This window comes from Heterodontus francisci, unplaced genomic scaffold, assembly GCF_036365525.1.
Source record: "Heterodontus francisci isolate sHetFra1 unplaced genomic scaffold, sHetFra1.hap1 HAP1_SCAFFOLD_234, whole genome shotgun sequence".
NCBI classification, from domain to species: domain Eukaryota; kingdom Metazoa; phylum Chordata; class Chondrichthyes; order Heterodontiformes; family Heterodontidae; genus Heterodontus; species Heterodontus francisci.
This window is the reverse complement of record NW_027140371.1, coordinates 267097-339185: the sequence shown is the minus strand read 5'-3', so window position 1 is coordinate 339185 and position 72089 is coordinate 267097. Positions and strand designations below refer to the sequence as shown.

General features: G+C 49.6%; 1 long non-coding RNA gene across 1 annotated transcript; it reads right to left on the bottom strand.

Annotated features, from left to right (window-relative positions):
* Positions 1-32320: 32320 nt before the first annotated feature.
* LOC137359386 (uncharacterized) lies at positions 32321-35070 on the bottom strand. Its single transcript, XR_010971540.1, has 4 exons — positions 34983-35070; positions 34556-34632; positions 34342-34461; positions 32321-32400 (listed from the first exon to the last, which is right to left on the bottom strand). It is a non-coding gene; the product is annotated as an uncharacterized lncRNA (long non-coding RNA).
* Between the last annotated feature and the right edge of the window lie 37019 nt (positions 35071-72089).

The following is a 72089-nucleotide window of genomic DNA, read 5'->3' as shown; positions in this document are numbered from 1 at the left end:
GTACACCCAGTTCGAGTAGAGAGGGACTGGAGTCAGGTGTACACCCAGTTCGAGTAGTGAGGGACTGGAGTCAGGTGTACACCAAGGTTGAGTAGTGAGGGACTGAAGTCAGGTGTACACCCAGTTCGAGTAGCGAGGGACTGGAGTCAGGTGTACACCCAGTTCGAGTAGTGAGGGACTGGATTCAGGTGTGCACCCAAGTCGAGTAGTGAGGGACTCGATTCAGGTGTACACCCAGGTCGAGTAGTGAGGGACTGAAGTCAGGTGTGCACCCAGTTCGAGTAGCGAGGGACTGGAGTCAGGTGTACACCCAGTTCGAGTAGCGAGGGACTGGAGTCAGGTGTACACCCAGGTCGAGTAGTGAGGGACTGGAGTCAGGTGTACATCCAGTTCGAGTAGCGAGGGACTGGAGTCAGGTGTGCACCCAAGTCGAGTAGTTAGGGACTCGATTCAGGTGTACACCCAGGTCGAGTAGTGAGGGACTGAAGTCAGGTGTGCACCCAGTTTGAGTAGTGAGGGGCTGAAGTCAGGTGTACACCCAGTTCGAGTAGTGAGGGACTGGAGTCAGGTGTACACCCAGGTCGAGTAGTGAGGGACTGGAGTCAGGTGTGCACCCAGGTCGAGTAGTGAGGGACTGGAGTCAGGTGTACATCCAGTTCGAGTCGTGAGGGACTGGAGTCAGGTGTACACGCAGAGTGAGTAGTGAGGGACTGGTGTCAGGTGTACACCCAGGTCGAGTAGTGAGGGACTGGATTCAGGTGTACACCCAGGTCGAGTAGTGAGGGAGTGGATTCAGGCGTGCACCCAGTTCAAGTAGTGAGGGACTGGAGTCAGGTGTACACCCAGGTCGAGTAGTGAGGGACTGGAGTCAGGTGTGCACCCAGGTCGAGTAGTGAGGGACTGGAGTCAGGTGTACATCCAGTTCGAGTCGTGAGGGACTGGAGTCAGGTGTACACGCAGAGTGAGTAGTGAGGGACTGGATTCAGGTGTACACCCAGGTCGAGTAGTGAGGGACTGGATTCAGATGTCAGAACCTGCTCAAGGATGTGTAATTATTTTGTATTCTCACCGGTAATTTATTCCTCAAATCAATGGGAGTCACAACACTGAATGTCAGATGTCAGACATTTATTAAACAATCATTCATTAAACAAACAGAAAACCCAAAGTTTCCAGCAAAACCCACTGAGTTTTAACCTGAGAATTAAAACGTGTTACAGCCAGCAGATCAGTATACAGATTGGACAGATCTTAACCAGGTTCCAGTCTGTCTGTCCCAACTCCCACTTTTTATATCTTTTCCTTCACCCTCTACATCACAATTTGTCTCTGTATCCTCCTCCGTCCCGGACAACCCTCCCTATCTCTGTAACCTCCTCCGTCCCCGAAAACCCTCCCTATCTCTGTAACCTCCTCCGTCCCCTACAACCCTCCCTATCTCTGTAACCTCCTCCGTCCCCGAAAACCCTCCCTATCTCTGTAACCTCCTCCGTCCCCGACAACTCTCCCCATCTCTGTAACCTCCTCCGTCCCTGAAAACCCTCCCTATCTCTGTAACCTCCTCCGTCCCCGACAACCCTCCCTATCTCTGTAACCTCCTCCAGCCCCTACAACCCTCCCTATCTCTGTAACCTCCTCCGTCCCCGAAAACCCTCCCTATCTCTGTAACCTCCTCCATTCCCTACAACCCTCCCTATCTCTGCAACCTCCTCCAGCCCCTACAACCCTCCCTATCTCTGTAACCTCCTCCATTCCCTACAACCCTCCCTATCTCTGCAACCTCCTCCAGCCCCTACAACACTCCCTATCTCTGTAACCTCCTCCATTCCCTACAACCCTCTCTATCTCTGTAACCTCCTCCAGCCCTACAACACTCCTTATCTCTGTAACCTCCTCCAGTCCCTACAATCCTCCCTATCTCTGTCACCTCCTCCAGCCCTACAACCCTCCCTATCTCTGTAACCTCCTCCATTCCCTACAACCCTCCCTGTCTCTGTAACCTCCTCCAGCCCCTACAACCCTCCCTATCTCTGTAACCTCCTCCATTCCCTACAACCCTCCCTGTCTCTGTAACCTCCTCCAGCCCCTACAACCCTCCCTATCTCTGTAACCTCCTCCATTCCCTACAACCCTCCCTATCTCTGTAACCTCCTCCAGCCCCTACAACCCTCCCTATCTCTGTAACCTCCTCCAGCCCTACAACACTCCCTATCTCTGTAACCTCCTCCATTCCCTACAACCCTCCCTATCTCTGTAACCTCCTCCAGCCCCTACAACCCTCCCTATCTCTGTAACCTCCTCCAGCCCCTACAACCCCCACCCCCCCTATGTCTGTAACCTCCTCCGGCCTTACAACCCTCCAATAACTCTGTACTCCTCCAATTGAAATAAAAAATCTTGTTAAACCCTGTTGAAATCCCGCATTACAGCCCCTTACAAATATAATCTCATCAGTAAATCAATACACCCTGTTAAAACAGATACTAAACACCTCAGAAAGCTTTCAATAAACTGACTTTTAAACCCTTTTAAACACCTTTAAAACCCGGTTATAAGTCCTTCTAAAACCCTTTAGAATCCCTAAATAAAGCGACTTTAATCTATTTCAAAACAACATCATAAACCATTTAAACAGCTTTAAGACAATAAAATAAACGATTTTAAACTTCTTCGGAACTCGATTCCAAACCTTTTTTAAACAGCTGTGAAAACCCCTTTATAAACCCATTTAAAAATATCTTTAAAAGCACGATAGAAACTACTTTTAAACACCTTTAATATCCCTTTAGAAACCCATTTCAATCACTTTTGAAGCCCTTTATAAATCCCTTTAAAAACATCTTACAAAACACATTTTGAACACACACACAGACACAGACACAGACACACACACACAGACACATACAGATAAACACACACGAACACACAGACAAACACACACACAGACACAGACACAGACACAAACACACAAACACAAACAGACAGAAACACATCAGCCCAGATCGGGTTGTAATCCACCCGCTGACAATCCTGGATCGTCCGGCTCATTTCCTTTTCTTCTTCCCAACGTTATCCGGCTCCCCACCTCCAGACGTCAGCCGCACTTTCTTGCACGGAAGATGTTCTCTTAACATGTCCTGTACCTGGGAACGGATGGGAATCACCCTGTGAGGAGTCAGCTACGATAGGGAGGGATCGCAGTTATACCGCAACTCACCGCGGGATCTCAGGAAACATCAGCGAGACCCTAACACCAGGGGGGAATCTCCTTCACACCAGGGGGAGTCTCCTCCCCTTAACACCAGGTTACTGGCTGCTCATTGAACATCTGAGGAATCCCTTTCCCAGCAGTTCAATCAAATCTTTTCCATCGATTGAGGAAGGGAATGCCCATCACTGACCACTTCTCAATGCCAACTGCCGATGGGCAGTTAATGCCAACCAGAAATGGGTAAGCAATGGGAATTAGGAATCCTGACTGGGGAGGATTTCTGAATGCTAACTAGCGATGGTTATTCAATGCTAACTAGGAGTGGTTAATCAGTATTAACCAGGGATAATCTATGAAGGCTGACCAGGCTTGGTTACTCAATGCCAGCCTTGCCCAGCGATCCCGGCGCTCGGAGAATGACTGGGGAATAAATCCCTCACCTGCCGGAAATAGGCTTCCTTTTCCTCGCGAGTCTCCGGTTTCCTTTCCCCGACGTACATCACCTGGAAATCGACACTGAGCTTCTCACAGTCCTCCTCCGACAAGTCCAGCATCACTGCAACATGGAGAGGGGCTAAGTTTTCAGATGCCAACCGAACCCAAACACACATTCACCCCCCCGCCCCGAGTAGAGTTAGAGGCCAGAATGCCAACCAGGTATGGTTTGGTGGGTAGGGAGAGGGGAGAGGAGGGGGCAAGCTCGGGGGTGGCAGAGCAATCGAGGGGCTCTTCGACACTGGGAGCTGCACAATCCGAGGCAGACAGCCCATGGCCAATCGCTGTCACTGAATGCCCTCCCGCAGCTCCCCGCTGAGTGTCGAGGAGGCTGCCCCACACCTCCAGCCTCACAGTGCAATGGTGAGGGGGCAATAAATGGTGTCATACCCTATGGTGATGGCACTCAAACACCGAGAGCCAATAGAAAGATAGTGTAAGGGGACTGGGTTTCCCAGTTCGTGTTGGCGAGAGATTTGCCCAGTTAACTTGCTCTGAGAAAGCCAATTAAAAAGCAGGATATTTGGGAGGTTCCAAGCAGGAAATGATCCCGGACTATATCAGGGACTGAGGGTTCCGGGGCTCGGACCCTGGATGATTCTGATTGGATCTTTCCTACCACCAGCTGATGGATACCTGGCCTGGAATGTCCCGCCTCTGAGGGTTTGCAGTCAGCGCCTGGTGCTGGTCCAGGACTTGTCCTCCTCCCGGGACCTGCAATGAAAAATCAGTCTCATGGGAACTGGAGGATGGAGGAACATCCCTGGGGAATGAGTGGCTCCTCCTGCTCTGTCTGGGCTCCTCACAGCACCGGGTCGGGCATTTTACTGCTGGGCACAGATGCAAGAGACAATGCAGGACTGAAGAAGTGAGACAGAGAGAGTGAGAGAGAGAAAGGGGAGAGGGAGAGAGATAGATGGAAACACAGAGACGGAGAGACACTGACAGTGTGAGAGATAGGGAATCAGAGAGAGAATCAGGGAGGAAACAGAGAGAGAGGAAGAGGGAGAGAGACAGATGGAAACACAGAGACAGAGAGACACTGACAGTGTGAGAGATAGAGAGTGAGAGAGAGAGAGAGAGAAACACAGAAAGAGAGGGAGAGAGCAAAAACAGAGAGAAGCACAGAGAGATAAATTGACAGAGACATGGAGAGAGGTAGGGAGAGAAAGTGAAGGAAAGAGAGAGAGAGATATAGAGAGAGAGAGAGAGACAGAGAGAAATAAACCGAGTCAGAGTTCAGTTCAATTTCTCAATATTGATATCAAAGACAGTTCCCATCAGAATTCCAGGCTCACACTCTGTCTGGAGTCAGTCATTGTGAAACTGTCCTTCAGATAGTAAGAACATCCCGAAATTTTGATGTAGGTTTACTGGAACTTAGCTCAATGTAAATATCTTTTGTGTGATTTCAGGTGCTGTAAATCTCATTTCAAACAGAGCAATGGGCTTCATTTCTAGTGGAATTGAATTCAAAGACGGAGACATTACATTAAACATCACTAGAATCTCGGTTCGAACACACTCGGAGCACTGCACACAGTTCCGGTCTCCATACCCCTCAGTTACACCACACTGGGAGCATTGCACACAGTTCCACTCTCCATATCCCTCAGTTAGACCACACTCCGAGCACTGTGCACAGTTCCGGTCTCCATATCCCTCAGTTAGACCACACTCCGAGCACTGTGCACAGTTCCGCTCTCCATATCCCTCAGTTAGACCACAGTCCGAGCACTGTGCACAGTTCCAGTCTCCATATCCCTCACTGAGACCACACTCGGAGCACTGTGCACAGTTCCGCTCTCCATATCCCTCAGTTAGATCACACTCCGAGCACTGTGCACAGTTCCGCTCTCCATATCCCTCAGTTAGACCACACTGGGAGCACCGTGCACAGTTCCACTGTCCATATCCCTCGGTTAGACCACACTCGGAGCACTGTGCACAGTTCTGCTCTCCATATCCCTCGGTTAGACCACACTCCGAGCACTGTGCACAGTTCCGCTCTCCATATCCCTCAGTTAGACCACACTTGGGGAGGTGAATCAGGGTAGGAGGATGATTGTGTGGAATATAAACACCAGTGTGGACAAGTTGGGCTGATTCTCCAGCTCCTGTTCTGTAAATTCCACATCCACAATTCAGCTTCACAGTGTTAGACTCAGATCCTCCTGGTATCACAGACTCTCTCCCCCTCCAACACCCCGCCTGTGTTATGCCCCCTTACTAGAAGGACACAGAGTTCCCCACTGCTGACAGCTCTATCACAAGCCCTGAGTGCCCAGGCTGTTCTGAACTGGTAAATCAGAGGAAGATTGGAGAGGGTCGGAGGCAGCCTGTCCTCGGAGGAAGATCACAGTTGAGACTGAGCGAGTCTCAGGGAGTGAGTGTGTTTCAGGAGTCACATTGGGTGAAAGGTCTGATTGACACTGGTTCAGCTCCAGCTGGAGTATTGTGGTGGAGGCAGATTCAATCGAGGATTCAGAATGAAATTCGATGAATTTCTGGAGGGTAAACACATTGGCAGGACTACAGGGAATGGGCGGGGAAGTGCAACTACTGACATTGGTCTTTCAGAGTGCTGGTATTAACTCGATGGGCCGAATGGTCTCCGTCTGTGCTCTAACCGTCCTATAATTCTAAGATCGAACCCCACAAGACGGATACCTGAGGAGGACGATACTCCTGGGGAAGAGGGTGATTTCCCCGTTGATTCTGCAAATGATTGTTTCTCGGTTCCCTGAGTTGTGGAAATCTCTAGATCGCGAAGAAAGGAGAAGAAACATGGGTGAGTGCAGGAGTGAGAGAAAATTCCAACTGGTCACACAGTACAGGTACAATGGGCTGAAGGGCCTCCTTCTGTGCTGTAACCAGTCTCTGATTCTATGATTCTGTAATGATAACCCCACAAGGCAGATACCTGAGCTTCCAATGCTCACTGGGATAGAGGATGGACCCTCAGTGGATTCTCCAGTCGATTGTTCCTCGGATTCCTGAGTTTGGGAAGTCACGGGTTCTGTAGTAAAGGGAGGGAGACATTGCAGAGTGAGACAGGGAGAAAAACACAACAGGTCTACAGGATGGTACGAGTGTCAGGAGAATGTCAGATAGCAGTCTTGAGAGAACCATAATCTTCCATCCTGTTCACTGCATTACTGTATCATACTCCCCTCAGTCTCTGCGTCTCGGCCCCCTTGGTCCCTGCGTCACACTCCCCTCGGTCTCTGCGTCACATCCCCCTCGGTCTCTGTGTCACTTCCACCTCGGTCTCTGTATCACACCCCCCCTCACACACTGTACCAGACTCACCTCAGACAATGTATCAAACTCACCTCAGACACTGTACCCCACTCCCCTCCTACACTGTACCCCACTCCCCTCTGTCACTGTATCCCACTGCCCTCTGTCACTGTATCCCACTGCCCTCTGTCACTGTATGCCACTGCCCTCAGTCACAGTATCCCACTGCCCTCAGTCAGTGTATCCCACTGCCCTCAGTCACTGTATCGCACTGCCCTCAGTCACTGTATCCCACTGCCCTCAGTCACTGTATCCCACTGCCCTCTGTCACTGTATCCCACTGCCCTCAGTCACTGTATCCCACTGCCCTCTGTCACTGTATCCCACTGCCCTCTGTCACTGTATCCCACTGCCCTCTGTCACTATATCCCACTGCCCTCAGTCACTATATCCCACTGCCCTCTATCATTGCCCCACATTCCATCAGTAAGAGACTGGATGGGTCTCTGGGACTGAGCACTTCATGCATCACAGTGTGTTTGTATGTAATATGATTCCCGTTTATTTGGGTCAGATCTGTTCTCACTCTATTGAGATTGGTTCACCCTCAATGAATTATCTTTCCTCCGGATTTCTCTTTGTCCTTTTCCATTGCCAACCTGAACCTTATGATACAATGGTCACTGTCCCCTAAACGTTCCCCAAATGACCCTTAATTCACTTGTTCCACCTCATTCCCCAGAACCAGATCCAGCAATGCCTCCTTCCTCGTTGGACTGGAAACATACCGACGTAGGAAATTCTCCTGGACACACTCTCGAAACTCTTGTCCCTCTCTGCCCTTCACACTATTACTATCCCAGTCTACATTCGGATAATTAAAACCCACCCTGATATCTGCTGTAACTCTTGCACCTCTCGGTTAGCTCCTTGCAAATCTGTTCCTCTATATCTTTCCCACTAGTTGTTGGCCTATAGAATACACCCAGAAATGTCATGGTATTTCTTTAATTGTTTCACTCTAATCTGATGGATTCTATCCTTGGCTCCACTCCGACATCATCCCTTTCCAGAACTCTAATGTTCTCCTTAATCAATACTGATACCCCTCCTCCTTTCCTTCCATCCCTCTCTTTCCTGAACACATTGTAGCCAGGAATATTCACTACCCAGTCCTGCCCCTCTTAGAGCCAGGACTCTGTTATTGACACAACATCATATTTCCACATGGTTATCTGCGCCTGCAGCTCAACAACCTTATTTACCACTCTCCGTGCATTCATATCTTCACACATTAAACTGAATTTACAGCTTATCACCTTCCCTCTTACACTGACACCATCTAATACGTTGCTCTTTTCGACTCTGTTGCTATCAGTCCCTAGTAATTCTCTGTATATTTATGTTTTACTCTGTAATTTTGCTCGGACTCCTGTTTTTCTTGATGTATATTCATGATCTTCAATTGGATATACAGGGGAGAATTTCAAAATTTGCAGATGACACAAAACCTGGAAGTACTGTGAACTGTCAGGAGGTTAGTTATAGACATCAGGAGGACATAGAGAGGCTGGTGGGATTGTTGGACAGGCGGAAGATGAAATTTAATGCTGAAAAGGGTGAAGTGACTCATTTTGGTAGAAAGAGCGAGGAGATGTAACATAAATTAAAGGGTACAATTATAAAGTGGGTGCAGGAGCAGAGGGAGCTGGGGGTAGATGTGCACAAATCACTGATAGTTGCCGGGAAGGTGAGAAAGTGGTTAATATAACATACGGGATCCTGGGAATTATAAACTGGGGCACCGTCAGTGCGTCACACTCCCCTCAGTCAGTGCATCACACTCCCCTCAGTCAGTGCATCACACTCCCCTCAGTCAGTGCATTACACTCCCCTCAGTCAGTGCATCACACTCCCCTCAGTCAGTGCATCACACTCCCCTCAGTCAGTGCATCACACTCCCCTCAGTCAGTGCATCACACTCCCCTCAGTCAGTGCATCACACTCCCCTCAGTCACTGCATCACACTCCCCTCAGTCAGTGCATCACACTCCCCTCAGTCACTGCATCACACTCCCCTCAGTCAGTGCATCACACTCCCCTCAGTCACTGCATCACACTCCCCTCAGTCAGTGCATCACACTCCCCTCAGTCAGTGCATCACACACCCCTCAGTCACTGCATCACACTCCCCTCAGTCAGTGCATCACACTCCCCTCAGTCAATGCATCACACTACCCTCAGTCAGTGCATCACACTCCCCTCAGTCACTGCATCACACTCCCCTCAGTCACTGCACCACACTCCCCTCAGTCAGTGCATCACACTCCCCTCAGTCAGTGCATCACACTCCCCTCAGTCACTGCATCACACTCCCCTCAGTCACTGCATCACACTCCCCTCAGTCAATGCATCACACTCCCCTCAGTCAGTGCATCACACTCCTCTCAGTCAGTGCATCACACTCCCCTCAGTCAGTGCATCACACTCCCCTCAGTCAGTGCACCACACTCCCCTCAGTCAGTGCACCACACTCCCCTCAGTCAGTGCATCACACTCCCCTCAGTCAGTGCATCACACTCCCCTCAGTCACTGCATCACACTCCCCTCAGTCAGTGCATCCAACTCCCCTCAGTCAGTGCATCACACTCCCCTCAGTCAGTGCATCACACTCCCCTCAGTCAGTGCATCACACTCCCCTCAGTCAGTTCATCACACTCCCCTCAGTCACTGCATCACACTCCCCTCAGTCAGTTCATCACACTCCCCTCAGTCACTGCATCACACTCCCCTCAGTCAGTGCATCACACTCCCCTCAGTCACTGCATCACACTCCCCTCAGTCAGTGCATCACACTCCCCTCAGTCACTGCATCACACTCCCCTCAGTCAGTGCATCACACTCCCCTCAGTCAGTTCATCACACTCCCCTCAGTCAGTGCATCACACTCCCCTCAGTCAGTGCATCACACTCCCCTCAGTCAGTTCATCACACTCCCCTCAGTCAGTGCATCACACTCCCCTCAGTCAGATCATCACACTCCCCTCAGTCACTGCATCACACTCCCCTCAGTCAGTGCATCACACTCCCCTCAGTCACTGCATCACACTCCCCTCAGTCAGTGCATCACACTCCCCTCAGTCAGTTCATCACACTCCCCTCAGTCAGTGCATCACACTCCCCTCAGTCAGTGCATCACACTCCCCTCAGTCAGTTCATCACACTCCCCTCAGTCACTGCATCACACTCCCCTCAGTCAGTGCATCACACTCCCCTCAGTCAGTTCATCACACTCCCCTCAGTCACTGCATCACACTCCCCTCAGTCAGAGCATCACACTCCCCTCAGTCACTGCATCACACTCCCCTCAGTCAGTGCATCACACTCCCCTCAGTCTGTGCATCACACTCCTCTCAGTCAGTTCATCACACTCCCCTCAGTCACTGCATCACACTCCCCTCAGTCAGAGCATCACACTCCCCTCAGTCACTGCATCACACTCCCCTCAGTCAGTGCATCACACTCCCCTCAGTCTGTGCATCACACTCCCCTCAGTCAGTGCATCCAACTCCCCTCAGTCAGTGCATCACACTCCCCTCAGTCAGTGCATCACACTCCCCTCAGTCAGTGTATCACACTCCCCTCAGTCAGTGCATCACACTCCCCTCAGTCACTGCATCACACTCCCCTCAGTCAGTGCATCACACTCCCCTCAGTCAGTGCATCACACTCCGCTCAGTCACTGTATCACACTCCCCTCAGTCACTGTATCACACTCCCCTCAGTCACTGTATCACACGCCCCTCAGTCAGTGCATCACACTCCCCTCAGTCTGTGCATAACACTCCCCTCAGTCACTGTATCACACTCCCCTCAGTCACTGTATCACACTCCCCTCAGTCACTGTATCACACGCCCGTCAGTCAGTGCATCACACTCCCCTCAGTCAGTGCATCACACTCCCCTCAGTCACTGCATCACACTCCCCTCAGTCAGTGCATCACACTCCCCTCAGTCACTGTATCACACTCCCCTCAGTCACTGTATCACACGCCCCTCAGTCAGTGCATCACACTCCCCTCAGTCAGTGCATCACACTCCCCTCAGTCAGTGCATCACACTCCCCTCAGTCTGTGTATCACACTCCCCTCAGTCACTGTATCACACGCCCCTCAGTCAGTGCATCACACTCCCCTCAGTCACTGTATCACACTCCCCTCAGTCAGTGCATCACACTCCCCTCAGTCAGTGCATCACACTCCCCTCAGTCAGTGTATCACACTCCCCTCAGTCAGTGCATCACACTCCCCTCAGTCAGTGCATCACACTCCCCTCAGTCACTGCATCACACTCCCATCAGTCACTGCATCACACTCCCCTCAGTCAGTGCATCCAACTCCTCTCAGTCAGTGCATCACACTCCCCTCAGTCAATGCATCACACTCCCCTCAGTCAGTACATCACACTCCTCTCAGTCAGTGCATCACACTCCCCTCAGTCAGTGCATCACACTCCCCTCAGTCAGTGCATCACACTCCCCTCAGTCACTGCATCACACTCCCCCAGTCAGTGCATCACACTCCCCTCAGTCACTGCATCACACTCCCCTCAGTCAGTGCATCACACTCCCCTCAGTCAGTGTATCACACTCCCCTCAGTCACTGCATCACACTCCCCTCAGTCAGTGCATCACACTCCTCTCAGTCACTGTATACAGGACTCTTCAATATTGCTCGGACCATTGACATAGATTTGGATGTGGAGGGCACATTTTCAAAATTTGCAGCTGACTCAAAAGTTGTGAATTATGAGAAGAGTGAAAAGGATGTAGACAGACAGGTGGAAATGTTCCGACAGGAGGAAACTGAATCTGAATGCAGAAAAGTGAGGAGAGACTCAACTTGACAGTAAGAAACTGTTCCCATTGATGGGAGGATCCGGAATCAGAGGACACTGATTTAAGGTGGTTGGGAACAGAAGAAAGGCAACACGAGGGACAACCTATTCACACAGCGAGAGGTTAGTGTCTGGAATGCACTGTCTGAGAGTGTGCTGGAGGCAGGTTCAATTGAAGATTTCCACAAAGAACTGGTTAATTGTCTGAACAGGAATATCTGCAGGATTATGGGGAAATGGTTGGGGAATGGGAGTAGGTGAATGGCTCATGCAGAGAGCCAGTACAAATATAGAGGGCTGAATGGTCTCCTTCTGTGCTGTAACCAATTCGATGATTCTGTAATGATAACCTCACAAGACAGATACCTGAGCTTCCAGAGCCCGCTGGGATAGAGGATGGACCCTCAGTGGATTCTCCAGTCGATTGTTCCTCCGATTCCTGAGTTTGGGAAGTCACGGTTTCTGTAATCAAGGGAGGGAGACATTGCAGAGTGAAACATGGAGAAAAACACAACAGGTCAACAGGATGGTACTAGTGTCAGGAGAATGTCAGATAGCAGTCTTTATAAAACCATATTCTTCCATCCTTTTCACTACATTACTGCATCACACTCCCCTCAGTCGATGCGTCGCACTCCCCTCAGTCGCTATATCCAACTGCCCTCAGTCACTCTACCCCACTGCCCTCAGTCACTCTATCCCACTGCCCTCAGTCACTCTATCCAACTGCCCTCAGTCACTCTATCCCACTGCCCTCAGTCACTCTCACCCACTGCCCTCAGTCGCTCTACCCCACTGCCCTCAGTCGCTCTATCCCACTCCCCTCAGTCGCTATATCCCACTGCCCTCAGTCGCTCTACCCCACTGCCCTCAGTCACTCTAACCCACTGCCCTCAGTCGCTCTACCACACTACCCTCAGTCGCTCTACCCCACTGCCCTCAATCGCTCTACCACACTGCCCTCAGTCGCTCTACCCCACTGCCCTCAGTCGCTCTACCCCACTGCCCTCAGTCGCTCTATCCCACTCCCCTCAGTCGCTGTATCCCACTCCCCTCAGTCACTCTATCCCACTGCCATCAGTCACTCTATCCCACTGCCCTCAGTCACTCTATCCCACTGCCCTCAGTCACTATCCAACTGCCCTCAGTCACTCTATCCCACTGCCCTCTATCATTGCCGCACATCCATCAGTAAGAGACTGGATGGGTCTCCGTGTCGCAACCCCCTCGGTCTCCGCCTCGCACTCCCCCCGGTCTCCGCCTCCCACTCCCCTCGGTCACTGTATCACACTCCCCTCAGTCACAGTATCATACCCCCCTCAGTCTCTGTATCACACCTCCCTCAGTCTCGGTATCATACCTCCCTCAGTCTCTGTATCACACTCCCCTCAGTCTCTGTATCACACTCCCCTCAGTCTCTGTATCTCGTTCCCCTCAGTCTCTGCATCACGCTCCCCTCAGCCGCTGTATCACGCTCCCCTCAGCCGCTGTATCACGCTCCCCTCAGCCGCTGTATCACACTCCCCTCAGCCGCTGTATCACGCTCCCCTCAGCCGCTGTATCACACTCCCCTCAGCCGCTGTATCACACTCCCCTCAGCCGCTGTATCACACTCCCCTCAGCCGCTGGATCACACTCCCCTCAGCCGCTGTATCACGCTCCCCTCCGTAGCTGAATCCCGCTCCCCTCCGTCGCTGCATCCCGCTCCCCTCCGTCGCTGCATCCCGCTCCCCTCCGTCGCTGAATCCCGCTACCCAAAGGAATGTGAGTAAGTGGTAAATATAACATGGGGAATTTCAGGAATTATAAACTGGGGCACAGGGGACAAGAATCAAGGAAGATATGTTAAACTGTATTAAACACCAGTTCAGCGTCAACTCGAGTATTGTGTCAAGTTCCAGGCACCTCACGGTAGGAAAGGATGTTAAGGGATTCGAGAAAGTACAGAAAGGAATTCCGAGAATGATTCTCGGGATGAGGGATTTCAGATACGTGGATAGATTGGAGAAGCTGGGGTTGTTCTCCCTGGAGAAGAGAAGATTAAGAGGAGATTTGATCGAGGTGTTTAAAATCACGAGGGATCTGGACAGAATAGACAGGGAGAAACTGTTCCCATTGGTGGGAGGATCCAGAACCAGAGGACACCGGTTTTAGGTGAGTGGTAAAAGTAGTAAAAGAGACAGGAAAACCTTTCCACACAGCGAGAGGTTGGGATCTGGAATGCACTGTCTGAGAGTGAGCAGGAGGCAGGTTCAATTGAGGCTTTCAAAAGGGAATTGGAATATTATCCTGAAAGAAAGCAACTGCAGGGTGATGGGGAAATGGCTGGGGAGTGGGAGTAGGTGAGTAGCTCTTATCGGTAGCCAGTACAGGTACAATGGGCTGAATGGCCCCCTTCTGTGCTGTAACCAGTCTCTGATTCTATGATGCAATGATAACCCCACAAGGCAGATACCTGAGCTTCCAGAGCCCGCTGGGATAGAGGATGGACCCTCAGTGGATTCTCCAGTCGATTGTTCCTCGGATTCCTGAGTTTGGGAAGTCTCGGGTTCTGTAATAAAGGGAGGGAGATATTGCAGAGTGAGACATGGAGAAAAACACAACAAGTCAACAGGATGGTACTAGTGTCAGGGGAATGTCAGATAGCAGTCTTTATAAAACCATAATCTTCCATCCTGTTCACCACATTACTGTCTCCCGCTCCCCTCGGTCTCCGAATGACACACCCCTCGCTCTCCGCCCCGCAACCCCCTCGGTCTCCGCCTCGCACTCCCCCCGGTCTCCGCCTCCCACTCCCCTCGGTCACTGTATCACACTCCCCTCAGTCACAGTATCATACCCCCCTCGGTCTCTGTGTCACACCTCCCTCGGTCTCTGTATCACACCTCCCTCAGTCTCCGTATCACACCTCCCTCAGTCTCCGTATCCCAGTCCCCTCAGTCACCGTGTCACACTCCACCCCCCAGCCTCTGCATCACACTCCCCTCAGTCTCTGCGTCTCACTCCCCTCAGTCACTGCATCGCACTCCCCTCAGTCACTGTATCCCACTCCCCTCAGTCACTGTATCCCACTCCCCTCAAACACTGTATCCCACTCCCCTCAAACACTGTCTACCAGACTCTTCAATATTGCTTGGACCATTGTTTTCTTGATATGCCTTAATGACATAGATTTGGATGTGTAGGGCACATTTTCAAAATTTGCAAATGACTCAAAAGTTGTGAATTACGAGGAGAATAGTGACAGACGTCAAAAGGATGCAGACAGACAGGTGGAAATGTTCCGACAGGTGGAAACTGAATCCGAATGCAGAAAAGAGAGGAGAGACTCAACTTGACAGTAAGAAACTGTTCCCATTGGCGGGAGGTTCCAGAACCAGAAGACACTGATTTAAGGTGGTTGGGAACAGAAGAAAGGCAACATGAGGGAAAACCTATTCACAGAGCTAGAGGTTAGTGTCTGGAATGCACTGTCTGAGAGTGTGATGGAGGCAGGTTCAATTGAAGATTTCCACAAAGAACTGGATAATTGTCTGAACAGGAATATCTGCAGGATTATGGGGAAATGGTTGGGGAATGGGAGTAGGTGAATGGCTCATGCAGAGAGCCAGTACAAATATAGAGGGCTGAATGGTCTCCTTCTGTGCTGTAACCAATTCGATGATTCTGTAATGATAACCTCACAAGACAGATACCTGAGCTTCCAGAGCCCGCTGGGATAGAGGATGGACCCTCAGTGGATTCTCCAGTCGATTGTTCCTCCGATTCCTGAGTTTGGGAAGTCACGGTTTCTGTAATCAAGGGAGGGAGACATAGCAGAGTGAAACATGGAGAAAAACACAACAGGTCAACAGGATGGTACTAGTGTCAGGAGAATGTCAGATAGCAGTCTTTATAAAACCATATTCTTCCATCCTTTTCACTACATTACTGCATCACACTCCCCTCAGTCGATGCGTCGCACTCCCCTCAGTCGCTATATCCCACTGCCCTCAGTCACTCTATCCAACTGCCCTCAGTCACTCTATCCCACTGTCCTCAGTCACTCTAACCCACTGCCCTCAGTCGCTCTACCCCACTGCCCTCAGTCGCTCTATCCCACTCCCCTCAGTCGCTATATCCCACTGCCCTCAGTCGCTCTACCCCACTGCCCTCAGTCACTCTAACCCACTGCCCTCAGTCACTCTAACCCACTGCCCTCAGTCGCTCTACCACACTGCCCTCAGTCGCTCTACCCCACTGCCCTCAGTCGCTCTACCACACTGCCCTCAGTCGCTCTACCCCACTGCCCTCAGTCGCTCTACCCCACTGCCCTCAGTCGCTCTATCCCACTCCCCTCAGTCGCTGTATCCCACTCCCCTCAGTCACTCTATCCCACTGCCATCAGTCACTCTATCCCACTGCCCTCAGTCACTCTATCCCACTGCCCTCAGTCACTATCCAACTGCCCTCAGTCACTCTATCCCACTGCCCTCTATCATTGCCGCACATCCATCAGTAAGAGACTGGATGGGTCTCCGCGTCGCAACCCCCTCGGTCTCCGCCTCGCACTCCCCCCGGTCTCCGCCTCCCACTCCCCTCGGTCACTGTATCACACTCCTCTCAGTCACAGTATCATACCCCCCTCAGTCTCTGTATCACACCTCCCTCAGTCTCGGTATCATACCTCCCTCAGTCTCTGTATCACACTCCCCTCAGTCTCTGTATCACACTCCCCTCAGTCTCTGTATCTCGTTCCCCTCAGTCTCTGCATCACGCTCCCCTCAGCCGCTGTATCACGCTCCCCTCAGCCGCTGTATCACGCTCCCCTCAGCCGCTGTATCACGCTCCCCTCAGCCGCTGTATCACACTCCCCTCAGCCGCTGTATCACGCTCCCCTCAGCCGCTGTATCACACTCCCCTCAGACGCTGTATCACACTCCCCTCAGCCGCTGGATCACACTCCCCTCAGCCGCTGTATCACGCTCCCCTCCGTAGCTGAATCCCGCTCCCCTCCGTCGCTGCATCCCGCTCCCCTCCGTCGCTGCATCCCGCTCCCCTCCGTCGCTGAATCCCGCTACCCAAAGGAATGTGAGTAAGTGGTAAATATAACATGGGGAATTTCAGGAATTATAAACTGGGGCACAGGGGACAAGAATCAAGGAAGATATGTTAAACTGTATTAAACACCAGTTCAGCGTCAACTCGAGTATTGTGTCAAGTTCCAGGCACCTCACGGTAGGAAAGGATGTTAAGGGATTCGAGAAAGCACAGAAAGGAATTCCGAGAATGATTCTCGGGATGAGGGATTTCAGATACGTGGATAGATTGGAGAAGCTGGGGTTGTTCTCCCTGGAGAAGAGAAGATTAAGAGGAGATTTGATCGAGGTGTTTAAAATCACGAGGGATCTGGACAGAGTAGACAGGGAGAAACTGTTCCCATTGGTGGGAGGATCCAGAACCAGAGGACACCGGTTTTAGGTGAGTGGTAAAAGTAGCAAAAGAGACAGGAAAACCTTTCCACACAGCGAGAGGTTAGGATCTGGAATGCACTGTCTGAGAGTGAGCAGGAGGCAGGTTCAATTGAGGCTTTCAAAAGGGAATTGGAATATTATCCTGAAAGAAAGCAACTGCAGGGTGATGGGGAAATGGCTGGGGAGTGGGAGTAGGTGAGTAGCTCTTATCGGTAGCCAGTACAGGTATAATGGGCTGAATGGCCCCCTTCTGTGCTGTAACCAGTCTCTGATTCTATGATGCAATGATAACCCCACAAGGCAGATACCTGAGCTTCCAGAGCCCGCTGGGATAGAGGATGGACCCTCAGTGGATTCTCCAGTCGATTGTTCCTCCGATTCCTGAGTTTGTGAAGTCACGGGTTCTGTAATAAAGGGAGGGAGACATTGCAGAGTGAGACATGGAGAAAATCACAACAGGTCAACAGGATGGTACTAGTGTCAGGAGAATGTCAGATAGCAGTCTTTAGAAAACCATAATCTTCCATCCTGTTCACCACATTACTGTCTCCCGCTCCCCTCGGTCTCCGCCTCGCACTCCCCCCGGTCTCCGCCTCCCACTCCCCTCGGTCACTGTATCACACTCCCCTCAGTCACAGTATCATACCCCCCTCGGTCTCTGTGTCACACCTCCCTCGGTCTCTGTATCACACCTCCCTCAGTCTCCGTATCACACCTCCCTCAGTCTCCGTATCCCAGTCCCCTCAGTCACCGTGTCACACTCCACCCCCCAGCCTCTGCATCACACTCCCCTCAGTCTCTGCGTCTCACTCCCCTCAGTCACTGCATCGCACTCCCCTCAGTCACTGTATCCCACTCCCCTCAGTCACTGTTTCCCACTCCCCTCAAACACTGTATCCCACTCCCCTCAAACACTGTCTACCAGACTCTTCAATATTGCTTGGACCATTGTTTTCTTGATATGCCTTAATGACATAGATTTGGATGTGTAGGGCACATTTTCAAAATTTGCAAATGACTCAAAAGTTGTGAATTACGAGGAGAATAGTGACAGACGTCAAAAGGATGCAGACAGACAGGTGGAAATGTTCCGACAGGTGGAAACTGAATCCGAATGCAGAAAAGAGAGGAGAGACTCAACTTGACAGTAAGAAACTGTTCCCATTGACGGGAGGATCCAGAACCAGAAGACACTGATTTAAGGTGGTTGGGAACAGAAGAAAGGCAACATGAGGGTAAATCTATTCACACAGCGAGAGGTTAGTGTCTGGAATGCACTGTCTGAGAGTGTGCTGGAGGCAGGTTCAATTGAAGATTTCCACAAAGAACTGGATAATTGTCTGAACAGGAATATCTGCAGGATTATGGGGAAATGGTTGGGGAATGGGAGTAGGTGAATGGCTCAAGCAGAGAGCCAGTACAAATATAGAGGGCTGAATGGTCTCCTTCTGTGCTGTAACCAATTCGATGATTCTGTAATGATAACCTCACAAGACAGATACCTGAGCTTCCAGAGCCCGCTGGGATAGAGGATGGACCCTCAGTGGATTCTCCAGTCAATTGTTCCTCCGATTCTTGAGTTTGGGAAGTCACGGGTTCTGTAATCAAGGGAGGGAGACATTGCAGAGTGAGACAGGGAGAAAAACACAACAGGTCAACAGGATGGTACTAGTGTCAGGAGAATGTCAGATAGCAGTCTTTATAAAACCATAATCTTCCATCCTGTTCACTACATTACTCCCCTCAGTCGATGCATCGCACTCCCCTCACTCGCTGTATCCCACTGCCCTCAGTCACTCTACCCCACTGCCCTCAGTCACTCTATCCCACTGCCCTCAGTCACTATATCCCACTGCCCTCTATCATTGCCCCACATTCCATCAGTAAGACACTGGATGGGTCTCTGGGACTGAGCACTTCATGCATCACAGTGTGTGTGTATATAATATGATTCCAGTTTATTTGGGTCAGATCTGTTCTCACTCTATTGAGATTGGTTCTTCCTCAATGAATTATCTTTCCTCTAGATTTCTCTTTGTCCTTTTCCATTGCCAACCTGAACCTTATGATACGATGGACACTGTCCCCTAAATGTTCCCCGAATGACCCTTAATTCACTTGTCCCACCTCATTCCCCAGAACCAGATCCAGCAATGCCTCCTTCCTCGTTGGACTGGAAACATACCGACGTAGGAAATTCTCCTGAACACACTCTAGAAACTCTTGTCCCTCTCTGCCCTTTACACTATTACTATGCCAGTCTATATCTGGATAATTAAATCCCATCCTTATATCTGCTCCAACTCTTGTACCTCTCAGTTAGCTCCTTGCAAATCTGTTCCTCTATATCATTCCCACTAGTTGTTGGCCTATCGAACACACCCAGAAATGTCATGGTATTTCTTTATTTGTTTCACTCTCATCTGAAGGCTCCTCTCTGACATCATCACTTTCCAGCACTGTAATGTTCTCCTTAATCAATACTGATACCCCTCCTCCGTTCCTTCCTTCCCTCTCTTTACTGAACACATTGTAGCCAGGAATATTCACTACCCAGTCCTGCCCCTCTTAGAGCCAGGACTCTGTTATTGACACAACCTCATATCTCCACATGGCTATCTGCGCCTGCAGCTCAACAACCTTATTCACCACTCTCAGTGCGTTCATATACACACACATTAAACTGAATTTACAGCTTATCACCTTCCCTCTTACACTGTCCCCGTCTAATACGTTACTCTTTTTTACTCCAGTTTTATCAGTCTCTTGTAATTCTCTGTATATTTATGTTTTCCTCTGTAATATTGCTTGGACCTCTGTATTTCTTGATGTATATTAATGACATAGACTTGGATATACAGGGCAGAATTTCAAAATGTGCAGATGACACAAAACATGGAAGTATTGTGAACTGTGAGGAGGTTAGTGATAGACAACAGTACAGCACAGGAACAGGCCATTCGGCCCTCCAAGCCTGCGCTGATCATGATGCCTGTCTGAACTAAAACCTTCCGCACTTCCGGACTCCGTATCTCTCTATTCCCAACCTAGTCATGTATTTGTCAAGATGCCTCTTTAAACGTCACTATCGTACCTGCTTCCACCACCTCCCCCGGCAGCAAGCTCCAGGCACTCACCACCCTCTGTGTAACAAAACTTGCCCCGCACATCCCCTCTAAACTTTGCCCCTCTCACATTAAATCTATGTCCCCGAGTAAATGACTCTTCCACCCTGGGAAAAAGCTTCTGACTATCCACTCTGTCCATGCCGCTTATAACTTTGTCATCCTCTATCATGTCGCCCCTCCACCTCCATCGTTCCAGTGAAAACAATCAGAGCTTATCCAACCTCTCCTCATAGCTAATGCCCTCCAGACAAGGCAACATCCCGGTAAACCTCCTCTGTACCCTCTCCAAAGCCTCCACGTCCTTCTGGTAGTGTGGCGACCAGAATTGTACGCAATATTCCTAGTGTGGCCTAACTAAGGTTCTGTACAGCTGCAGCATGACTTGCCAATTTTATCCTCCATGCCCCGACCAATGAAGGTAGGCATGCCATATGCCTTCTTGACTACCTTATCCACCTGCGTTGCCACTTTCAGTGACCTGTGGACCTGTACGCCCAGATCTCTCTGCCTGTCAATACTCCTAAGGGTTCTGCCATTTACTGTATGCGTCCCACCTGCATTAGACCTTCCAAAATGCATTACCTCACATTTGTCCGGATTAAACTCCATCTGCCATTTCTTCGCCCGAGTCTCCAACCGATCTATATCCTGCTGACAATCCTCATCACTATTCGCAACTCCACCAACAAATGTGTCGTCCGCAAACTTACTAATCAGACCAGCCACCTTTTCCTCCAAATCATTAAAATATACGACAAACAGCAAAGGTCCCAGCACTGATCCCTGCGGAACACCACTAGTCACAGCCCTCCATTCAGAAAAGCACCTTTCCACTGATACCCTCTGTCTTCTATGACCGAGCCAATTCTGTATCCAACTTGCCAGCTCACCTCTGATCCCGTGTGACTTCATCTTTTGCACCAGTCTGCCATGAGGGACCTCGTCAAAGGCTTTACTGAAGTCCATAGAGATAACATCCACTGCCCTTCCTTCATCACTTCCTCAAAAAACTCGATCATGTTATTGAGAAACGACCTCCCCTTCGCAAAACCACGCTGCCTCTCGCTAATAAGTCCATTTGTTTCCAAATGGGAGTAAATCCTGTCCCGAAGAATCCTCTCCAATAATTTCCTCTCCAATAATTTCCCTACCACTGACTTAAGTCTCACTGGCCTGTAATTTCCTGGATTATCCTTGCTACCCTTCTTAAACAAAGGAACAACATTGGCTATTCTCCAGTCCTCTGGGACCTCACCTGTAGCCAATGAGGATACAAAGATTTCTGTCAAGGCCCCAGCAATTTCTTCCCTTGCCTCTCTCAGTATTCTGGGATAGATCCCATCAGGCCCTGGGGACTTATCTACCTTAATGTTTTTCAAGATGCCCAACAACTCCTCCTTTTTGATATCAACATGACCCAGACTATCTACACTCCCTTCCCTAGACTCATCATCCATCAAGTCCTTCTCTTTGGTGAATACAGATGCAAAGTACTCATTTAGTACCTCGCCCATTTCCTCTGGCTCCACACACAGATTCCATTCTCTTTCCTTGAGTGGGCCAACCCTTTCCCTAGTCAGCCTCTTGCGCTTCATATACATATAAAAAGCCTTGGGATTCTCCTTAATCCTGTTTGCCAATGACTTTTCATGACCCCTTTTTGCCTTCCTGACTCCTTGCTTAAGTTCCTTCCTACTTTCTTGAAATTCCTCAAGGTCTTTGTCTGTTCCCAGCCTTCTAGACCTTACGAATGCTTCCTTTTTCTTTTTGAATAGGCTCACAATATCCCTCGTTATCCGAGGTTCCTGAAACTTGCCAAATTTATCCTTCTTCCTCACAGGAACATGCCAGTCCTAGATTCTAATCAACTGACGTTTGAAAGACTCCCACATGTCAGATGTTGATTTACCCTCAAACAGCCGCCCCCAATCTAAATTCTTCAGTTCCTGCCTAATATTGTTATAATTAGTCTTCCCCCAATTTAGCACCTTCACCCGAGGACTTATCTTATCCTTATCCACAAGTACCTTAAAACTTATGGAATTATGGTCACTGTTCCCGAAATGCTCCCCTACTGAAACTTTGACCACCTGGCCGGGCTCATTCCCCAATATCAGGTCCAGTACGGCCCCATCCCTCGTTGGACTATCTACATATTGTTTCAAGAATCCCTTCTGGATGCTCCTTACAAATTCTGCCCCATCCAAGCCCCGAGCACTAAGTGAGTCCCAGTCAATATAGGGGAAGTTAAAATCACCCACCACAACAATCCTGTTGCTTTTACATCTTTCCAAAATCTGTCTACATATCTGCTCCTCTATCTCCCGCTGGCTGTTGGGAGGCCTGTAGTAAACCCCCAACATTGTGACTGCACCCTTCCTATTCCTGAGCTCTACCCATGTTCCCTCGCTGCACGACCCCTCCGAGGTGTCCTCCTGCAGTACAGCTGTGATATTCTCCGTAACAGCTGTGGTATTCTCCTTAACTTAGGTTAGTGACAGCAGTCAGGCGGGCATAGACAGACTGGTGGTATGGGCAGACAGGTGGAAGATGAAATTTAATGCAGAAAAGTGTGAAGTGACTCATTTTGACAGGAAGAAAGAGGAGAAGTAATATAAATTAAAGGGTACAATTATAAAGTGGGTGCAGGAGCAGAGGGAGCTGGGGGTAGATGAGCACAAATCACTGATAGTTGCCGGGAAGGTGAGAAAGTGGTGAACATAACATATGGGATTCTGGGAATTATAAATAGGGGCACAGGGGACAAGAATCAAGGAAGATATGTTAAACTGTATAAAACACTAGTCCAGTGTCAAGTTCCAGGCACCTCACATTAGGAAGGATGATAAGGGACTTGAGAAAGTGCAGAAGGATTTCCGAGAATGGTTCCCGGGATGAGGGACGTCAGTTACATGGATAGATTGGAGATTGGGACTGTTCTTCCTGGAAAAGAGAAGATTAAGAGGAGATTTGATCGAGGTGTTCAAAATCACGAGGGATCTGGACAGAGTAGACAGGGAGAAACTGTTCCCATTGGTGGGAGGATCCAGAACCAGAGGACACTGATTTAAAGTGGTTGGGAATCGAGATAACGGCGACACGAGGGAAAACCTTTTCACACAGTGAGTGGTTCGGATCTGGAATGCACTGTCTGAGAGTGTGCTGGAGGCAGGTTCAATTGAGGCTTTCAAAAGGGAATTGGAAAATTATCCTGGGACAAACAATCTGCAGGGTGAGGGGGAAATGGCCGGGGACTGGGAGTAGTCGAGTGGCTCTTATAGGGAGCCAGTACGGGTACAATGGGCTGAATGGCCCTCTTCTGTGCTGTAACCAGTCTATGGTTCTATGATTCTGCAATGATAACCCCACAAGGCAGATACCTGAGCTTCCAGAGCCCGCTGGGATAGAGGATGGACCCTCAGTGGATTCTCCAGTAGATTGTTCCTCGGATTCCTGAGTTTGGGAAGTCACGGGTTCTGTAATCAAGGGAGGGAGACATTGCAGAGTGAGACATGGAGAAAAACACAACAGGTCAACAGGATCGTACTAGTGTCAGGAGAATGTCAGATAGCAGTCTTTATATAACCATAATCTTCCATCCTGTTCACTGCATTACTGTATCACACTCCCCTCAGTCTCTGTATCACACTCCCCTCAGTCACTGTATCACACTCCCCTCAGTCTCTGTATCACACTCCCCTCAGCCGCTGTATCACACTCCCCTCATTCGCTGTATCACACTCCCCTCACTCGCTGTATCCCACTCCCCTCACTCGCTGTATCCCACTCCTCTCAGTCGCTGCATCCCAAAACCCTCAGTCACTGCATCCCAATACCCTCAGTCACTGCATCCCACTTCCCTCAGATACTGCATCCCGCTGCCCTCAGTCACTACATCCCGCTGCCCTCAGTCACTACATCCCGCTGCCCTCAGTCACTACATCCCACTGCCCTCAGTCATTGCCCCATACTCCATCAGTAAGAGACTGGATGCGTCTTTGGGACTGAACACTTAAGGTGCTACAATGGGAGTGTTTAGACTTTGAATCCAGTTTATTTGGGTCAGATCTGTTCTCACTCTATTGAGATTGGTTCTCCCTCAATGAATTATCTTTCCTCTGGATTTCTCCTTGTCCTTTTCCATTACCAACCTAAACCTTATGATACGATGGACACTGTCCCCTAAATGTTTCCCGACTGGCCCTTAATTCACTTGTCCCACCTCATTCCCCAGAACCAGATCCAGCAATGCCTCCTTCCTCGTTGGACTGGAAACAAATTGACGTAGGAAATTCTCCTGAACACACTCTAGAAACTCTTGTACCTCTCTGCCCTTTACACTATTACTGTCCCTGTCTATATCTGGATAATTAAATCCCACCCTTATATCTGCTCTAACTCTTGCACCTCTCGATTTGCACTTTGCAAATCTGTTCCTCTATATCTTTCCCACTGGTTGTTGGCCTATAGAATACACCCAGCATGTCATGTGATTTCTTTAGTTGTTTCACTCTAATCTGATGGATTCCATCCTTGGCTCCTCTCCGACATCATCCCTTTCCAGCACTGTAATGTTCTCCTTAATCAATACTGATACCCCTCCTCCTTGCCTTCCTTCCCTCTCTTTCCTGAACACCTTGCAGCCAGGAATATTCACTGCCCTTTCCTGCCCTTCTTAGAGCCAGGACTCTGTTATTGCTACAACATCATATTTCCACATGGCTATCTGCGCCAGCAGCTCAACAATGTTATTTATCACTCTCTGCGTATACACACACACTAAATTGAATTTAGAGCTTATCACCTTCCCTGTTACACTGAGCCCATCTAATATGTTCCTCTTTTCTACTCCAGTGCCATCAGTCCCTAGTAATTCTCTGTACAGTTATGTTTTATTCTGTAATATTGCTCGGACCCCTGTTTTTCTTGATGTATATTAATTACATTCACTTGGATATCCAGGGCAAAATTTCAAAATTTTCAGGTGACACAAAACATGGACCTGTTGTGAACTGTGAGGAGGTTAGTGACAGACGTCAGGAGGACATAGACAGACTGGTGGAATGGGCTGACAGGTGGAAGATGAAATTTAATGCAGAAAAGTGTGAAGTGACTCATTTTGACAGGAAGAACGAGGAGGGGTAATATAAATTAAAGGGTACAATTATCAAGTGGGTGCAGGAGCAGAGGGAGCTGAGGGTAGATGTGCACAAATCACTGATAGTTGCCGGGAAGGTGAGAAAGTGGTTAATATAACATACGGGATCCTGGGAAATATAAATAGGGTCACAGGGGACAAGAATCAAAGAAGATATGTTAAACTGTATAAAATACTAGTCCAGCATCAACTCGAGTATTGTGTCAAGTTCCAGGCACCTCACGGTAGGAAAGGATGTTACGGGATTCGAGAAAGTGCAGAAAGGATTTTTGAGAATGTTTCCCGGGATGAGGAACTTCAATTACATGGATAGATTGGAGAAGCAAGGGTTGTTCTCCCTGGAGAAGAGAAGGTTAAGAGGAGATTTGATCGAGGTGTTCAAAATCACGAGGGATCTGGACAGAGTAGACAGGGAGAAACTGTTCCCATTGGTGGGAGGATCCAGAACCAGAGAACACTGATTTCAGGTGGTTGGGAATAAAGGGAACGGCGACACGAGGGAAAACCTTTTCACACAGCGAGTGGTTAGGATCTGGAATGCACTGTCTGAGAGTGTGCTGGAGGCAGGTTTAATTGTGGCTTTCAAAAGAAAATTGGGAAATTATACTGACAGAAAATATCTGCACGGTGACGGGGAAATGGCTGGGGAGTGGGAGTAGGTGATTTCCTCTTCTAGGGAGCCAGTACAGGTACAATGGGCTGAATGGCCCCTTCTGTGCTGTAACCAGTCTCTGATTCTATGATGCAATGATAACCCCACAAGGCAGATACCTGAGCTTCCAGAGCCCACTGGGATAGAGGATGAAACCTCAGTGGATTCTCCAGTCGATTGTTCCTCGGATTCATGTGTTTGGGAAGTCTCGGGTTCTGTAATAAAGGGAGGGAGAGATTGCAGAGTGAGACATGGAGAAAAACACAACAGGTCAACAGGCTGGTACCAGTGTCAGGAGAATGTCAGATACCAGTTTTTATAAAACCATAATCTTCCATCCTGCTCACTGCATTACTGTGTCCCTCTCCCCTCAGTCGCTGTGTCCCTCTCCCCTCAGTCGCTGTGTCGCGCTCCCCTCAGTGGCTGTGTCGCGTTCCCCTCCCTCGCCACGTCGCGCTCCCCTCCCTCGCTGTGTCGCGCTCCCCTCCCTCTCCGCGTCGAGCTCCCCTCCCTCTCCGCGTCGAGCTCCCCTCCCTCTCCGCGTCGCGCTCCCCTCCCTCTCCGCGTCGCGCTCCCCTCCCTCTCCGCGTCGTGCGCGCCTCACTCTCCGCGTCGCGCTCCCCTCAATCTCCGCGTCAGGCTCCTCTCATTCTCCACGTCACGCCACCCTCAGTCTCCGCGTCACGCTCCCCTCAGTCTCCACGTCACGATTCCCTCTGTCACTGTTTCACACTCTCCTCAGTCGCTGTATCCCACTCCCCTCAGTCGCTGCGTCCCATGCCCCTCAGTCGCTGTGTCCCTCTCCCCTCAGTCGCTGTGTCGCGCTCCCCTCAGTGGCTGTGTCGTGTTCCCCTCCCTCGCCACGTCGCGCTCCCCTCCCTCGCCGTGTCACGCTCCCCTCCCTCTCCGCGTCGACCTCCCCTCCCTCTCCGCGTCGACCTCCCCTCCCTCTCCGCGTCGACCTCCCCTCCCTCTCCGCGTCGACCTCCCCTCCCTCTCCGCGTCGCGCGCCCCTCCCTCTCCGCGTCGCGCTCCCCTCAATCTCCGCGACACAGTCCGCACACTCTCCGCGTCAGGCTCCCCTCATTCTCCGCGTCACGCCCCCCTCAGTCTCCGCGTCACGCTCCCCTCAGTCTCCGTGTCACGATTCCCTCTGTCACTGTTTCACACTCTCCTCAGTCGCTGTATCCCACTCCCCTCAGTCGCTGCATCCCACGCCCCTCAGTCGATGTACCCCACTCCCCTCAGACGCTGTAAACACACTCCCCTCAGTCGCTGTATCCCACTCACCTCAATCGCTGTATCAAACTCCCCTCAGTCGCTGGATCCCACTCCCCTCAGTCGCTGTATCACACTCACCTCAGTCACCACATCCCACTGCCCTCAGTCTCCACATCCCACTCCCCTCAGTCTCCACATCCCACTCCCCTCAGTCACCACATCCCACTCCCCTCAGTCACCACATCCCACTGCCCTCAGTCTCCACATCCCACTCCCCTCAGTCACCACATCCCACTGCCCTCAGTCACATCCCACTCCCCTCAGTCACCACATCCCACTCCCCTCAGTCACCACATCCCACTCCCCTCAGTCACCACATCCCACTCCCCTCAGTCACCGCATCCCACTGACCTCAGTCACCACATCCCGCTGCCCTCAGTCACTACATCCCACTGCCCTCAGTCACCACATCCCACTCCCCTCAGTCACCGCATCCCACTCCCCTCAGTCACTGCATCCCACTCCCCTCAGTCACCACATCCCACTGCCCTCAGTCTCCACATCCCACTCCCCTCAGTCACCACATCCCACTCCCCTCAGTCACATCCCACTCCCCTCAGTCACCACATCCCACTCCCCTCAGTCACCACATCCCACTCCCCTCAGTCACCACATCCCACTCCCCTCAGTCACTACATCCCACTCCCCTCAGTCACCGCATCCCACTGACCTCAGTCACCACATCCCGCTGCCCTCAGTCACTACATCCCACTGCCCTCAGTCACCGCATCCCACTCCCCTCAGTCACCGCATCCCACTCCCCTCAGTCACTGCATCCCACTCCCCTCAGTCACTACATCCCACTGCCCTCAGTCACCACATCCCACTGCCCTCAGTCACCACATCCCACTGCCCTCAGTCACCACATCCCACTCTCCTCAGTCATTACATCCCACTCCCATCAGTCACCACATCCCACTGCCCTCAGTCACCACATCCCACTGCCCTCAGTCACCACATCCCACTCTCCTCAGTCATTACATCCCACTCCCCTCAGTCACCACATCCCACTGCCCTCAGTCACCACATCCCACTCCCCTCAGTCACCACATCCCACTGCCCTCAGTCACCACATCCCACTCCCCTCAGTCACCACATCCCAGTGCCCTCAGTCACCACATCCCACTCTCCTCAGTCACTACATCCCACTGCCCTCAGTCACCACATCCCACTGCCCTCAGTCACCACATCCCACTCCCCTCAGTCACTGTATCCCACTGCCCTCAGTCACCACATCCCACTCCCCTCAGTCACCACATCCCACTGCCCTCAGTCACTACATCCAACTGCTCTCAGTCACAACATCCCACTGCCCTCAGTCACTACATCCCACTCTCCTCAATCACTACATCCCACTCCCCTCAGTCACCCCTTCCCGCACCCCTCAGTCACCCCTTCCCCTCGCCTCAGTCCCTACATCCCACTCCCCTCAGTCACTACCTCCCACTCCCTCAATAAGAGACTGGATGATCTCTCGGACTGATCTTTTATGGTATCACATTGTGTAGAGTATATCTGTTTATAATGGACCCCACAAGGGTGACACCTGATGTTCCAGACACCACTGGGGTAGACGATGATCCGCCGGTGGATTCTCGAGTTGATTCTTCCTCGGGTTCCTCAGTTACAGCTGTCTCTGGATCTGTAATAAAGGAAGAGGGCAGAGTGGAGAAAACCCGAAGAGATCGTACGTTTTGTACTGGAGTCCAGACAGTGTCAGACTCTCATCTTTATCAAACCCTCGAGCATCCAATCCTACTCCCTGTGACACAGAACATCCCAGAATCACCCTCCTGGATCATAGAGAAACAGTAATGTACCTGTACAATACGCAGCACAATAGAATAACGACTTCAACTCATAAACAAAGTAACTGTTGCAGTTTTTGATCTTTATCTCATGGACCCAGTGACAGGGTTTTCCATCCCAGTGTAAACAAACTGTCCTGGTTACTTCCCCCTGTTCCACGGTGGGATGGGAACCTGAAATGAGAGTTTATAAATATTGAAGACTGTAGCTGATGTGAACAGTGCTGGACAGTGAATGTAAATCTGATGTTATAAAGGCTGAAATTACCCTGTAACCAGCCTGTGGCAACTGTGGAGCAGTGATACGGTGGGACAGCAGTCTCCGGAATCTTCCATCCACCAGAACTGAAACAACAATCACAGAGTCAGCCCCTGAACTGCAACCGTCCGTACCAGCACTTCCGATATGTCTTCCTTTTCCCTCAAGCGAGTTTTGCCTTACCTCACACCCCACTCACAGTGTTGACAGGGCCTTCGTACCCTGCCAGTTTCATTTGCCCTACGTCTAGTCTCGCCCCCACCCCTCCCTCTCAGAAGCTCCGTTCTGATCCCCCTTGTCCGATTTTGGATCTAGTATTATTCAATGAGAAGGGGCCAACTAGTAATCTGGTTGTAAAAGAGCCTTTAGGGAAGAGTGATCATCATATGGACATTTAAATTATGCTTGAAAGTGATGTCGATCAGTCCAAAACCCGGAACTTAAATCTGAACAAAGGAAATTACAAAGGTATGCGGGGCAAATTGGCTGTGCTGGATTGGTAAACTACATCAAAATGTAAGAGGGTAGACAGACAATTGATAGCATTTAATGAATTAATAGGTTATTCACAACAAATTTACATTCTCACAAAATCCAGCAGGAAAGCTGATCCAACCATGGCTAAGAAAAGTTAAAGATTGCATTAATCATAAAATCACAGAATTGTTACAGCACAGAAGGAGGCCATTCGGCCCATCATGTCCACATCAGCTCCCTGAAAGAGTAATTCCCTCAGTTCCATTGTCCTGCCTTCTCCCCATATCCCTGATCATGCTTCCTTTTAAATAACTGTCTAATTCCCTTGTGAACGCTTCAATTGAACCTGCCTCCACCACGTTCTCAGGCAGCACATTCCAGTCCTGAACCTCTTGCTTCGTGCAACAGTTTTTCCTCATGTCACTTTTGCTTCTCTTACCAAACACTTTAAATCTGTGCTCTCTCCTTCTCGATCCGTTCCCAAGTGAGAACAGTTTCTCTCGATCTACTCTGTCCAGACCCCTCATGATTTCGAACAGCTCAATCAAATCACCTCTCAGCCTTCTCTTCTCCAAAGAAAACATTCCTAACATCTCCAATCTACCTCCAGAACTAAAATTCCTCATCACTGGAACCAGTCTCGTGAATATTTTCTGTGCTCTCTGCAACGCCCTCACAACTTTCCTCAAGTGCGGCTCCCAGAACTGGGCGCAATACTCCAGCTGAGGCCAAACTAATGTCTCCTTTAAGTTCAGGTTCAACTTGATCAAAGGAAGAGGCGTATAAAGTTGGCAAAAGAAGTAGCAAGCCTGCGGATTGGAAGCATTTTAGAATTCAGCAAAGGAGGATCAAGAAACTGATAAAGAAAGGGAAAATCGAATATGAATGTAAACTAGTGAGTAACATTAAAACAGTCTGTAAAAGCTTCTATAGGTATGTAAAAAGGAAAAGATTAGTAAAAACAAATATGGGCCCAAAACAGGCAGAGACAGAAGAATTTAGAATGGGGAATAAGGAAATGGCAGAGAAATTAACAAATTCTTTGTGTCCATCTTCACAGACAAAGATACAAAGAACCTCCCAGGAATGCTAGAGAACCAAGGGACAAGCGAGAATGAAGAACTGGAAGAAATTGGTATTATAAAGAAAAGTAGTGCTGGAGAAAGTAATGGGACTGAAAGTTGGTAAATCCCCTGGACCTGATGATCTACATCCCAGAGTGTTGAAAGAGGTGGATGTCGAGATAGTTGATGGATTGCTGATCAACTTCCAACATTCTTTCGATTCTGGAATGCTTCCTGCAGTTTGGAAGGTCGGAAATATAATCACACTAACTAAGGAAGGAGGGAGAAAGAAAACAGGGAACTTCAGACCCGTTCGCCTGACATCAGTACCAGGGAAAATGCTGGAATCTATTATAAAGAATGTGATAAGTGGGCACTTAGAAAATAATGATAGGTTTGGGAAGATTCAACATGGATTTATGAAAGGGAAATCATGTTTGACAAAACTGTGGACTGACACAGACACAATGGGCCGAAGGGCCTGTTTCTGTGTTGTATATCTCTATGACTCTATGTAGAGATTTTTTGAGGATGTAACTAGCAGAATGGATAACGGGGAAGCGGTGGATGTGGTAGATTTATATTTACAGAAGCCTTTCGATAATTTCCCACACAGGAGGTTAGTTACCAAAATTAGGGCACATGGGATTGGGGTAATGTACTGGCATGGATTGAGAATTGGTTAACGGACAGAAAGCAGGGAGTCACTTAAAATAAACAGGTCATTTATATGTTGGCTGGCTGTGACTACTGGGGTACCATAAGGATCCGTGCTTAGCCCCAGCTGGTCATAGTGTATATCAAAGATTCATATTCACCTCTAACGCTGGTATCTCCCTTTACACTCTGTCCCTATTCTATATTCCCCTCTGTCCCATGAATCTCCCTTTACTCTTTGTCCCTATTCTATATTCCCCTCGAAACCTGCTCAATCTCTTTACTCTCTATCCCTGTTCTCTATTCTCTGCCATACTATGTCCTTTGCTCCCTGTTTCTCTCTGTAGAGTCTAGTTCTTCTCCGTTCTCAGTCTCCCTGCAGTTCCTGTACCTACACTCACAATTTCTTTGCCTTTGTTGCACTGACACCTCCCTCACTGAGTAGTTGAACTGAAATTGACCCTTTACATTACCTTTTAAATCTGTACCATCCATACTGAAGATTCTCATCACACTTCACCTGACCGGAGCACTCAGTCCCAGTACAATCGATGCTCCTCCAGGGCTGGTCCAGGACTGTGTGATTTACACACGGGTCAGTCAGTGCTGAGTCTGTGACTGAGTGCCAGAAAGATGTTTAATGTTAATATAAATTACAGTTAATGTTACACAGCGACTTGTTCACTCCCGAAATACCAATAATCTCAGTTTCACTCCACGCCCTGGAAGAAAATCGCCCGGATTAAATCTGGTAAATTTCATCCTTCTCTAAACCAGGTTTCCATCTGTCTCCCAGCTCAGCCTCCCCTTCTAACTCACTGTTCACAGACAGTCCGCCCTATTCTAGATTAACCATCAGCTCTCAGGTAACAGAAAGCAGTAAATATCTCAACTTCACTTCATCCCAATAGAAAAGCTGCACATGTTCAGTGTGAGATATCATGGGCTATCTCAGTCCCCAGGTGAACACTGAGTGCAGACAGTGAGAGACACTCGATGGTCAGTGAGAGATATCATGGGGTATCTCAGTCCCCAGGTGAACACTGAGTGCAGACAGTGAGAGACACTCGATGGTCAGTGTGAGATATCATGGGGTATCTCAGTCCCCGGGTGAACACTGAGTACAGACAGTGAGAGACACTCGATGGTCAGTGCGAGATATCATGGGGTATCTCAGTCCCCGGGTGAACACTGAGTACAGACAGTGAGAGACACTCGATGGTCAGTGTGAGATATCATGGGGTATCTCAGTCCCCAGGTGAACACTGAGTACAGACAGTGAGAGACACTCGATGGTCAGTATGTGATATCATGCGGTATCTCAGTCCCCAGGTGAACACTGAGTACAGACAGTGAGAGACACTCGATGGCCAGTGTGAGATATCATGGGGTATCTCAGTCCCCAGGTCAACACTGAGTACAGACAGTGAGAGACACTCGATGGTCAGTGTGAGATATCATGGGGTATCTCAGTCCCCAGGTGAACACTGAGTTCTGACAGTGAGAGAAACTCGATGGTCAGTGTGAGATATCATGGGGTATCTCAGTCCCCAGGTCAACACTGAGTACAGACAGTGAGAGACACTCGATGGTAAGTGTGAGATATCATGGGGTATCTCAGTCCCCAGGTGAACACCGAGTACAGATCATCTTCCAGTCTCCATAAACTTGGCCTCATCCAAATCCCTGCTGCTCCCCCCGTGCCCTAACTTGCACTGAGTCCCGTTCACTCATCGCCCCTCCCTATGCTCGCTGTCCTACACTGGCTCCTGGTCGAGCAACGCCTCATTTCAAACATCCTCATCCCCCACATTCAAACCCTCGATGGCCATGCCCCTCCCTCACACTGTGACATCCTCCAGCCCTACAACCCTCAATGGTCACTTCGCCTCTCCAATTCCACACTGTTTCACATCCCAAATTCCTTCAATCCTACATTGACAGCCGGTGTTTCAGCTGCCTTGGCCTTAAGCTCAGGAATTCCATCCTAAAACCTCTCTCCTCTCAACGTTTCCTGCTCCTTTAAGACACCCTTTGAAACCTACATCCTGGAGCAAGAGGGTTTCCACCTGTCCTACCATCATCTAATGTGATCCTGTATCAAATTAGCAGTCTGTTTACGCTATGGTCAAGTGCGTGTGATATTATGGGAGGTTCAAGGCACTATATCAATGCACGTTGTGGTTATTGTTGCCTCTGCATCCCAGTCCCCTCAGTCACTCTGTCCCACAACACATACTGGCCCCTGGAGAGAGAGTGTGTTGTGCCCAGGTCTACACTTGGGGTCTATCACCATCCATGGGCACTGCCAGGAAGGGATTGACTGGTCAACACAGACAGCAGAGTCTGGTTCAGTTCCCTGGAGTTTCAGTGACGTTCACTTTGTGTTTCACATCCTTTATTCACTGTGTCCCTGACAATAAGGAGGGGAACGAGTAAACTGTCTCATTTCTGTGGGTGACCACGGGACATCCCAAAATCACCCATCTGCACCATATATAAACAGCAATCTACCTGTACAATAAGCAGCTTTACAGTCGGGTGTTGGCTTCAACTCACAAACAAAATAACTGCTGCAGTTTTTGATCTTTATTTCCTGGGGCTTGTGACAGCGATTTCCACCCGTGTTAAAACAAACTGTCCTCGTTACTTCCCTCTGTCCCACACTGGGATGGGAACCTGAAATGAGAGTTTATAAATATTGAAGAATGTAACTGATGTGAACAGTGCTGGACAGTGAATGTAAATCTGATATTATAAAGGCTGAAATTACCCTGTAAAAAGCCTGGACGCTGTGTGGAGCAGTGATACTGTGGGACAGCAGTCTCTGGAATCTTCTGTCCACCAGAACTGAAACAATAATCACACAGTCAGTTCCTGAACTGCTGGTAAATATTAACCGTGAGGGAGACTGGTACCGTCAGAGAGTACCAGAAACTGGGAGCAATCCCTCACACTCCCTGTCCCTGTTTTATGTCCCCTTTATCCCAGGCATTGCCCTTTCCTCTCTGTCCCCGTTCTCTATTCTCTGCTGTACTGACTATGTCCTTTATTCTCCCTGTTTCTCTTTGTCGGATCCGTTTCTTCTCCATTCTCAGTCTCCCAGCAGTTCCTGTTCCTGCACTGACACTTTCTTCTCTTTGGTACATTTTCTCCTCCCTCATTAACTGGTTTACCCAGAATTTGTTCCTTTACATTACCTTTTAAATCTGTACCATCCTTGAACAAGATTCTCATCACATTTCCTCTGGCTGGAGCGTGCAGGCTTTGGACAATCAATGCTCCTCCAGGGCTGGTCCAGGACTGTGTGAGTTACACACGGGTTAGTGAGTGTGGAGTCTGTGACTGAGTGACAGAAAGACGTTTAATGTTGATATAAAGTACAGTTAATGTTACACAGCAGCTTGGACCCTCCCGAGATACCAATAACCTCAGTTTCACTCTCTGCCCATGCCAAAAATCCCCAGGATTAAAGCTGGAAAATTTCCTCCTTCTTTTACCCAGGTTTCCATCTGTCTCCCAGCTCAGCCTCCCCCTCTAACTCACTGCTCACAGACAGTCCTCCCTATTCTAGATTAACCATCAGCTAACAGGTAACAGAAAGCAGTAAAGATCGCAACTTCACTTCATCCCAATAGAAAAGCTGCACATGTTCAGTGAGAGATATCATGGGGTATCTCAGTCCCCGGGTGAACACTGAGTACAGACAGTGAGAGACACTCGATGGTCAGTGTGAGATATCATGGGGTATCTCAGTCCCCAGGTCGAGTTCGATTCGGAATAACATTCTGTTACTGCACAATCATTGACAGAGCAATAAATTAAATATTGAATATAATAACTTGAATGCTTAACAAAGATTAAAGATTACACAACACATTATGTAAATTGAGTGATAAATTCACCAATGTATTCGTTGTGTATACGGTTGGAAATATTACACTGGAGATATTATACAGGAACTGAATGGAAACTTAGTTTACTGCCAATAGGAAATATAAACTAACACATGACTGTAAATCGTAATTTAACTGTACAAATCTCTAAATATCGGGATCACATTAGAAACTTAAATATCGCTCTATAATGGAGGCAAATTTAAATGTACCATTATTTACAGAACCAGTCAATTTGTATTAATAAAAGCAATGATTTTACAGTATCTGGGAGAGAGATCAGTAATATTAATCAATAATACAAGTAGTTAATACATGTAGGATTCACAGCAGAGAAATAGGCCATTCGGCCCCTCTGCTCCCTGCCTCCTCCCATCCTATCAGCAATACCTCGATCAGATTTCCCCCCTCAGTCTGAACTTTCATGGAGAAATGAGCCCCAACTTGTTCAATATTTTCAGCTAAGTTAAAACCACTGAGATCTTCAATCTTGCTTGTGATACCTTCTGCACAGTCTCCAGTGTCTCTGTATCTTTTTTGTAATATAGAGACCAGAACTCTGCTCAGTATTCACACAATAACCATCACAGACACATACATTGTTCACTCTGATTAGTCATGATCAGTCTAAATAATAGGAAAGTAATTATTTAAATATAAACTCCATGTTTGAACCTCTCCAACCGGTTTTCAACCCTGAAACCGCCCTGATCGAAATTACAAATAACAAGAAACTGTGGGAGGTTTTTGTCCCCAAAGACTTTAGGTAAACGAGGTGGAGTTTGTCCAGAATGTAAATGACTCACTCAGGGAACACAGGATCAGCAGCAGAGTCCTCATCTCACTGGGTGATATTCTGGAAAGGGAAATGCAGAGTTAGTGTTAGAGAGAGTTAATGGAATGGAGAATCAGAGGGAAATTTAAATAGTGAGTGGGGGAGAGGGATCAGAGGGTTTATCTGTTTATACTCAGTCAACTCTCCCTCTCTCCCCCACACACAGACTCTTACAGACAGAGGTGAGCTCTCCCTCACTCGGATACGACAGACAGAGGTGAGCTCTCCCTCTCTCCCTCAGAGACTCCTACAGACAGAGGTGAGCTCTCCCTCCTTACATGTCCTTGAGAGACACCAATTCCTTGACTGCAGTCCTTCCCTGCTTCTCTGTCCCAATCCCCCCAGTGATTAAACAGTGTGCGTTTTACAGACCTGCCGTCTCTCTCCTCCAGATCCCTCTCCAGTCTCCCTGTATAGACACCCTTCTAATAATCAGGTCCATTACTGAGCCCTGTATGCGGTCAGGACAGGCAGGACCCACACCCCCTGAGTCAACACCTAGCTAGTGACAATCTCCTGAGCTAATTCTAACAGTCTGCCCGTACCCAACTGCTTACCAGAGTCTCCAAAGGAGGTGTCACTGGGTGGGAGATGCAGTGGGTTCAGTTCCAGTTGCTTCCTCCTCAGTCTCGGCTCCAATCTGCTGTGAACAGTGTCAGTCTCAGTGACAGCTCCAACTCCTACATCCACCACAGCGGATTGACGTGTGACCGACGGCAGTGCTGGTTGGCTGAAACACTTATCATTTCATCAATGATGTGCAATCTGGAAGAATCCATGCAAATGAAAGGTGTTCAATGACAGGACCAGTGAGGAACAAACAAGGAAACATCTCTCCTGGGTGCTTGGTAACCAGCTGGGTGTTGGTGCTGTAACATGACCTGTATTCAGCTGCCCAGTATGAAGGGTGTAGGAGAGACTGGAACTGAGGGAGGGTCTGAGCATGTTCTGGTCAGTATTGGACAATGGGTTGTAATATGTGTGAAATTGCTCAGTGTTGATGCTCAGAGGGGTTCGGGTGCTCCTTGTACACAGAAAGCCAGCACACAGGTACAGTGGGCAATTAGGAAGGCCAATGGCCTGTTGGCCTTTATTGCAATGGGGCTGAAGTTCAAGAGATAGAAGCCTTGGAACAATTGCACAGGACTTTGGTGAGACCGCACCTTGCCCAGTTTCAGTCTCCTTATGGAAGGGCGGATATGGTTGTCTTGGGGATTGGTGCAGCCAACATTCCCAACATTGCTTCCGGCGATGAGAGAGGCATCTGGGATAAGAGATTGAGTGGATCGGGCCTGTACTCTGTGGAGGTTGGAAGAGTGAGAGATGATCTCAGTAAAAGCTCTCAGATTCGAAGCGGGTTGGACAGGGTCAAAGCTGTTTTTCCTGGCTGAAACATCCAGAACACAGCAGGGAAATATTCTCCCAAAAATCCCCAATAATTTCAGGCCGAGTTGAGGAGCAGTTTCTTCAATCAGAGAGCTGTGAGTCTTTGGAATTCTCTAGCCCAGACGGCTGTGGATGCCCAATCGCTGAGTATACTCAAGGCTGAGACCGATAGATCTTTGGTGAGTCCATAGTGTGGGAGAGTGGAACTGAAGCCAAAGATCAGCCATGATCTTGTTGAATGGCGGAGCAGGCTTGAGGGGCCCTCTGGCCTACTCCTGCTTGCATTTCGCTCTCAAATTGCCGATTCTAACACTGGAATACAAGGAAGTTCTTCCAACCCACTGCGCATCCATCGTCCATTCTGAGGCTGCCTGATGTGGGCGTGTCCCTGTGACCAACAGATTTGAAAGTTGCACGCTGTGCATCAGAGGCCAGACAATGAGAGCCTTGACAAAGTCTGAGGTTGTCGTGTTTTGCAGTGACTGAGGACATTGCACTGCCCATATCGGAGGCACAGATCTCCCAAAGACCGCAAACCGAGCTAATTATGCAAACAAGACCAAGGAGAGAGAGAGTTTGTGTAACATAGGGACAGGAGCAGGAAATTCAGTCCCTCAAACCTGCTCCACCATTCAGCTCCACCCTGGCTCATCTGTACCTGAACTCCATTGAGCTGCCTTTGTATTGTAACACGCTTGTAAATTTCAATCATACACAGTTAAACTGGTAGCTTTAGTCCCAGCCTGATGTATAATCACCCTCTTTATTTCCCATCCTGACAGTTAACTTAGTGACCATTGTGATCCTGTCTCGGGGAAAGTGCGGTCTCTCCAAATGTGTCACTTACTACCTGGTGACCATGGCAGCGGTGGATCTACTGGTCATTGTCATCGATCTGATACTGAGGCACATTCCGATTCGCGAGATGATGGAGTTTCTTACCTTGCTTTTGATCCCCGTGTGTAATATTCACACCGTCCTGCTTTACACAGACACAGACTGTTCTGTCTGGTTCACCGTCACTTTCACCTTCGATCGATTTGTGGCCATTTGTTGCCAGAAGTTGAAAATAAAATATCACACTGAAAAAACGGTGGCTGTGGTTCTCAGAACAGTGACTGGACTGAGTTTTCTAAAGAACATTTTCTGGTATTTTATGTACACGGGTCATTATTGGGTTCAGAATTTCCCCTGGTTTTGTCTCGTAACAATCGATGCTCAGAAGTCACGGCTATGGGTGACAATCGAATTCCTTTATTATATTCTAACCCCAGGGGTCCCATTTGTTCTGTGGTTACAAGGGCAGGTGAGAGGCTGGGAATCCTGAGGTGAGTAACTCACCTCCTGACTCCACAAAGGCTGTCCACCATCTCCAAGGCACAAGTCAGGAGTGTGATGGAATACTCTCCACTTGCCTGGATGGGTGCAGCTCCAACAACACTCAAGAAGCTCGATACCATCCAGGACAAAGCAGCCCGCTTGATTGGCACCCCATCCACAAACATTCACTCCCTCCACCACCGACACACAGTGGCAGCAGTGTGTCCCAACTACAAGATGCACTGCAGCAACACACCAAGGCTCCTTTGACAGCACCTTCCAAACCCGTGACCTCTACCACCTAGAAGGTCAAGGGCAGCAGACACAATGGGAACACCACCACCTGCAAATTCCCCTTCAGATTGTAACATTGCATAGTGAGATGTGGGGTCAGGTGTACACCCAGAGTGAGTAGTGAGGGACTGGAGTCTGGTGCAAACCCAGGCCGAATAGTGAGGGACTGGAGTCAGGTGTATACCCAGGTCGAGTAGTGAGGGACTGGAGTCAGGTGTACACCCAGGTCGAGTAGTGAGGGAGTGGAGTCAGGTGTGCACCCAGGGCGCATAGTGAGGGACTGGAGTTAGGTGTACACCCAGAGCGAGTAGTGAGGGACTGGAGTCAGGTGTACACCCAGAGCGAGTAGTGAGGGACTGGAGTCAGGTGTACACCCAGGTCGAGTAGTGTGGGACTGGAGTCAGGTGTACACCCAGAGCGAGTAGTGAGGGACTGGAGTCAGGTGTTCACCCAGGTCGAGTAGTGTGGGACTGGAGTCAGGTGTACACCCAGGTCGAGTAGTGAGGGAGTGGAGTCAGGTGTGCACCCAGGGCGCATAGTGAGGGACTGGAGTTAGGTGTACACCCAGAGCGAGTAGTGAGGGACTGGAGTCAGGTGTACACCCAGAGCGAGTAGTGAGGGACTGGAGTCAGGTGTACACCCAGGTCGAGTAGTGTGGGACTGGAGTCAGGTGTACACCCAGAGCGAGTAGTGAGGGACTGGAGTCAGGTGTTCACCCAGGTCGAGTAGTGTGGGACTGGAGTCAGGTGTACACCCAGGTCGAGTAGTGAGGGACTAGAGTCAGGTGTACACCCAGGTCGAGTAGTGAGGGACTGGATTCAGGTGTACATCCAGTTCGCGTAGCGAGTAGTGAGGGACTGGAGTCAGGTGTACACTCAGGCTGAGTAGTGAGGGAGTGGATTCAGGTGTGCACCCAGGTCGAGTAGAGAGGGACTGGAGTCAGCTGTACAACCAGTTCGAGTAGCGAGGGACTGGATTCAGGTGTACATCCAGTTCGAGTAGTGAGGGACTGGAGTCAGGTGTTCACCCAGGTCGAGTAGTGTGGGACTGGAGTCAGGTGTACACCCAGGTCGAGTAGTGAGGGACTAGAGTCAGGTGTACACCCAGGTCGAGTAGTGAGGGACTGGATTCAGGTGTACATCCAGTTCGCGTAGCGAGTAGTGAGGGACTGGAGTCAGGTGTACACTCAGGCTGAGTAGTGAGGGAGTGGATTCAGGTGTGCACCCAGGTCGAGTAGAGAGGGACTGGAGTCAGCTGTACAACCAGTTCGAGTAGCGAGGGACTGGATTCAGGTGTACATCCAGTTCGAGTAGTGAGGGACTGGAGTCAGGTGTACACCCAGGCTGAGTAGTGAGGGACTGGAGTCAGGTGTACACCCAGTTCGAGTAGTGAGGGACTGGAGTCAGGTGTACACCCAGGTCGAGTAGTGAGTGACTGGAGTCAGGTGTACACCCAGTTCGAGTAGTGAGGGACTGGAGTCAGGTGTACACCCAGTTCGAGTAGTGAGGGACTGGATTCAGGTGTACATCCAGTTCGAGTAGTGAGGGACTGGAGTCAGGTGTACACCCAGGCTGATTAGTGAGGGACTGGAGTCAGGTGTGCACCCAGGTCGAGTAGTGAGTGACTGGAGTCAGGTGTACACCCAGTTCGAGTAGTGAGGGACTGGAGTCAGGTGTACACCCAGGCTGATTAGTGAGGGACTGGAGTCAGATGTCCACCCAGGTCGAGTAGTGAGTGACTGGAGTCAGGTGTACACCCAGTTCGAGTAGTGAGGGACTGGAGTCAGGTGTACATCCAGTTCGAGTAGTGAGGGACTGGATTCAGGTGTACATCCAGTTCGAGTAGTGAGGGACTGGAGTCAGGTGTACATCCAGTTCGAGTAGTGAGGGACTGGATTCAGGTGTACATCCAGTTCGAGTAGTGAGGGACTGGAGTCAGGTGTACACCCAGGCTGATTAGTGAGGGACTGGAGTCGGGTGTGCACCCAGGTCGAGTAGTGAGTGACTGGAGTCAGGTGTACACCCAGTTCGAGTAGTGAGGGACTGGAGTCAGGTGTACACCCAGGCTGATTAGTGAGGGACTGGAGTCAGATGTCCACCCAGGTCGAGTAGTGAGTGACTGGAGTCAGGTGTACACCCAGTTCGAGTAGTGAGGGACTGGAGTCAGGTGTACACCCAGTTCGAGTAGTGAGGGACTGGATTCAGATGTCAGAACCTGCTCAAGGAGATGTAAATATTTTGTATTCTCACCGGTAATTTATTCCTCAAATCAATGGGAGTCACAACACTGAATGTCAGATGTCAGACATTTATTAAACAATCATTCATTAAACAAACAGAAAACCCAAAGTTTCCAGCAAAACCCACTGAGTTTTAACCTGAGAATTAAAACGTGTTACAGCCAGCAGATCAGTATACAGATTGGACAGATCTTAACCAGGTTCCAGTCTGTCTGTCCCAACTCCCACTTTTTATATCTTTTCCTTCCCCCTCCACATCACAATTTGTCTCTGTATCCTCCTCCGTCCCCGACAACCCTCCCTATCTCTGTAACCTCCTCCGTCCCCGACAACCCTCCCGATCTCTGTAACCTCCTCCGTCCCCGAAAACACTCCCTATCTCTGTAACCTCCTCCGTCCCCGACAACCCTCCCTATCTCTGTAACCTCCTCCAGCCCCTACAACCCTCCCTATCTCTGTAACCTCCTCCGTCCCCGAAAACCCTCCCCATCTCTGTAACCTCCTCCGTCCCCGACAACCCTCCCTATCTCTGTAACCTCCTCCATTCCCTACAACCCTCCCTATCTCTGCAACCTCCTCCAGCCCCTACAACCCTCCCTATCTCTGTAACCTCCTCCATTCCCTACAACCCTCCCTATCTCTGCAACCTCCTCCAGCCCCTACAACCCTCCCTATCTCTGTAACCTCCTCCAGCCCTACAACACTCCCTATCTCTGTAACCTCCTCCATTCCCTACAACCCTCCCTATCTCTGCAACCTCCTCCAGCCCTACAACACTCCCTATCTCTGTAACCTCCTCCATTCCCTACAACCCTCCCTATCTCTGTAACCTCCTCCGGCCCCTACAACCCCCACACCCCCTATGTCTGTAACCTCCTCCGGCCTTACAACCCTCCAATAACTCTGTACTCCTCCAATTTAAATAAAAAATCTTGTTAAACCCTGTTTAAATCCCGCATTACAGCCCCCTCCAAATATAATCTCATCAGTAAATCAATACACCCTGTTAAAACAGATACTAAACACCTCAGAAAGCTTTCAATAAACTGACTTTTAAACCCTTTTAAACACCTTTAAAACCCGGTTATAAGTCCTTCTAAAACCCTTTAGAATCCCTAAATAAAGCGACTTTAATCTATTTCAAAACAACATCATAAACCATTTAAACAGCTTTAAGACAATAAAATAAACGATTTTAAACTTCTTCGGAACTCGATTACAAACCTTTTCTGAACAGCTGTGAAAACCCCTTCATAAACCCATTTAAAAATATCTTTAAAAGCACGATAGAAACTACTTTTAAACACCTTTAATATCCCTTTAGAAACCCATTTCAATAACTTTTGAAGCCCTTTATAAATCCCTTTTAAAACATCTTACAAAACACATTTTGAACACACACACAGACACAGACACACACACACAGACACATACAGATAAACACACACGAACACACACAGACAAACACACACACAGACACAGACACACACACACAGACACAAACACACAGACACAGACACATACAGATAAACACACACGAACACACACAGACACACACAGACACAGACACAGACACACAGACACAAACACACAAACACAAACAGACAGAAACACATCAGCCCAGATCGGGTTGTAATCCACCCGCTGACAATCCCGGATCGTCCGGCTCATTTCCTTTTCTTCTTCCCAACGTTATCCGGCTCCCCACCTCCAGACGTCAGCCGCACTTTCTTGCACGGAAGATGTTCTCTTAACATGTCCTGTACCTGGGAATGGATGGGAATCACCCTGTGAGGAGTCAGCTACGATAGGGAGGGATCGCAGTTATACCGCAACTCACCGCGGGCACTCAGGAAACATCAGCGAGACCCTAACAACAGGGGGGAATCTCCTTCACACCAAGGGGAGTCTCCTCCCCTTAACACCAGGTTACTGGCTGCTCATTGAACATCTGAGGAATCCCTTTCCCAGCAGTTCAATCAAACATTTTCCATCGATTGAGGAAGGGAATGCCCATCACTGACCACTTCTCAATGCCAACTGCCAATGGGCAGTTAATGCCAACCAGAAATGGGTAAGCAATGGGAATTAGGAATCCTGACTGGGGATGATTTCTGAATGCTAACTGGCGATGGTTATTCAATGCTAACTAGGAGTGGTTAATCAGTGTTAACCAGGGATGATCTATTAAGGCTGACCAGGCCTGGTTACTCAATGCCAGCCTTGCCCAGCGATGCCGGCGCTTGGAGAATGACAGGGGAATAAATCCCTCACCTGGCGGAAATAGGCTTCCTTTTCCTCGCGAGTCTCCGGTTTCCTTTCCCCGACGTACATCACCTGGAAATCGACACTGACCTTCTCACAGTCCTCCTCCGACAAGTCCAGCATCACTGCAACATGGAGAGGGGCAAAGTTTTCAGACGCCAGCCGACCCCAAACACACCTTCACCATCCCCCAGCCCCGAGTAGAGTTAGAGGCCAGAATGCTAACCGGGTATGGCGGGTGTGGTAGGGAGAGGTGAGAGGAGGGGGCAAGCTCGGGGGTGGCAGAGCAATTGAGGGGCTCTTCAACACTGGGAGCTGCACAATCCAAGGCAGACAGCCCATGGCCAATCGCTGTCACTGAATGCCCTCCCGCAGCTCCCCGCTGAGTGTTGAGGAGGCTGCCCCACACCTCCAGCCTCACAGGGCAATGGTGAGGGGGCAATAAATGCTGTCATACCCTATGGTGATGGCACTCAAACACCGAGAGCCAATAGAAAGATAGTGTAAGGGGACTGGGTTTCCCAGTTCGTGTTGGCGAGAGATTTGCAGGATTATAAAGCAGGATATTTGGGAGGTTCCCAACAGCAAATGATACCGGAATAAGTCAGGGACTGAGGGTTCCGGGGCTCGGACCCTGGATGATTGTGATTGGATCTTTCCTACCACCAGCTGATGGATACCTGGCCTGGAATGTCCCGCCTCTGAGGGTTTGCAGTCAGCGCCTGGTGCTGGTCCAGGACTTGTCCTCCTCCCGGGACCTGCAATGAAAAATCAGTCTTATGGGAACTGGAGGTTGGAGGAACAGCCCTGGGGAATGAGTGACTCCTCCTGCTCTGTCTGGGCTCCTCACAGCACTGGGTCGGACATTTAACTGCTGGGAACAGATGCAAGAGACAATGCAGGAGTGAAGAAGTGAGAGAGAGAAAGAGATAGAAGGCGAGAAAGAGGTGAGGGAGAGAGATAAATGGAAACACAGAGACAGAGAGACACTGAGAGTGTGAGAGTTAGAGAGTGAGAGAGAGAGAGAGAGAAACAGGGAGAGAGGGAGTGAGAGAAAACAGAGAGAAGCACAGGGAAATAAATTGACAGAGACATGGAGAGAGATAGGGAGAGATAATGATAGAGAGAGAGAGCGATAGAGAGAGAGAGAGACAGAGAGAAATAAAGCGAGACAGAGTTCAGTTCAAGTTCTCAATATTGATATCAAAGACAGTTTCCATCAGAATTCCAGGCTCACACTCTGTCTGGAGTCAGTTATTGTGAAACTGTCCTTCAGATAGTAAGAACATCCCGAAATTTTGATGTAGGTTTACTGGAACTTAGCTCAATGTAAATATCTTTTGTGTGATTTCAGGTGCTGTAAATCTCATTTCAAACAGAGCAATGGGCTTCATTTCTAGTGGAATTGAATTCTAAGGCAGAGGCATTAGATTAAATATCACTAGAATCTCGGTTAGAGCACACTCGGAGCACTGTGTACAGTTCCGGTCTCCATATCCCTCAGTTAGACCACACTCGGAGCACTGTGCACAGTTCCGCTCTCCAGATCCCTCAGTTAGACCACACTCGGAGCACTGTGCACAGTTCTGTTCTCCATATCCCTCAGTTAGACCACACTCGGAGCACTGTGCACAGTTCTGTTCTCCATATCCCTCAGTTAGACCACACTCGGAGCACTGTACACAGTTCCGCTCTCCATATCCCTCAGTTAGACCACACTCCGAGCACTGTGTACAGTTCTGTTCTCCATATCCCTCAGTTAGACCACACTCGGAGCCCAGCGCACAGTTCCGCTCTCCATATCCCTCAGTTAGACCACACTCGGAGCACTGTGCACAGTTCCGCTCTCCATATCCCTCAGTTAGACCACACTAGGAGCACTGTGTACAGTTCTGTTCTCCATATCCCTCAGTTAGACCACACTCTGAGCACTGTGTACAGTTCTGTTCTCCATATCCCTCAGTTAGACCATACTCGGAGCACTGTGCACAGTTCCAGTCTCCATATCCCTCAGTTAGACCACACTCTGAGCACTGTGTACAGTTCTGTTCTCCATATCCCTCAGTTAGACCACACTCGGAGCACTGTGCACAGTTCTGTTCTCCATATCCCTCAGTTAGACCACACTCGGAGCACTGTGCACAGTTCCGCTCTCCATATCCCTCAGTTAGACCACACTCCGAGCACCGTGGACAGTTCTGTTCTCCATATCCCTCAGTTAGACCACACTCGGAGCACTGTGTACAGTTCCGCTCTCCATATCCCTCAGTTAGACCACACTCGGAGCACTGTGTACAGTTCCAGTCTCCATATCCCTCAGTTAGACCACACTCGGAGCACTGTGTACAGTTCCAGTCTCCATATCCCTCAGTTAGACCACACTCGGAGAATGGTACAGACTTCCGCTCTCCATATCCCTCAGTTAGACCACACTCGGAGCACTGTACAAAGTTCTGCTCTCCATATCCCTCAGTTAGAGCACACTCGGAGCACTGTGTACAGTTCTGTTCTCCATATCCCTTGGTTAGACCACACTCGGAGAATGGTACAGACTTCCGCTCTCCATATCCCTCAGTTAGATCACATTCGGAGCACTGTACACAGTTCCGCTCTCCATATCCCTCAGTTAGACCACACTCTGAGCACTGTCCACAGTTCCGCTCTCCATATCCCTCAGTTATACCACACTTGGGGAGGTGAATCAGGGTAGCAGGATGATTGTATGGAATATAAACACCAGTGTGGACAAGTTGGGCTGATTCTCCTGCTCCTGTTCTGTAAATTCCACATCCACAATTCAGCTCCACAGTGTTAGACTCAGATCCTCCTGGTATCACAGACTCTCTCCCCCTCCAACACCCTGCCTGTGTTATGCCCCCTTACTAGAAGGACACAGAGTTCCCCACTGCTGACAGCTCTATCACAAGCCCTGACTGCCCAGGCTGTTCTGAACTGGTAAATCAGAGGAGGATTGGAGAGGGTCGGAGGCAGCCTGTCCTCGGAGGAAGATCACAGTTGAGACTGAGTGAGTCTCAGGGAGTGAGTGTGTTTCAGGAGTCACATTGGGTGAAAGGTCTGATTGACACTGGTTCAGCTCCAGCTGGAGTATTGTGGTGGAGCCAGATTCAATCGAGGATTTAGAATCAAATTCGATGAATTTCTGGAGGGTAAACATGTTGGCAGGACTACAGGGAATGGGCGGGGAAGTGCAACTACTGACATTGGTCTTTCAGAGTGCTGGTATTAACTCGATGGGCCGAATGTCCTCCGTCTGTGCTCCAACCGTCCTATGATTCTATGATCGAATCCCACAAGACGGATACCTGAGGAGGACGATACTCCTGGGGTAGAGGGTGATTTCCCCGTTGATTCTGCAACTGATTGTTTCTCCGGTCCCTGAGTTGTGCAAATCTCTAGATCAGGAAGAAAGGAAAAGAAGCACGGGTGAGTTCAGGAGTGAGAGAAAATTCCAACTGGTCACACAGTACAGGTACAATGGGCTGAAGGGCCTCATTCTGTGCTCTAACCAGTCTCTGATTCTATGATTCTGTAATGATAACCCCACAAGGCAGATACCTGAGCTTCCAGAGCCCGCTGGGATAGAGGATGAACCCTCAGTGGATTCTCCAGTCGATTGTTCCACGGAGTTCTGACTTTGGGAAGTCTCGGGTTCTGTCGTAAAGGGAGGGAGACATTGCAGAGTGAGACATGGAGAAAAACACAACAGGTCAACAGGATGGTACTAGTGTCAGGAGAATGTCAGATAGCAGTCTTTATAAAACCATAATCTTCCATCCTGTTCACTACATTACTGTATCACACTCCCCTCAGTCACTGCATCACACTCCCCTCAGTCACTGTATCACACTCCCCTCAGTCACTGTATCACACTCCCCTCAGTCTCTGCATCACACTCCCCTCAGTCACTGTATCACACTCCCCTCAGTCACTGCATCACACTCCCCTCAGTCACTGTTTCACACTCCCCTCAGCCACTGCATCACACTCCCCTCAGTCACTGTATCACACTCCCCTCAGTCACTGTATCACACTCCCCTCAGTCACTGCGTCACACTCCCCTCAGTCACTGCATCACACTCTCCTCAGTCACTGTGTCACACTCCCCTCAGTCACTGTATCACACTCCCCTCAGTCACTGTATCACACTCCCCTCAGTCACTGCGTCACACTCCCCTCAGTCACTGCATCACACTCTCCTCAGTCACTGCGTCACACTCCCCTCAGTCACTGTATCACACTCCCCTCAGTCACTGTATCACACACCCCTCAGTCACTGCGTCACACTCCCCTCAGTCACTGCATCACACTCCCCTCAGTCACTGCATTACAATCCCCTCAGTCACTGCGTCACACTCCCCTCAGTCACTGCATCACACTCCCCTCAGTCACTGCATTACAATCCCCTCAGTCACTGCGTCACACACCCCTCAGTCACTGCGTCACACTCCCCTCAGTCACTGCATTACAAGCCCCTCAGTCACTGCATCACTCTCCCATCAGTCGCTGTATCACACTCCCCTCAGTCAGTGCGTTACACTCCTCTCAGTCACTGTATCACACTCCCCTCAGTCACTGCGTCACTCTCCCCTCAGTCACTGCGTCACACTCCCCTCAGTCACTGCGTCACACTCCTCTCAGTCACTGCGTCACACTCCTCTCAGTCACTGCGTCACACTCCTCTCAGTCACTGCGTCACACTCCCCTCAGTCACTGCGTCACACTCCTCTCAGTCACTGCGTCACACTCCTCTCAGTCACTGTATCACACTCCCCTCAGTCACTGTATCACACTCCCCTCAGTCACTGCGTCACACTCCCCTCAGTCACTGCGTCACACTCCCCTCAGTCACTGCGTCACACTCCTCTCAGTCACTGCGTCACACTCCTCTCAGTCACTGCGTCACACTCCTCTCAGTCACTGTATCACACTCCTCTCAGTCACTGCGTCACACTCCCCTCAGTCACTGCGTCACACTCCTCTCAGTCACTGCGTCACACTCCTCTCAGTCACTGTATCACACTCCCCTCAGTCACTGTATCACACTCCCCTCAGTCACTGCGTCACACTCCCCTCAGTCACTGCGTCACACTCCCCTCAGTCACTGCGTCACACTCCCCTCAGTCACTGCATCACACTCCTCTCAGTCACTGTATCACACTCCCCTCAGTCACTGTTTCACACTCCCCTCAGTCACTGCATCACACTCCCCTCAGTCACTGCATCACACTCCCCTCAGTCACTGTATCACACTCCCCTCAGTCACTGTATCACACTCCCCTCAGTCACTGCGTCGCACTCCCCTCAGTCACTGTATCACACTCCCCTCAGTCACTGTGTCACACTCCCCTCAGTCACTGCGTCACACTCCCCTCAGTCACTGCGTCACACTCCCCTCAGTCACTGCGCCACACTCCCCTCAGTCGTTGTATCTCACTCCCCTCCATCACTGCAACCCACCTCCCTCAGATGCTGCATCCCACTCCCCTCAGTCATCTCCCACACTCCATCAGGAAGAGACTGGATGGGTCTCTAGGACTGAACGCTTCAGGTGCTACAATGGGAGTGTTTAGACCTTGAGTTCAGTTTATTTGGGTCAGATCAGTCTCACTCTATTGAGATTGGTTCTCCCTCAATGAATTATCTTTCCTCCGGATTTCTCTTTCTCCTTTCCCATTACCAACCTCAACCTTATGATACGATGTTCACTGTCCCCTAAATGTTCCCCGACTGACTCTTAATTCACTTGTCCAACCGCATTCCCCAGAACCAGATCCAGCAATGCCTCCTTCCTCGTTGGACTGGAAACAAACTGACGTAGGAAATTCTCCTGAACACACTCTAGAAATTCTTGTCCCTCTCTGCCCTTTATACTGTTACTATCCCAGTCAATATTCTGACAATTAGCCAAATAAACTCCACTCAAAATCTAAACACTCCCATTGTAGCACCTCAAGTGCTTAATCCCAGAGACCCATCCAGTCTCTAACTGATAGAATGTGGGCAGTGACACTGTCCCCTAAATGTTCCCTAACTGACCCTTAATTCACTTGTCCCACCTCATTCTGCAGAACCACATCCAGCAATGCCTCCTTCCTCGTTGGACTGGAAACATCCCAACGTACAAAATTACGATAATTAAATCCCAACGTTATATCTACTCATTACCGATTGCACCTCTCGGTCAGCTCCTTGCAAATCTGTTCCTCTATATCTTTCCCACCAGTTGTTGGCCTAAAGAACACACCCAGAAATGTCATGGTATTTCTTTAGTTGTTTCACTCTAATCTGATGGATTCTCTCCTTGGCTCCTCTCCGACATCATCCCTTTCCAGCACTCTAATGTTCCCCTTAATCAATACTGATACCCCTCCTCCTTTCCTTCCTTCCCTCTCTTTCCTGAACACCTTGTAGTCAGGAACATTCACTACCCAGTCCTGCCCCTGTTAGAGCCAGGACTCTGTTATTGCCACAACATCATATTTCCACATGGTTATCTGTGCCTGCAGCTCAACAACCTTATTTATAACCTTGCTTATAAACACACACTAAATTGAATTTAGAGCTTATCACCTTCTCTCTCACAATGAACCAATCTAATACGTTACTCTTTTCTACTCCAGTGCTATCTGTCCCTCCTAATTCTCTGTACAGTTATGTTTCACTCCGTAATATTGCTCGGACCCCTGTATTTCTTGATGTATATTTATGACATTCACTTGGATATACAGGGCGGAATTTCAAAATTTGCAGATGACACAAATCCTGGAAGTATTGTGAACTGTGAGGAGGTTAGTGACAGACGTCAGGAGGACATAGACAGACTGGTGGAATGGGCTGACAGGTGGAAGATGAAATTTAATGCTGAAAAGTGTGAAGTGACTCATGTTGACAGGAAGAAAGAGGAGGGGTAATATAGATTAAAGGGTACAATTATAAAGTGGGTGCAGGAGCAGAGGGAGCTGAGGGCAGATGTGCACAAATCACTGACAGATGCCAGGAAGGTGAGAAAGTGATTGACATAAAATACAGTAACATGGGAATTATAAATAGGGGCACAGGGGACAAGAATCAAGGAAGATATGTTAAACTGTATAAAACACTAGATCAGCCTCAACTAGAGTATTGTGTCAAGTTCCAGGCACCTCACAGTTGGAAGGATGTTAAGGTATTCGAGAAAATGCAGAAAGGATTTCTGAGATGTTTCCCGGGATGAGGAACTTCAGTTACATGGATAGATCGGAGAAGCTGGGGCTGTTCTGCCTGGAGAAGAGAAGATTAAGAGGAGATTTGATCGAGGTGTTCAAAATCATGAGGGATCTGGGCAGAGTAGACAGGGAGAAACTCTTCCCATTGGTGGGAGGATCCAGAATCAGAGGACACTGATTTAAGGTGGTTGGGAATAGAGATAACGGAGACACGAGGGAAAACCTTTTCACACAGCGAGTGGTTAGGATCTGGAATGCACTGTCTGAGAGTGTGCTGGAGGCAGGTTCAATTGAGGCTTTCAAAAGGGAATTGGGAAATTATACTGACAGAAAATATCTGCAGGTCGACGGGGAAAAGACTGGAGTGGGAGTAGGTGAGTGGCTCCTGCAGAGAACCAGCACGGAGATGATGGGCTGAATGGCCTCCTTCTGTGCAGTAATGGCACAGCAGCGCAGTAGGGCGAAACAGTGCCGCAGTGGATAGCACCACAACCTCACAGCTCCAGTGTCCCGGGTTCAGTTCTGGGTCCTGCCTGTGCGGTGTTTGCAAGTTCTCCCTGTGACCGCGTGGGTTTCCGCTGGGTGCACTGGTTTCCTCCCAGAGCCAAAGACTTGCAGGTCGGTGGGTAAACTGGCCATTGTAAATTGCCCCTGGTGTAGGTAGGTGGTAGGAGAATGGTGGGGATATGGTCGCGAATATGGGATTAATGTCGGATTAGTATAAATGGGCGGTTGATGGTCAGCACAGACCCCAAGGGCCTGTTTCAGTGCTGTTTCTCTAAATAAATAAAACAACAGTCTATCATTCTGCGCTGAAAACCCCACAAGGCAGATACCTGAGCTTCCAGAGCCTGCTGGGATAGAGGATGGACCCTCATTGGATTCTTCAGACGATTGATCCTCGGATTCCTGAGTTTGGGAAGTCACAGGTTCTGTAATAAAGGGAGGCAGACACCGCAGACTGAGACATGGAGAAAAACACAACAGGTCAACAGGATGGTACTAGTGTCAGGAGAATGTCAGATAGCAGTCTTTATAAAACCATATTCTTCCATCCTGTTCAGTACATTACTGTATCACACTCCCCTCGGTCACTGTATCACACTCCCCTCAGTCACTGTATCACACTCCCCTCAGTCACTGTATCACACTCCCCTCAGTCGCTGTATCCCACTCCCCTCAGTCGCTGTATCCCACTCCCCTCAGTCGCTGCATCCCACTCCCCTAGTTCACTACATCCCAGTCCACTCAGTCCCTGTATCCAATCGCCTCAATCAAGACATTCCAAGACCCTCAGATACTGCATCCCACTCCCCTCAGTAACTACATCCCACTCCCCTCAGTCAATATGTCCCACTGTGCTGGGAAGTGATGATTTCGGAGAGGAGCCAAGGATAGAATCCATCAGATTAGAGCCAAACAACGCAAGAAATACCATGACATTGCTGGGTGTGTTCTTTAGGCCAACAACTAGTGGGAAAGATATAGAGGAACAGATCTGCAAGGAGCGAACCGAGAGGTGCAAGAGTTAAAGAGTAGATAGAACGTTGGGATTTAATTATCGTAATTTCCTACGTCGGTATGTTTCCAGTCCAACGAAGAAGGAGGCATTGCTGGATCTGGTTCTGCAGAATGAGGTGGGACAAGTGAATTAAGGGTCAGTCGGGGTACATTTAGGGGACAGTGTCATTGCCCCACACTCCATCAGTAAGAGACTGGATGGGTCTCTGGGACTGAGCACTTCAGGTGCTACAATGGGACTGTATATAATATGATTCCAGTTTATTTGGGTCAGATCTGTTCTCACTCTATTGTGATTGGTTCTCCCTCAATTAAGTTTCTTTCCTCTGGATTTCTCCTTGTCCTTTTCCATTGCCAACCTAAACCTTATGATACGATGGACACTGTCCCCTAAATGTTCCCCGACTGGCCCTTAATTCACTTGTCCCACCTCATTCCCCAGAACCAGATCCAGCAATGCCTCCTTCCTCGTTGGACTGGAAACAAACTGACGTAGGAAATTCTCCTGAACACACTCGAGAAACTCTTGTCCCTCTCTGCCCTTTACACTGTTACTATCCCAGTCTATATTCGGATAATTGAAGCCCAACATTATAACTACTCTTTAACTCTTGGCCTACTCGGTTAGTTCCTTGCAAATCTGTTCCTCTATATCTTTCCCATTAGTTGTTGGGCGAAAGAATACACCCAGCAATGTCATGGTATTTCTTTGGCTTGTTGTTTGGAGTTGTTTGGCTCTAATCTGATGGATTCTATCCTTGGCTCCTCTCCTTTCCAGCAATGTAATGTTCTCCTTAATCAATACTGATACCCCTCCTCCTTTCCTTCCTCCCCTCTCTTTCCTGAACACCTTGTAACCAGGAATATTCACTACCCAGTCCTGCCCCTCTTAGAGCCAGGACTCTGTTATTGCCACAACATCATATTTCCACAAGGTTATCTGCGCCTGCAGCTCAACAACCTCATTTACCACTCTCCGTGCATTCATATATACACACATTAAACTGAATTTACAGCTTATCACCTTCCCTCTTACACTGACACCATCTAATACGTTACTCTTTTCTACTCCAGTGTTATCTGTCCCTCTGAATTGTCTTTCCATTTATGTTTGACTCTGTAATATTGCTCGGACTCCTGTTTTTCCTGATGTATATTAAGGACATAGACTTGGGTGCACAGGGGACAATTTCAAAATTTGCAGATAACACAAAAGCTGGAAGTATTGTGGACTGTGAGGAGGATAGTGCTGGACGTGAGGAGAACATGGACAGGCTGGTTGAATGGGCAGACAGGTGGAAGATGAAATTTAATGCAGAAAAGTGTGAAGTGAGTCATTTTGACAGGAAGAAAGAGGAGAGGTAATAGAAAGTAAAGGGTACAATTATAAAGTGGGTGCAGGAGCAGTTGGATCTGAGGGTATATGTGCACAAATCACTGACAGTTGCTGGGAAGGTGTGAAAATGGTTATGATAACATTCGGGATCCTGGGAATTATAAACAGGGGCACAGGGGACAAGAATCAAGGAAGATATGTTAAACTGTGTAAAACACCAGTTCAGCGTCAACTAGAGTATTGTGTCAAGTTCCAGGCACCTCACCAGAGGAAAGGATGTTAAGGTATTCGAGAAAATGCAGGAAGGTTTTCTGAGAATGATTCCCGAGATGAGGAACTTCAGCTACAAGGAGAGATTGGAGAAGCTGGGGTTGTTATCCTTTTAGAAGAGAAGATTAAGAGGAGATTTGATCGAGGTGTTTAAAATCACGAGATATCTGGACAGAGTAGACTGGGTGAAACTGTTCCCATTGGTGGGAGGATCCAGAACCAGAGGACACCGGTTTTAGGTGAGTGGTAAAAGTAGCAAAAGAGACAGGAAAACCTTTTCACACAGCGAGAGGTTAGGATCTGGAATGCACTGTCTGAGAGTGTGCTGGAGGCAGGTTCAATTGAGGCTTTCAAAAGGGAATTGGAATATTATCCTGAAAGAAAGCAACTGCAGGGTGATGGGGAAATGGCTGGGGAGTGGGAGTAGGTGAGTAGCTCTTATCGGTAGCCAGTACAGGTACAATGGGCTGAATGGCCCCCTTCTGTGCTGTAACCAGTCTCTGATTCTATGATGCAATGATAACCCCACAAGGCAGATACCTGAGCTTCCAGAGCCCGCTGGGATAGAGGATGGACCCTCAGTGGATTCTCCAGTCGATTGTTCCTCGTATTCCTGAGTTTGGGAAGTCTCGGGTTCTGTAATAAAGGGAGGGAGACATTGCAGAGTGAGACATGGAGAAAAACACAACAGGTCAACAGGATGGTACTAGTGTCAGGAGAATGTCAGATAGCAGTCTTTATAAAACCATAATCTTCCATCCTGTTCACTACATTACTGTATTACACTCCCCTCAGTCACTGTATCACACTCCCCTCAGTCACTGTATCACACTCCCCTCAGTCTCTGTATCACACTCCCCTCAGTCACTGTATTACACTCCCCTCAGTCACTGTATCACACTCCCCTCAGTCACTGTATCACACTCTCCTCTGTATACCACTATCCTCAGTCACTGTATCGCACACCCCTCAGTCACTGTATCCCACTCTCCTCTGTATACCACTATCCTCAGTCACTGTATCGCACTCCCCTCAGTCACTGTATCACACTCCCCCCAGTCACTGTATCACACTCCCCTCAGTCTCTGTATCACACTCCCCTCAGTCTCTGTATCACACTCCCCTCAGTCACTGTATCACACTCCCCTCAGTCTCTGTATCACACTCCCCTCAGTCTCTGTCTCACACTCCCCTCAGACGCTGTCTCACACTGACCTCAGTCACTGTATCGCACTCCCCTCAGTCACTGTATCCCACTCTCCTCTGTATACCACTATCCTCAGTCACTGTATCACACTCCCCCCAGTCACTGTATCACACTCTCCTCTGTATACCACTATCCTCAGTCACTGTATCGCACACCCCTCAGTCACTGTATCCCACTCTCCTCTGTATACCACTATCCTCAGTCACTGTATCGCACACCCCTCAGTCACTGTATCCCACTCTCCTCTGTATACCACTATCCTCAGTCACTGTATCGCACACCCCTCAGTCACTGTATCCCACTCTCCTCTGTATACCACTATCCTCAGTCACTGTATCGCACACCCCTCAGTCACTGTATCCCACTCTCCTCTGTATACCACTATCCTCAGTCACTGTATCGCACACCCCTCAGTCACTGTATCCCACTCTCCTCTGTATACCACTATCCTCAGTCACTGTATCACACTCCCCTCAGTCACTGTATCACACTGCCCTCAGTCACTGTATCACACTGCCCTCAGTCACTGTATCGCACTCCCCTCAGTCACTGTATCACACTCCCCTCAGTCGCTGTATCACACTCCCCTCAGACGCTGTCTCACACTGACCTCAGTCACTGTATCACACTCTCCTCTGTATACCACTATCCTCAGTCACTGTATCACACTCCCCTCAGTCACTGTATCACACTCCCCTCAGACGCTGTCTCACACACCCCTCAGTCGCTGTCTCACACTCCCCTCAGTCACTGTATCACATTGCCCTCAGTCACTATATCCCACACTCCTCTGTTTCCCACTATCCTCAGTCACTGTATCACACTCCCCTCAGTCAATGTCTCACACACCCCTCAGTCACTGTATCACACTGCCCTCAGTCACTGTATCACACTCCCCTCAGTCTCTGTATCACACTCCCTTCAGTCAATGTCTCACACACCCCTCAGTCGCTGTATCACACTCCCCTCAGACGCTGTCTCACACTGACCTCAGTCACTGTATCCCACTCTCCTCTGTATACCACTATCCTCAGTCACTGTATCACACTGCCCTCAGTCACTGTATCACACTGCCCTCAGTCACTGTCTCCCACTGCCCTCAGTCACTGTATCACACTCCCCTCAGTCACTGTATCCCACTCCCCTCAGTCACTGTATCCCACTCCCCTCATTCACTGTATCACACTGCCCTCAGTCACTGTATCACACTGCCCTCAGTCACTGTCTCCCACTGCCCTCAGTCACTGTATCACACTCCCCTCAGTCACTGTATCCCACTCCCCTCAGTCACTGTATCCCACTCCCCTCATTCACTGTATCACACTCCCCTCAGTCACTGTATCACACTCCCCTCAGTCACTGTATCACACTCCCCTCAGTCACTGTATCCCACTCCCCCCAGTCACTGTATCCCACTCTCCTCAGTATCCCACTATCCTCAGTCACTGTATCGCACTCCCCTCAGTCACTGTATCACACTCCCCTCAGTCACTGTATCACACTGCCCTCAGTCACTGTATCACGCTGCCCTCAGTCACTGTATCACGCTGCCCTCAGTCACTGTATCCCACTCTCCTCTGTATCCCACTATCCTCAGTCACTGTATTACACTCCCCTCAGTCACTGTATCACACTCTCCTCAGTCACTGTATCTCACTACCCTCAGTCACTGTATCCCACTCCCCTCAGTCACTATATCCCACTCCCCTCAGTCACTGTATCCCACTCCCCTCAGTCACTGCATCACACTGCCCTCAGTCACTGTATCACACTGCCCTCAGTCACTGTATCCCACTCTCCTCTGTATCCCACTATCCTCAGTCACTGTATCACACTCCCCTCAGTCTCTGTATCACACTCCCCTCAGTCACTGTATCACACACCCCTCAGTCACTGTATCATACACCCCACAGACGCTGTCTCACACTGCCCTGAGTCACTGTATCACACTGCCCTCAGTCACTATATCCCACACTCCTCTGTATCCCGCTATCCTCAGTCACTGTATCACAATCCCCTCAGTCGCTGTCTCACACACCCCTCAGTCACTGTATCCCACTCTCCTCTGTATACCACTATCCTCAGTCACTGTATCGCACTCCCCTCAGTCACTGTATCACACTCCCCTCAGTCACTGTATCACACTCCCCTCAGTCACTGTATCACACTGCCCTCAGTCACTGTCTCCCACTGCCCTCAGTCACTGTATCACACTCCCCTCAGTCACTGTATCCCACTCCCCTCAGTCACTGGATCCCACTCCCCTCATTCACTGTATCACACTCCCCTCAGTCACTGTATCACACTCCCCTCAGTCACTGTATCCCACTCCCCCCAGTCACTGTATCCCACTCTCCTCAGTATCCCACTATCCTCAGTCACTGTATCGCACTCCCCTCAGTCACTGTATCACACTCCCCTCAGTCACTGTATCACACTGCCCTCAGTCACTGTCTCGCACTGCCCTCAGTCACTGTATCACGCTGCCCCCAGTCACTGTATCACACTCCCCTCAGTCTCTGTATCACACTCCCCTCAGTCTCTGTATCACACTCCCCTCAGTCACTGTATCACACTCCCCTCAGTCTCTGTATCACACTCCCCTCAGTCTCTGTCTCACACTCCCCTCAGACGCTGTCTCACACTGACCTCAGTCACTGTATCGCACTCCCCTCAGTCACTGTATCCCACTCTCCTCTGTATACCACTATCCTCAGTCACTGTATCACACTCCCCCCAGTCACTGTATCACACTCTCCTCTGTATACCACTATCCTCAGTCACTGTATCGCACACCCCTCAGTCACTGTATCCCACTCTCCTCTGTATACCACTATCCTCAGTCACTGTATCGCACACCCCTCAGTCACTGTATCCCACTCTCCTCTGTATACCACTATCCTCAGTCACTGTATCGCACACCCCTCAGTCACTGTATCCCACTCTCCTCTGTATACCACTATCCTCAGTCACTGTATCACACTCCCCTCAGTCACTGTATCACACTGCCCTCAGTCACTGTATCACACTGCCCTCAGTCACTGTATCGCACTCCCCTCAGTCACTGTATCACACTCCCCTCAGTCGCTGTATCACACTCCCCTCAGACGCTGTCTCACACTGACCTCAGTCACTGTATCACACTCTCCTCTGTATACCACTATCCTCAGTCACTGTATCACACTCCCCTCAGTCACTGTATCACACTCCCCTCAGACGCTGTCTCACACACCCCTCAGTCGCTGTCTCACACTCCCCTCAGTCACTGTATCACATTGCCCTCAGTCACTATATCCCACACTCCTCTGTTTCCCACTATCCTCAGTCACTGTATCACACTCCCCTCAGTCACTGTATCACACTCCCCTCAGACGCTGTCTCACACACCCCTCAGTCGCTGTCTCACACTCCCCTCAGTCAATGTCTCACACACCCCTCAGTCACTGTATCACACTGCCCTCAGTCACTGTATCACACTCCCCTCAGTCTCTGTATCACACTCCCCTCAGTCACTGTATCACACTCCCCTCAGTCACTGTATCATACTCCCCTCAGTCACTGTATCACACTCCCCTCAGTCGCTGTCTCACACTCCCCTCAGTCGCTGTATCACACTCCCCTCAGACGCTGTCTCACACTGACCTCAGTCACTGTATCCCACTCTCCTCTGTATACCACTATCCTCAGTCACTGTATCACACTGCACTCAGTCACTGTATCACACTCCCCTCAGTCACTGTATCCCACTCCCCTCAGTCACTGTATCCCACTCCCCTCATTCACTGTATCACACTCCCCTCAGTCACTGTATCACACTCCCCTCAGTCACTGTATCACACTCCCCTCAGTCACTGTATCCCACTCCCCCCAGTCACTGTATCCCACTCTCCTCAGTATCCCACTATCCTCAGTCACTGTATCGCACTCCCCTCAGTCACTGTATCACACTCCCCTCAGTCACTGTATCACACTGCCCTCAGTCACTGTATCACGCTGCCCTCAGTCACTGTATCACGCTGCCCTCAGTCACTGTATCCCACTCTCCTCTGTATCCCACTATCCTCAGTCACTGTATTACACTCCCCTCAGTCACTGTATCACACTCTCCTCAGTCACTGTATCTCACTACCCTCAGTCACTGTATCCCACTCCCCTCAGTCACTATATCCCACTCCCCTCAGTCACTGTATCCCACTCCCCTCAGTCACTGCATCACACTGCCCTCAGTCACTGTATCACACTGCCCTCAGTCACTGTATCCCACTCTCCTCTGTATCCCACTATCCTCAGTCACTGTATCACACTCCCCTCAGTCTCTGTATCACACTCCCCTCAGTCACTGTATCACACACCCCTCAGTCACTGTATCATACACCCCACAGACGCTGTCTCACACTGCCCTGAGTCACTGTATCACACTGCCCTCAGTCACTATATCCCACACTCCTCTGTATCCCGCTATCCTCAGTCACTGTATCACAATCCCCTCAGTCGCTGTCTCACACACCCCTCAGTCACTGTATCCCACTCTCCTCTGTATACCACTATCCTCAGTCACTGTATCGCACTCCCCTCAGTCACTGTATCACACTCCCCTCAGTCACTGTATCACACTGCCCTCAGTCACTGTCTCCCACTGCCCTCAGTCACTGTATCACACTCCCCTCAGTCACTGTATCCCACTCCCCTCAGTCACTGGATCCCACTCCCCTCATTCACTGTATCACACTCCCCTCAGTCACTGTATCACACTCCCCTCAGTCACTGTATCCCACTCCCCCCAGTCACTGTATCCCACTCTCCTCAGTATCCCACTATCCTCAGTCACTGTATCGCACTCCCCTCAGTCACTGTATCACACTCCCCTCAGTCACTGTATCACACTGCCCTCAGTCACTGTCTCGCACTGCCCTCAGTCACTGTATCACGCTGCCCCCAGTCACTGTATCACACTCCCCTCAGTCTCTGTATCACACTCCCCTCAGTCTCTGTATCACACTCCCCTCAGTCACTGTATCACACTCCCCTCAGTCTCTGTATCACACTCCCCTCAGTCTCTGTCTCACACTCCCCTCAGACGCTGTCTCACACTGACCTCAGTCACTGTATCGCACTCCCCTCAGTCACTGTATCCCACTCTCCTCTGTATACCACTATCCTCAGTCACTGTATCACACTCCCCCCAGTCACTGTATCACACTCTCCTCTGTATACCACTATCCTCAGTCACTGTATCGCACACCCCTCAGTCACTGTATCCCACTCTCCTCTGTATACCACTATCCTCAGTCACTGTATCGCACACCCCTCAGTCACTGTATCCCACTCTCCTCTGTATACCACTATCCTCAGTCACTGTATCGCACACCCCTCAGTCACTGTATCCCACTCTCCTCTGTATACCACTATCCTCAGTCACTGTATCACACTCCCCTCAGTCACTGTATCACACTGCCCTCAGTCACTGTATCACACTGCCCTCAGTCACTGTATCGCACTCCCCTCAGTCACTGTATCACACTCCCCTCAGTCGCTGTATCACACTCCCCTCAGACGCTGTCTCACACTGACCTCAGTCACTGTATCACACTCTCCTCTGTATACCACTATCCTCAGTCACTGTATCACACTCCCCTCAGTCACTGTATCACACTCCCCTCAGACGCTGTCTCACACACCCCTCAGTCGCTGTCTCACACTCCCCTCAGTCACTGTATCACATTGCCCTCAGTCACTATATCCCACACTCCTCTGTTTCCCACTATCCTCAGTCACTGTATCACACTCCCCTCAGTCACTGTATCACACTCCCCTCAGACGCTGTCTCACACACCCCTCAGTCGCTGTCTCACACTCCCCTCAGTCAATGTCTCACACACCCCTCAGTCACTGTATCACACTGCCCTCAGTCACTGTATCACACTCCCCTCAGTCTCTGTATCACACTCCCCTCAGTCACTGTATCACACTCCCCTCAGTCACTGTATCATACTCCCCTCAGTCACTGTATCACACTCCCCTCAGTCGCTGTCTCACACTCCCCTCAGTCGCTGTATCACACTCCCCTCAGACGCTGTCTCACACTGACCTCAGTCACTGTATCCCACTCTCCTCTGTATACCACTATCCTCAGTCACTGTATCACACTGCCCTCAGTCACTGTATCACACTGCCCTCAGTCACTGTCTCCCACTGCCCTCAGTCACTGTATCACACTCCCCTCAGTCACTGTATCCCACTCCCCTCAGTCACTGTATCCCACTCCCCTCATTCACTGTATCACACTGCCCTCAGTCACTGTATCACACTGCCCTCAGTCACTGTATCTCACTACCCTCAGTCACTGTATCCCACTCCCCTCAGTCACTGTATCCCACTCCCCTCAGTCACTGTATCCCACTCCCCTCATTCACTGTATCACACTCCCCTCAGTCACTGTATCACACTCCCCTCAGTCACTGTATCCCACTCTCCTCAGTATCCCACTATCCTCAGTCACTGTATCGCACTCCCCTCAGTCACTGTATCACACTCCCCTCAGTCACTGTATCACACTCCCCCCAGTCACTGTATCCCACTCTCCTCAGTATCCCACTATCCTCAGTCACTGTATCGCACTCCCCTCAGTCACTGTATCACACTCCCCTCAGTCACTGTATCACACTGCCCTCAGTCACTGTATCACGCTGCCCTCAGTCACTGTATCACGCTGCCCTCAGTCACTGTATCCCACTCTCCTCTGTATCCCACTATCCTCAGTCACTGTATCGCACTCCCCTCAGTCACTGTATTACACTCCCCTCAGTCACTGTATCACACTCTCCTCAGTCACTGTATCTCACTACCCTCAGTCACTGTATCCCACTCCCCTCAGTCACTATATCCCACTCCCCTCAGTCACTGTATCCCACTCCCCTCAGTCACTGCATCACACTGCCCTCAGTCACTGTATCACACTGCCCTCAGTCACTGTATCCCACTCTCCTCTGTATCCCACTATCCTCAGTCACTGTATCACACTCCCCTCAGTCTCTGTATCACACTCCCCTCAGTCACTGTATCACACACCCCTCAGTCACTGTATCATACACCCCACAGACGCTGTCTCACACTGCCCTGAGTCACTGTATCACACTGCCCTCAGTCACTATATCCCCACACTCCTCTGTATCCCGCTATCCTCAGTCACTGTATCACAATCCCCTCAGTCGCTGTCTCACACACCCCTCAGTCACTGTATCCCACTCTCCTCTGTATACCACTATCCTCAGTCACTGTATCGCACTCCCCTCAGTCACTGTATCACACTCCCCTCAGTCACTGTATCACACTCCCCTCAGTCACTGTATCACACTGCCCTCAGTCACTGTATCACACTGCCCTCAGTCACTGTCTCCCACTGCCCTCAGTCACTGTATCACACTCCCCTCAGTCACTGTATCCCACTCCCCTCATTCACTGTATCACACTCCCCTCAGTCACTGTATCACACTCCCCTCAGTCACTGTATCCCACTCCCCCCAGTCACTGTATCCCACTCTCCTCAGTATCCCACTATCCTCAGTCACTGTATCGCACTCCCCTCAGTCACTGTATCACACTCCCCTCAGTCACTGTATCACACTGCCCTCAGTCACTGTCTCGCACTGCCCTCAGTCACTGTATCACGCTGCCCTCAGTCACTGTATCCCACTCTCCTCTGTATCCCACTATCCTCAGTCTCTGTCTCACACTCCCCTCAGACGCTGTCTCACACTGACCTCAGTCACTGTATCGCACTCCCCTCAGTCACTGTATCCCACTCTCCTCTGTATACCACTATCCTCAGTCACTGTATCACACTCCCCCCAGTCACTGTATCACACTCTCCTCTGTATACCACTATCCTCAGTCACTGTATCGCACACCCCTCAGTCACTGTATCCCACTCTCCTCTGTATACCACTATCCTCAGTCACTGTATCGCACACCCCTCAGTCACTGTATCCCACTCTCCTCTGTATACCACTATCCTCAGTCACTGTATCGCACACCCCTCAGTCACTGTATCCCACTCTCCTCTGTATACCACTATCCTCAGTCACTGTATCACACTCCCCTCAGTCACTGTATCACACTGCCCTCAGTCACTGTATCACACTGCCCTCAGTCACTGTATCGCACTCCCCTCAGTCACTGTATCACACTCCCCTCAGTCGCTGTATCACACTCCCCTCAGACGCTGTCTCACACTGACCTCAGTCACTGTATCACACTCTCCTCTGTATACCACTATCCTCAGTCACTGTATCACACTCCCCTCAGTCACTGTATCACACTCCCCTCAGACGCTGTCTCACACACCCCTCAGTCGCTGTCTCACACTCCCCTCAGTCACTGTATCACATTGCCCTCAGTCACTATATCCCACACTCCTCTGTTTCCCACTATCCTCAGTCACTGTATCACACTCCCCTCAGTCACTGTATCACACTCCCCTCAGACGCTGTCTCACACACCCCTCAGTCGCTGTCTCACACTCCCCTCAGTCAATGTCTCACACACCCCTCAGTCACTGTATCACACTGCCCTCAGTCACTGTATCACACTCCCCTCAGTCTCTGTATCACACTCCCCTCAGTCACTGTATCACACTCCCCTCAGTCACTGTATCATACTCCCCTCAGTCACTGTATCACACTCCCCTCAGTCGCTGTCTCACACTCCCCTCAGTCGCTGTATCACACTCCCCTCAGACGCTGTCTCACACTGACCTCAGTCACTGTATCCCACTCTCCTCTGTATACCACTATCCTCAGTCACTGTATCACACTGCCCTCAGTCACTGTATCACACTGCCCTCAGTCACTGTCTCCCACTGCCCTCAGTCACTGTATCACACTCCCCTCAGTCACTGTATCCCACTCCCCTCAGTCACTGTATCCCACTCCCCTCATTCACTGTATCACACTGCCCTCAGTCACTGTATCACACTGCCCTCAGTCACTGTCTCCCACTGCCCTCAGTCACTGTATCACACTCCCCTCAGTCACTGTATCCCACTCCCCTCAGTCACTGTATCCCACTCCCCTCATTCACTGTATCACGCTCCCCTCAGTCACTGTATCACACTCCCCTCAGTCACTGTATCACACTCCCCTCAGTCACTGTATCCCACTCCCCCCAGTCACTGTATCCCACTCTCCTCAGTATCCCACTATCCTCAGTCACTGTATCGCACTCCCCTCAGTCACTGTATCACACTCCCCTCAGTCACTGTATCACACTGCCCTCAGTCACTGTATCACGCTGCCCTCAGTCACTGTATCACGCTGCCCTCAGTCACTGTATCCCACTCTCCTCTGTATCCCACTATCCTCAGTCACTGTATCGCACTCCCCTCAGTCACTGTATTACACTCCCCTCAGTCACTGTATCACACTCTCCTCAGTCACTGTATCTCACTACCCTCAGTCACTGTATCCCACTCCCCTCAGTCACTATATCCCACTCCCCTCAGTCACTGTATCCCACTCCCCTCAGTCACTGCATCACACTGCCCTCAGTCACTGTATCACACTGCCCTCAGTCACTGTATCCCACTCTCCTCTGTATCCCACTATCCTCAGTCACTGTATCACACTCCCCTCAGTCTCTGTATCACACTCCCCTCAGTCACTGTATCACACACCCCTCAGTCACTGTATCATACACCCCACAGACGCTGTCTCACACTGCCCTGAGTCACTGTATCACACTGCCCTCAGTCACTATATCCCACACTCCTCTGTATCCCGCTATCCTCAGTCACTGTATCACAATCCCCTCAGTCGCTGTCTCACACACCCCTCAGTCACTGTATCCCACTCTCCTCTGTATACCACTATCCTCAGTCACTGTATCGCACTCCCCTCAGTCACTGTATCACACTCCCCTCAGTCACTGTATCACACTCCCCTCAGTCACTGTATCACACTGCCCTCAGTCACTGTATCACACTGCCCTCAGTCACTGTCTCCCACTGCCCTCAGTCACTGTATCACACTCCCCTCAGTCACTGTATCCCACTCCCCTCAGTCACTGGATCCCACTCCCCTCATTCACTGTATCACACTCCCCTCAGTCACTGTATCACACTCCCCTCAGTCACTGTATCCCACTCCCCCCAGTCACTGTATCCCACTCTCCTCAGTATCCCACTATCCTCAGTCACTGTATCGCACTCCCCTCAGTCACTGTATCACACTCCCCTCAGTCACTGTATCACACTGCCCTCAGTCACTGTCTCGCACTGCCCTCAGTCACTGTATCACGCTGCCCTCAGTCACTGTATCCCACTCTCCTCTGTATCCCACTATCCTCAGTCACTGTATCACACTCTCCTCAGTCACTGTATCCCACTCTCTTCTGTATCCCACTATCCTCAGTCACTGTGTCGCATTCCCCTCAGTCACTGTATCTCACTCCCCTCAGTCACTGTGTCGCATTCCCCTCAGTCACTGTATCACACTCCCCTCAGTCACTGTGTCGCATTCCCCTCAGTCACTGTATCACACTCTCCTCAGTCACTGTATCCCACTGTCCTCAGTCACTGTGTCGCATTCCCCTCAGTCACTGTATCACACTGCCCTCAGTCACTGTATCACACTCCCCTCAGTCACTGTATCCCACTCCCCCCAGTCACTGTATCCCACTCCCCCCAGTCACTGTATCACACTGCCCTCAGTCACTGTATCACACTGCCCTCAGTCACTGTATCACACTCCCCTCAGTCACTGTATCACACTGCCCTCAGTCACTGTATCACACCCCCCTCAGTCACTGTATCACACTCCCCTCAGTCACTGTATCACACTGCCCTCAGTCACTGTATCACACTGCCCTCAGTCACTGTCTCGCACTGCCCTCAGTCACTGTATCACGCTGCCCTCAGTCACTGTATCCCACTCTCCTCTGTATCCCACTATCCTCAGTCACTGTATCACACTCTCCTCAGTCACTGTATCCCACTCCCCTCAGTCACTGTATCACACTGCCCTCAGTCACTGTATCCCACTCTCCTCTGTATCCCACTATCCTCAGTCACTGTGTCGCATTCCCCTCAGTCACTGTATCTCACTCCCCTCAGTCACTGTGTCGCATTCCCCTCAGTCACTGTATCACACTGCCCTCAGTCACTGTATCACACTGCCCTCAGTCACTGTATCACAATGCCCTGAGTCACTGTATCCCACTCCCCTCAGTCACTGTATCCCACTACCCTCAGTCACTGTATTCCACTCTCCTCAGTCACTACATCCCACTCCCTCAGTAAGAGACTGGATGATCTCTCGGACTGATCTTTTATGGTATCACATTGTGTCGAGTATCTGTTTATAATGGACCCCACAAGGGTGATACCTGATGTTCCAGACACCACTGGGGTAGACGATGATCCGCCGGTGGATTCTCGAGTTGATTCTTCCTCGGGTTCCTCAGTTACAGCTGTCTCTGGATCTGTAATAAAGGAAGAGGGCAGAGTGGAGAAAACCCGAAGAGATCGTACGTTTTGTACTGGAGTCCAGACAGTGTCAGACTCTCATCTTTATCAAACCCTCGAGCATCCAATCCTACTCCCCGTGACACAGAACATCCCAGAATCACCCTCCTGGATCATAGAGAAACAGCAATGTACCTGTACAATACGCAGCACAGTAGTGTAATGGTTTCAACTCATAAACGAAATAACTGTTGCAGTTTTTGATCTTTATCTCATGGACCCAGTGACAGGGATTTCCATCCCAGTGTAAACAAACTGTCCTCGTTACTTCCCCCTGTCCCACGCTGGGATGGGAACCTGAAATGAGAGTTTATAAATATTGAAGACTGTAACCCATGTGAACAGTGCTGGACAGTGAATGTAAATCTGATATTATAAAGGTGGAAATTACCCTGTAACCAGCCTGTGGCACGTGTGGAGCAGTGATAATCTCGGATATCAGTCTCCGGAATCTTCCATCCACCAGAACTGAAACAACAATCACAGAGTCAGCAACCATTGCAACCTGAATTGCAACCATCCGGACCAGCACTTCCAATGTGTCTTCCTTTTCCCTCAATCTAGTTTTCCTCTGTCCCTCACACCCCCTCACTGTGTTGACAGGGCCCTCGACCCTGCCCGTTTCATTTCCCCAACTTCTGCTCTCAACCTCTCCCCTCCCTCTCAGAACCTCCATTCAGATCCCCCTTGTCCTATTTTACATCTGGTGTCATTCAATCAGAAAGGGCTAAGAAATAATCTTTTTAAAGTGTCTTCTGGGGAAGAGTGATCATAATATGTAGGAATTTTACATTATGCTTGAAAGTAATGCTGGTCAATCTGAAACCAGGGTATTAAATTTAAACAAAGGAAACTACAAAGGTTTCCGGGGCAAACTGGCTGTGGCAGATTGTGAAACTACGTTAAAAGGCATGATGGTAGACAGGCAATGGATAGCATTTGAAGAATTAATAGTTCATTTACAATCATTTTACAGCCGTTTGAGGCTCGCAAAACCCAGCAGGAAACTGATCCGTCATGGCTAACAAGAGATGTTAAAGATTATTTTAATCACAGAATTGTGACAGATCAGAAGGAGCCCATTCGGCCCATCACGTCCACACCGGCTCTCCGAAAGAGCAATAACCTCATTTCCATTGCCCCGCTTTCTGCCCGTAAAACTGAACATTCTTCCTTTTCATATAACTGTCTTATTCCATTTTGAATGCTTCAATTGAACCTGCCTCCAACACGTTCTCAGGCAGCGCATTCCAGACCTGAGCCACTCGCTGCATGAAAAAGGTTTTCCTCATGTCACTTTTGCTTCTCTTACCAAATAATTTAAATCTGTGCCCTCTCATTCCCGATCCTTTCATGAGTGGGAATAGTTTCTCTCAATCTATCCATCCAGACCCCTCATGATTTCGAACAGCTCGATCAAATCACCTCTCAGCCTTCTCTAACATTCCTAACATCTCCAATCTATCTCCAGAACTAAAATTCCTCAACCCTGGAACCTTTCTCGTGAATATTTTCCGTATTGTCTCCAAAGTCCTCACATCTTTCCTCAAGTGGGGCACCCAGAATTGGACGTAACACTCCACAGCTGAGGCCGAACTAATGTCTTCTTTCGGTTCAAGTGCAACTTGATCAAAGGAAGAGGCGTATAAAGTTGCCCAAAAGAAGGAACAAGACTGAGGGTTATGAGCATTTTAGAATTCAGCAAAGGAGGACCAAGAAACTGATAAAGAAAGGGAAAATCGAATATGAATGTAAACTAGTGAGAAACATAAAAACAGTCTGTAAAAGCTTCTATAGGTATGTAAAAAGGAAAAGATTAGCAAAGACAAATGTGGGTCCATTACAGGCAGAGACAGGAGAATTTGTAGTGGGGAATAAGGAAATGGCAAAGATACGAAAAAAAAACTGTGTCTGTCTTCAGGGAAGAAGATACAAAAAACCTCACAGCAATACTAGAGAACCAAGGGACTAGCGAGAATGAGGAACTGGAAGAAATTAGTATTATTAAAAAGTAGTGCTGGAGAAATTAATGGGACTGAAAGTTGGTAAATTGCCTGGACCTGATGATCTACATCCAGAGTGTTGAAAGAGGTGGCTGTCGAGATTGTAGATGCATTGGTGAGCATCTTCCCAAATTCTATAGATTCTGGAATGCTTCCTGCAGATTGGAAGGTAGAAAATAGGGGCGGCACAGTGGCGCAGTGGTTAGCACCGTAGTCTCACAGCTCCAGCGACCCGGGTTCAATTCTGGGTACTGCCAGTGTGGAGTTTGCAAGTTCTCCCTGTGTCTGCGTGGGTTTCCTCCGGGTGCTCCGGTTTCAACCCACATGCCAAAGACTTGCTGGTTGATCGGTTAATTGGCCATTATAAATTGCCCCTAGTATAGGTAGGTGGTAGGGAAATACAAGGACAGGTGGGGATGCGGTAGGAATATGGAATTAGTGGAGCATTAGTACAAATGGGTGGTTGATGGTTGGCACAGACTCGGTGGGCCGAAGGGCCTGTTTCAGTGCTGTATCTCTAAACTAAACTAAACTGCAATCACACTATTTAAGGAAGGAGGGAGAAAGAAAGCTGGGAACGTCAGACCTGTTAGCATCAGTACTAGAGAAAATGCTGGAATCTATTATAAAGGATGTGATAAGTGGGCACTTAGAAAATAAGGGTAGGTTTGAGAAGAGACAACATGGACTGAGGAAAGGGAAATCATGTTTGACAAACTGATTCGAGATTTTTGAGGATACAACTAGCAGAATAGACATTCCCCACTATCCCGTGTATGTCCCTCTACTGTCTGTCCCTGTTCTATATTCCTCTCTATCCTGTGTATCTCCCTTTACTCTTTGTCCTTGTTCTATATTCCTGTCTATCCTGTGTATCTCCCTTTACGCTCTGTCCTCGTTCAATATTCCACTCTATTCCGGGTATCTCCCTTTACTCTCTGTCCCTGTTCTATATTCCCCTCTAACCCATAAATCTCCCTTTATTCTCCCGATATCTCTCTGTAGATTCCAGTTTGTCCCCTTTCCCTGTATCCACTCCCTGTCCCGTTGCTCGGACAGATGCTCCCAGTCTCCCTGTTGTTCCTGTTCCTGCACTTTGTTCCATTTTGTACATTTATTCCTCCTTCACTGTGTAGCTGGCCTGAAATTTTCCCTTTACATTACCTTTTAAATCTGTACCATCCATAGTGAAGATGGTCATCACAGTTCACCTGATTGGACTGCCGATCCTGTATACATTCTTTGTTTCTCCAGGGCTGGTCCAGGACTGTGTGATTTACACACGGGTCAGTGAGGGCGGAGTCTGTGACTGAGTGACAGAAAGATGTTTAATGTTAAAATTAAGTACAGTTAATGTTACACTGCAGTGTGTACCTTCCCCACATAACAATAACCTCAGTTTCAGTGAATTTCACTTTGTGTTTCAGATCCTTTATTCACTGTGTCCCTGACAGAATGAAATTGGATGAATTTCTGGAGGGTAAACACATTGGCAGGACTACAGGGAATGGGCGGGGAAGTGCAACTACTGACATTGGTCTTTCAGAGTGCTGGTATTAACTCGATGGGCCGAATGGCCTCCGTCTGTGCTCCAACCGTCCTATAATTCTATGATCGAATCCCACAAGACGGATACCTGAGGAGGACGATACTCCTGGGGTAGAGGGTGATTTCCCCGTGGATTCTGCAAATGATTGTTTCTCTGGTCCCCGAGTTGTGGAAATCTCTAGATCAGGAAGAAAGGAGAAGAAACACGGGTGAGTGCAGGAGTGAGAGAAAATTCCAACTGGTCATACAGTGCAGGTACAAAGGGCTGAAGGGCCTCCTTCTGTGCTGTAACCAGTCTCTGATTCTATGTTTCTGTAATGATAACCCCACAAGGCAGATACCTGAGCTTCCAGAGCCCGCTGGGATAGAGGATGAACCCTCAGTGGATTCTCCAGTCGATTGTTCCACGGATTTCTGACTTTGGGAAGTCTCGGGTTCTGTAGTAAAGGGAGGGAGACATTGCAGAGTGAGACATGGAGAAAAACACAACAGGTCAACAGGATGGTACTGGTGTCAGGAGAATGTTAGATAGCAGTCTTTATAAAACCATAATCTTCCATCCTGTTCACTACATTACTGTATCACACTCCCCTCAGTCACTGCATCACACTCCCCTCAGTCACTGTATCACACTCCCCTCAGTCACTGCATCACACTCCCCTCAGTCACTGTATCACACTCCCCTCAGTCACTGTATCACACTCCCCTCAGTCACTGTATCACACTCCCCTCAGTCACTGTATCACACTCCCCTCAGTCACTGCATCACACTCCCCTCAGTCACTGTATCACACTCCCCTCAGTCACTGTATCACACTCCCCTCAGTCACTGCATCACACTCCCCTCAGTCACTGTATCACACTCCCCTCAGTCACTGCATCACACTCCCCTCAGTCACTGTATCACACTCCCCTCAGTCACTGCATCACACTCCCCTCAGTCACTGTATCACACTCCCCTCAGTCACTGCATCACACTCCCCTCAGTCACTGTATCACACTCCCCTCAGTCACTGTATCACACTCCCCTCAGTCACTGTATCACACTCCCCTCAGTCACTGCATCACACTCCCCTCAGTCACTGTATCACACCCCCCTCAGTCACTGCATCACACTCCCCTCAGTCACTGTATCACACTCCCCTCAGTCACTGCATCACACTCCCCTCAGTCACTGCGTCACACTCCCCTCAGTCACTGTATCACACTCCCCTGAGTCACTGCGTCACACTCCCCTCAGTCACTGCGTCACACTCCCCTCAGTCACTGTATCACACTCCCCTCAGTCACTGTATCACACTCCCCTCAGTCACTGCGTCACACTCCCCTCAGTCACTGCATCACACTCCCCTCAGTCACTGCGTCACACTCCCCTCAGTCACTGCGTCACACTCCTCTCAGTCTCTGTATCACAACCCCCTCAGTCACTGCGTCACACTCCCC